The following is a 72,089-nucleotide window of genomic DNA, read 5'->3' on the forward strand; positions in this document are numbered from 1 at the left end:
CGAAATCTCTGTATTGCTTGAACAGCTGCGAGCGCTAGCTTTTCAACATAATAATATTTGCTTTCTGTATCATTTAAGTTCTTACTTAAATAATATATAGGATGTTCAATTCCGTTGTCTTCTTGAACTAAAACCATTGCGATGGTTGTATCCACTGCAGCCAGATACAGGTTAAAGTCTTTTTGATAATCAGGAGCGTACATTAATGATGCTTTCATCAGGGAGTCTTTCAAAGCATCAAAGGAATCTTGCGCGACCTGATCCCAAACGAAGGGCACTTCCTTTTTCAACAGACGAGTATAACCTTTAGCAAGTTCGGCGTAATTTGGAATGAACCTCCTCAGAAAGTTTGCTTTCCCTTGGAGTTTCTGAATCTGAAGCAAATTCGAAGGTGGAGGCAAATTTATGATTGCCTGAACCTTACATGGATTGAGACGAATCCCGTCTTTCGAGACTACAAAGCCAAGTAAACGACCAAAACTAACACAGAACACACATTTGTGTGGATTGAGTCGTATCTTGTAGTGTTGGCAACGTAGAAATATCGCTCTTAAATGCTGCGGATGATCAGTCCGCTTTCGCGAATGAACTGGAAGGTTGTCGAGATACGGTTGAACGATGTTTTTGATGTCATGGAAGGCATAATTCATTGCCCTCTGAAATGTTGCCCCTGCATTCTTTAAACTAAAGGGTAATTTTCGATATGCGAATGTGCCCCATGGACAAATAAATGCAGTCTTTGACTGGTCCTGTGGGCAGATATTTATTTGATTATACTCGGAGAATCCATCCATAAATGAAAAGATTTCACATCCGGCGCATTCATCAATTATCTGGTCAATGAAGGGTGTAGGGTAGTTGTCTTTTGGACAAGCTTGATTTACATCCCTATAATCGACGCACACTCTAATCGTTCCTTGTTTTTTCATAACAGGGACAATATTCGATACCTAATCGGTTAGAGGAACCGGGTAAATGAAACCAGCATGGAGAAGTTTTTCAACTTCTGCCTTGATGGCAGCGGCTTTCTTGGGGTGCACCTACCGTAGCCGTTGTCGTACTGGTTTGACATCTGGATACATATTGATTTCGTGTTCAACGATACTCGAGTCAATGCCTGGCATTTCATTATATGACCAAGCAAAGACATCTCTGAATTCACGAAAAAGAGCGTTATATATTTCCAGTTCTGAAGGAGAACAACATTTGCCAACATAAATATTCTCTACAACATCTGTTTTGGTCGAGATATTTATGGCGATAGTCTCTTCAATGTTGGACAAGTTTCGCTCGGAATTCACCGTGTTTACAGTATTTGATAGAAAATCAAAAACTGAAGGATGATAAAGGTCATCAGGAGTATCTTCTTCACAATCCGGAAGAAGGGAACGATGGTGGTAATCTTCCCATGGTGTCCCTTCGATTATCATTGATTAAACAAATCCTTCATCAGTGACATGCACTCGCGACCAAGGATCTGAAGGGGTGCCATATTCCTTAGACCTATCTATCCAAACGCTTGATGAGCATTGATTTGGGTGCCTCCCATGCTAGGAACATTGATTTCTACAATATTTCTGTTGGGCTTGGAGGCAATACCTGCGCATGATCCATGTTGATATCGTTTTCTGAGATCTTTTTAATCAAATATATCATATTGTAGGTTCCTACCAACGTTACTTCCGCCAAATTGATTGGAGGCGGAAGGGCAAAAGTTCCCATTAATATAGGGTCTTTTAGTAGGCCTACTCCGATATTTTGAAGCGAATGGGGGCTTCCATGGATCATTGGAATGCTTCCCGTAACTTGAGAACCATTGGGGAGGAAGGTTTGTTGATCGACGATTGTAATCCCTCCTTGAAAGGGAAATGCAATCTTCCTAAAATAGGTTGACACAACAGTAGCCATAGCATATATCCATGGTCTTCCCAATAGGATGTTATAATCGAGGTTTCCGTCGATTACTTCAACATCTATTTCTACTGTTTTCCCTCCTAGTTCAACCTTCAAGTTACTTAGAATACCATGGGTATATGTTCGTCCGTCAAATGCTTTTAATGTCATCGAAGATCGTGACAAGGTTGGAGATCCTAAAGTTTTCCAGCAACTCATCGACATAATACATGTAGATGCCCCTTCATCAATAATTGTTCGATGAACAGTTTTGTTGAGAGCTTTCACTCGAACGAGGAAAGCTAGTTGAGCTGGCAGCAGAGGATCGTATCCTTTATGATTAAAGGATACAATATTGGAATCCTTTGGGTCTATCCCACCGATGGTTGATAATAAAGCCTGCTTTTGGGATGGGAAATTTTGTAGTACCTCAAGTGTCGACATAGCGGATGGCGATTGGGCCAGATCTTCCACTATATTATAATGCTGTGCTGCTCTAGCACGAGGATTAAATGTCGACTTGTGTACTACTCCCTTTGGCGGTTTTATTGTCAACTTAGGAATGGTGGGCAGCGCAACTTCTGTCGAAGTTGTTGTCGAACTACTTGGTTGATCTTTATCCTTGTTGTTCGATAGCTGTGGATTCCCGTAATCTTTGTTTCTTGTCGATATCAAAGCATCATTTTGCTGTTTGGAAACTGACAACATCAGCACTTGAGACGGGGAAGCATTTCCACTGTCAGCCAGATTTGTTCCTGGATTTGGAAATGGATCAGTTAATACTGCCGAGGTTTTTGAATTCTTGATGAATTTTTTAAGCTCAGCTCTGTGTGGACAATCTGCTGTCCAGTGATCCTCATCGCATATAAAGCATGGATGATTTGGTTTCCTATTTCCAGAAGGGTTTGTAGAAGATTTTTCAGGTGATGATTCCTCTTGTTTCTTCTTCTTCCCTTTGCCTTTCTTCTTGCCCCCTGGTTGCTTGGTTTCTTTGCCTTTATCTGTCGAGACGGCATTTACTTCCGAGGCAAGAAGTTCCTCTTTTGCATTTTGACTGGAAATCTTATGGGCCTTTTTAGATGTAGCCTTTGTCGATTTCGTGTCTGTTGCACCTATCACGCCATCGCCAGCATGAGAGTCATTGTTTGATTTAGGAGGAGGGGGGACCGAAAATTCCGGTCTGGGAGCGTCAGGTATTTTATCGTAGAGCGTGCCAGACTGAGTATAAATCAAGTCTAAATATTGCGCACGAGCAATGACTTGCTCTTCGGTGATGACTCCCCCTTTTGCCACATCTTCCGTAATGGAAGGCAATAATGACTTAATAAACCATTCAGCTAAAAGCTGATCAGGAACATACGTTTTTACCATTCTACGATGACGTCGCCACTCATGTATATGATCAGATATGTGAGTGGCCGTTGTTTGTTTGAAATTGGTAAGAAGTTTTGTTCCCATTTCGTACCTTATCAGTAACTGAAAATGGGTTAAAAAGGTTGTGGCTAGGGTACTGAAGTTGTCAAATGAAGCTCTGGGCAATTCGATATACCATTTTGCTGCCGGACCAGTCAATGTCCTCTGAAAAAGGCGAAGCCTAATCGAATCATCGTTTAGGGTGTTTGATGAACACCACAGACGAAAGGTCATCACATGATTCGACGGATCTTCACCCGGATTTCCATTAAACTTAGGAATATCTGATGGAAGTTTATGCGGAATCACTGGCCACCAAGGGGCGTAAGCGATTGGGTTGTTTGTTAACCGATTTAAATCAAGTAACTCTAAAGTTGCCACGAAGGGTAAATGTTGATTCAGGTTAGGTGAAGCATACCCAGGATAAGATGGAATCGCCTGAGCAGTTGGTCTTTGCATACCAGCATAATGCATTTGATGCTAGTAACTTTGGTAAGGTTGGTGGGCATGACCATTGTAGAATGGTTGATTTTGACCGTTTTGGATATACGGCTGCCCACTATTTGCAAAGATTTGTTGCTCAGGTCCTTGGTATACTTGTTGGAATTGCGGTTGTTGGTATTGCACTAGCCATGGTTGTGAAACCATGTGCTGTTGCCCGATACCAGCTGTTTGACCAAGATAAGGGGTAATTGTACCCGTTTGAACCTGTGTCATTCCACCAGTCAGCGATTGTGGTTGAGTCGCAGGGTCAAGAGGCTGTTGCATTACAATCTGAGAAACTTGAGGTTGGCATACAACAGGCAGCGCTTGTACTTGCGACACCGTCACAATAGCTGGCGTAGTTGGTATATTTGACATAGGTAAACATTGTTGCATCGAATATATAACTCTTGGTTGTTGAGGTAGTATCAGTACCCAACAGCTAGACGTAATTCCAGCATAACCTGAATTTTGTTGTGAACTCCCGTATGGCTGTCCTCCTGGAGGGGACAACGAAAGGGTATACTGCCCCCCATATGGCGGTAATCCGGTACTTAAAGGAATGGTTTGCCCTTGAGGACTGGACTGCCCAAATTGACATCCCAATGGATCAATTTGTTGAGACTCAACATAAGAGTTTTCGGATACTATTCCGGATGAACAAACAGGAACGGACCATACTGTCGAAATAGCCCCTGAGTGGGCTCCTTCTAGCGATTGAGAGCTAGTTGGGACAGATGGTATACCGGCGAACATTGTTGGAGTGATAGTAGGAAGTTCTGCCGTCGCTGTGTCGGACGACACAGTCCTAGATGTTGATGGTTGTTCAGACATTTCTAGTCTATCCAAAAGATTACCTAGCGATTCTACAGGAGCTTCCGCTGGCGGTAGACTAATTTCTGATGAAGAAGGATACAGAGTGATCCCGACTCCAAATTGCGATGGAGTACTAGATGGAGGATCCTCCACAATCTCTTCTATAGCAATCAGACCAGGTGGAAGAGGTAGACCGTCAGGTCCATAGAATATTTCTGGTGCCGAAGAAGGTATGGAATCTGCAGCGACAGATGTTTGGGGAACAACACTCTCTGAACCGGTTGTAGATGGAACTGGTTCAGTGATACAAGTGTTTACCCTCAGACTAGGATCAATACTACTGTCCTTCGGTGGCTGCTGAACTTCTTCTGTAAAGGCAGGGATACCAGAAATGTTTGGAGTAACTGAAGTCTCTGATGTTGTTGGAACACTTGTTCTAACTTTACCATGAGATTTGGAACCGGTTAAAAGAGTTTTCTTTGTCCGTAATAGTTTTGATTCCGGAGACAAAGATGGTTGACTCGTAAGCCTCTGCGAACGACGGGTTTCAATTCACTTTCTTCCACGATTGCGGATTACGCGATCAACTAAAAATAAAGGGAAGTATGTTTCTGAATTAGATGAATTTTAGACGCTTTTGACACAACTTTCTTTTTCAATTTTAAAGAGTCGAGAAAAAACAAAAGATGACTCTAGTCGCCTTGGATTTTTAATGAGGCTGAAGTGACAAGTGCTCAGATGGACCTTTTCCGTTAAGGAGTCTGAAAAGGAACGAAAGGGACTGCTCTGGAAATCTAGGCAGAGGGATTACCAAACCAATCGCAAAACCGTAGAATACTTTTTACGGTACGGCAGTCAATCTTCCCGAATGCTGTGTTCAGTGCATTGTGATCGATAGGGCGGCAGACACGGCTTCGTATGGATAAAGGATTAAGCCTATTGTGGTCTCCCAAAATATACTCGACGGTACGTGGGAGCACAAGTCCGTACTGGCACTTATCGTCTCAAAGTGGAGGAATCACCCAACCAGCAGTAAGAACAACAGTTACCAGGCTTTACAACGCCAGAATACGTCTCTAGCCTAGACTTCTAGATGTTGTGTGTTAGGTTCCAAAGCGTTGTTAGATTCATTAAATTTATTTTATAGTTGATCATGCTTAAGAAATTTTCCTTTCAGGTTCACCGCGTGATGTAGATGTACAATTCCTAAAATGCAATCTAAGATGATAAATAGTCTTTTATCTTCTTTGTGCAATGAAAATCCTAGCTACTAAGGAAAGAAAGACAGAATTCTTTCAACAAAGAGAAAAGAGCACACACTATATGCACTGTCCTAAATCAAACCAATCAAAAAGTCTAAATGCAAATGCACATGCATGTATTTGTTTTCAGCCTTCTTAATATGTGAATGATAAAAAGAAAGCTAATGCGCAAATCTGAATTACTTTCAAGCGATAATTACTAACAAATTTCTTTTCAAATCCAAAATGAAGACTTGCTTTCGACACTAGAAAGACTACTAATTCAGATCAAATACAACAGTAACAGGGTAATCGACTATCAAGAGCAATCAGACTCTCTTCTATGACTGAAAACGACACTTGTGACACTTCCAAATCAAGAAACGACAGTACAATTACGTTACTTTTTTGCAAAGGAGAACTGAAATGACTCAACAAATACACAAAAACATTTACAGTTCTTTGCACAATGGAGGCGGAATATCAACAAGGAAAGGGGTTTCAAACAGAGGTGTACTGACTACAGGCAACAAAATTCATGAATAGAACTGAAAAGAATGAACACAGAAACCAACATTCAGGAACAATGCCTAGTCTTATCAGCGCACCTGTAACACAGTGAATTCGAAATGCAGCGCACCTACTACACTCGGGAAGTGCACTGAATTTCAGATTCACAGAACAGAGACTGCGCTGGGCCAGAGACGAGACTTTGCTTGGGTTCCGGGTCACAGTTTGCAGTTCAGTTCAGGAACTTTGGCTGAGCAAATGGTAATCAGTAAATCAACAACAGGGGCAGATCTAAGGAGGTTACTAGAGCCACACAAGGGCAATTAGAGAGTTTGTAAATCAGTTGTTTAATTCATAAACAAAACCCGGAGATTGACTGAAGCGGCATTTATCTACTTTGCATTTTCATAGCAAATGCAGTTCGAAAGCTACCTGGCTCAACTTTAGGCTCCGTCTGTAAGTTTATAAAATAAACAAAATGTAGATTAACAAACAACCTAGTCGCTCCCCAGTGGAGTCGCCATTTTGTTACAGGGAAAAGTGTCTATGCAGAAATGCTAATCCCACTAAAGTGTGGTAGCTACCTTAGAAACAAACAAAGTAAAGCTACTTTCATTTTTCCTTTATGAAATATAGAAGAGAGAAGAATAAAGGAGACCAACCTCTGTCTTGCGCTTGGTTCCTAGTTCAATTCCTCTCTCTCCTGATAGCCCTTTGCTACTTGCTTCCTTGTACACCTAGCTTCACAGAGTACCTGTAGAATCAAAGTAGCATAACACTATACAAGAACATAGATCTATTATCATAAACAATCTAGGATCAGATGTAAATTGACCATACAAATGCATGAAACATAAATGACACAAGAGTATGGAGGAAAACTTGAATAGCTTTATTGATAATCAAGAAAGATCCAAGAGAGTTACAACCAGTTGTTCTGACCCAGCATCATCCTCTCAGCAAGTAAGCCCTTCTTCACCTCATGCAAAGCTTAGATCACCCAACACTATGATGTTGCCTCAAGAAACCAACAACAATTCCTTACAAGATGCAAAATTCCAGCCTCCGGATCTCTGGGATGAGGGATCCATATATAGATATCTGTAAGGGAGATGAGTCAGCTTGTGATTTGATTAGTGTCTTCCCTCTGATAGTTCTTGCTTCCACTTGGATATTGATGGTCTCTTACTCATCCTTGGTCGAATTCAGAGAGGCAAGTGTCACAGGAGAAGTTTCTGGAAGATTCCAAGCCTTTCCACCTCACGGATTGACACTGCCATTTGTCACTTCTCGCCCATCGCATCCCATAGAAGGGCTTTTTGAAATGCAACGCACCCACAGAGTGTACTTAGGTGAGATGCAACACACTTTGTCTATGGAGCAGGTGAAATGATCTTGTTTTGACTAGTTCTGAGCAGTTTTTCATGGAGAACTTCTGGGAGAAGCTGTAATTAGTTGACCTTGTTCCCTTAGGGGTTAGAACAACACTTTTAGGGACTTAGGAGCCCTTGGTTTATGGACATTTTATGCTTGGGGTTGCAGTGCCCAAAAATGTCTATAACACCAAGGTGCCTTCTTCTTCCGATGTAGTTTAAGTGACAGTCCTATGGAGATTCGATACAACACTTCTTCCATGACGAGCTTGTCCATGGAAAACTTCGATAAACACATGCGGAGGCTTCTTCGTGTTGTACATCCATATGAAGGTGCCAAGAGGTTAGGCATACCAATCTGCTATGTCGATCAATGCCTCCATTTCTTCTTGTGACATGCAAGGTGGATCCTGCTCAAATATCATCTTGTACATCGAGGTGAAAAAATGGTTTGACAACTGTGTGATGACTCCGCAGAAGCTGCATTCGGAAAAGAATCTGCAGTAAGTGTGTACAGAGGTTTCCACTTATGTCCAGGCCCAACTCAAACTTTGGAACTATTGCCGGACACAGATTACATCCAGAATATATGCAGACATGTATATCTTTGATTGCTGACCTTTGGGTGGCTTCCAAGCTTCTACTACCTATTCCTTCAACCTGTGAGCCAATATGTCAGACCAGTTTCATGGTCTACCTTCACTGGCTAGTTGGTCCAACACGATCACCCAACTCTGCGGGAAGGTCTCCATGGTATCTTGGCCATATAAGCAACATGTGAAGATGACCAATTACTGATATGTCTTCCGTAGTATCTTCATCTTGTAAACATGGCTGGGTGTCATCCTGAACTTGATTGGCTCCTTTACCCACTTCTTCAAGATATCCATGGATTTTCCACTGCTACTAGGTCTGTTGAAGGGTGCCTCCATTATGATCATCGACTGCGGCAAGTGGTACATTTGCTGATAGTCCTATGCCGTGAATGTAGCAATATTTTTCCCATTGACACTTCTTAACACTATCGTCTCAAGATCAATGTGCAATACGATCCAATGCATCATGTCTGCGCATGGAAACACGAGATACCTGACTGAAATCTGGTACAAGCCATACTTGTGAATATTCAGATAAACCCTGCGGCCTTCCAGATCTTCCCCAAATTTGCCTGAGAATGTATCATTGATGTCCTACCATTTCAACTTGATGTCTTTGTCTATGAGCAACTTGGTGTCTTTGTAAATCGTCAAACTCATAGACTCTTGCTCAACTACATCTCCAGTTGCGCTTCTGATGGTGTCCTTTGACCCTCCTCTCTTGGAGGCCATCGAACCTAAACTTCTGAGAGATGGGAGAACACCTGCAATACCTAGAGACATGGTGACATTCATGGCAAGAAATCTATCATTTGAAAACTAAAGAAAACTTGAGGACTAACATTCAACATACCTGGGAGACTGATGGCAAGGATTGCGCAATTTTCACAGGGAGGCCAGGACATTGACTGTCGGACTTGTATAAAGCATATTACAGACTATGGGGAGGCTAATTGGCTTCTAGAATTGCGTAGTGCACAATCCAGGATGACCTACTGGGGCTGAGATTATGCAATGTGCACTTTCAGCTAACAAAGCCTGCAAGCCTAGGGACTGCATCACGCAATTTTCTAGGCCAGCAGAGCACTGCGTCTCAGAAATGCCTAGAGAAAGCCCGGAGGATAGTGCCTCGCCAAATTTTTTCATTTTCTGGGAGTAAGGAAGATCCTTCCCTCTCATAAATGCGTAATGTTGTCCGGGCAAGGCGAGGTTCGAGTCAAGGTTGCCCAAACCCACCAAAGGGCGACTGAAAACATCTATAGTTTTGAATGGATGGCGAAATTGCTTGTAAGTGAGAGTGAATGATCATGCACATAAAAAATGAATGCAAGATTTAGAAAGTAGGAAGACATGCATGTGTGTGAAGCGAGTCGCCGCAATGATGACCGTCGATGGAAAAATAATGTCATGCATGCAACAGCAGTGAGATTGAAATGAAAACTAAAATGGTGTTTGTACATGCTAACATGCATGCAAATGACATCAAGTGTTCAGAAATTAAATAGAGAGTACTCACACAAGCCAAAACATAAAAAGTGGCATAAAAGCTGCACAAGACTTGTAAAGTAGACTTACCCGGAAAAAGCTGAGTGGAACGTGCCGACAACTCCTAGATGTGATGTGGGATGTCAGAGCTCCAACATCAATGTGAGGAATGAGCTCTGCAACGTCGAATAAATAAATTCGAGGATGATGAAGCGCATGCCACAAATCTAGGAAAAAGCGACACTTGGAGGGCAGTTTCTAAAAATATCTTTGCATGTAACCTCCAGCTGCTAAAAATAGATCCATAAAATCTAGGGATTCCTTTTGCATTTTTCTTTTTGCTATTTCGGCAAAAACAACCCATGCATGAAAATCAAGTTTGTTGGGTCCTGAAGGGAACTGATCAACCTGAAGTCACATGCAATAGCGTGCAAGCCTGGGAGAGGGATTTGTGCAGTTTCTAGGCGGAGCTCGGTTGGCTCTCCCTGAGGGATTGTGCAATTTCTAGGGTCAGCAAGTGACTCTCTCCCAAAATTGCACAATTTCTTGCTTGAGGCCCAGTGTCGGGCTAGATTGCACAGTTTTCTGTGGGAGGCTTGTCTAACTGTTCTGCACAATATTGGAGGTCAGCAGGAAACCCAATAGATTTTCACAATTTCTGGAGGAAAGGTTGGTTCCCCTCCAAAATTGTGCAATTTTCTATGGGAGCTGCTCAGCCAGCAAATAACCTAAGTCCAAGATGACAACCTGTGAAGGGGAGTGAAGGACTGAAAATCAGCTAAACCCTATGTACTTGACAGTGCAAGACATTCTGCTAAGGATGGTTGGTAGGGAGGCTCCAAAACAAAGCTAAGGCAAAATTTTTGGAGGGTGGTTGTAGCTGCTACAACACTCTCATGAGATTATTGTTGGAGGGAAGTAGTGGTGATGTTAGAGCTATGACCCTACTGAGACAAGAAGAAATTGGGAGCCTGACCTCTTCACAAGGATGTTCCCAAAGTTTGGGTTGTATCAATGCAAGCATGGATGGCTTGAGAGCCCAACGGATTTTCTTCCTTTCTGGTTGCCCCACCTTTGACAAACATGTGTCTTATTCCTCCAAATTATGAAGATCTATGTCTAACTTTAGTTGTTGCGATTCGGATCCAAGTGTGAAGAGCTTAGCCCCTCTTCTCTTTCTTTCCTTCACTTCCCATGGGTGCTTTTGCTGAAAAATAATATGGACTATTTTCAAGAATTTTCTACTGCTTTGACCATTATTTTGGTCTAAGGAAGTTTTTGTGTGTGAGAGACCACATATTCTCACTAGCTCATCAAGAAATTTCTTTTTGTTATCTAGGATCTCTTCAAGACCCATCTTCTGACAAATCAATTATCTTTATCATCCAATCATCATAAATCCTAGAATTAAAGCCCCTTCTATAACCGATCGTTCCCTCTTTTCACTTTCTTGAATCTAAGCACTTGCCTCTTAACTTATTCATAACTTCCTTATAATAATATTCGAATATCGCAGTGTTCTTCTAATAAGCGAACTACATCCAGGACTGCATAGAAAGGAATTTAACAATGTTAGCAGAGTTTAGCAATCCTAATTCATTAAATTGCAGAACACAAATTTTGAGTGATATATCAAGACAATATTTGTGAAGGATGGCTCTTGATTCTCTAGGTAAGAGCCATAAATCTTGGGAGACTAGTAACTCGTCCAATGATATAGAAGATTGATGAGCTCGTGTTGTCACAACTACTTCATCCGCATACCTAGCAAAGCCATGACAGTTACCATCATGGTCAACCTCTGGTAGTGGAGAGAATCTATTGAACGGACAACACTCCTTCTTTCCTTTAATTTTCAAAACTCTTTTATCAGTTACTGATTCATCCTTTGCTTCCAAAAATACCTCTTCTATTTTTTCACCATTGATTCCATATTTACTGTAGAGGGATTCAATATGTAGAGAGATTTAATATGTTGTTCTAAGGTGATATCCCAAAGCATCCACCTGGAGATTAGCCTTGCTCCCAAACAAAATGTATGTAAGATCCTAGTCTGAAGATGAATACCATGAATACCCAAAGAGAGCTCAGTTTTCTCAGTAAATTACTACTGAAGAGACAATTAATGGTCCTTCTGATTTTGTTACTCAGGGATTTCACCACATAATTGTACACTTCTTTTTATTCTCTGAGAGACAAGGTACACTTTGAATGGTCATTTATGATATTTAAATAATGAGCTACAACCCAATATGACACTCGACCTCCCTAAGAAACAAATGCTGGAGATGTTTATTGGGGCAAAGACATTATAAATTCTTCCCCTTTCCGATAGACAGAGATGGAGATTGGAGTTTCGATCCCCTTAGAAATGGACAGTTTGCTCCAACCGATTATAGATCCCAGGATATTAAATCAAGGATCAATTTAAAATATTTGGTCCCTACAGATTTGCAATAATTTAGCTTCAAGAGTTACGGTTCGTGCATAAGGCTTTCGACCCCCTTCCTCGTGTAATGACACTCTGGCTAACATGGATTCGATGCACGTTGCAGCCTCATGAACTGTTGGATGGTGCATGGTTGATGACATGTTAATCTTCTTATTCCGGTGTTTGTAGCTAATTCCCAGCGTGATGCATCAATTGGTGTCCACTCGGATCTTCTCCCAAGACCTTAGGGCTACCATTCTCTTCCTTGTAATTTCCACCCCGAAACAATAGATCAACTCTCGTTCCTCTCTCCAAAGAGGTGGCTTCGTTGCTGTAATAGAGTATGGTCGGTATTCGAAATCTGGTGGTGGTTGGAATGTGGCATGTGCTCTGTATAAGTCGGTGGCCTGTTGGCCTAAGTGGCTTCGACCTTGAATCTTTGTTGTGGTGGGTTGTGGTCCCACTGATCTATAACGTGATGCTTACTTCCTTCAATCTCCTATGCTCCTACATGACCGACTGTTTGACTGGAAAATTGAATTTGAGGCTCAAGTTGTTGTGCACTTGGTCGTTTGGCCCTTCTACCCTCATGTGTTGTCTATATGACACCTTCACATTTGTAAGTTAGTGGATCGATCACCCAATACTACTAGAAGCCCAAATAAATTATGATCACCACCTAGTCTCTGGTTTCTTGCTGCGACCTGTCTTGACATAGAGATTTGTGGTATTATTGAAAGTCGTGGTCGACCTTTGGGTATAGGCCTGTAACTAATGCAACCATGCAGTTTTGTTTTGTTTTTTTTGTTTTTTGTTTTTTTTTTAAATTGCCTCACTGTATATCAAGATCCTATCCTTGAAATCGCAGTGGAAAACTTCCAAAATATACCAACTAGGGTGATATTAAATAACACCAAATATGGAAATGTCGGCTATGGTGAGAATAAATCCCACTAAAGTTCCCTTCATAAAAACCCTTAGGCTGGTAGGATACAAAACTATGATACCATTGTAATATCCTGAGCAACGAAATAATCAACCGATCTGGCACATCTAGATGTTTTATTTAAAAATAAATCAAATCAAAACACTGAACACAACGGGATCTGGAAATGCAACCTTTATTTATATTAATAAATGAAGAAATTAGTACATGCCCATACAATAAATTTCAAGTGCCTGTAATGGCATGCATGGCTTCTTGTCAAAAGAGAAGATAAATGCATTGAAGCACAATCGCGGAACCTGTATGGATCCACCAAACGAAATAATACCCACGGGCTTTTCATATCTAGGATCAAACTGGAACTGGCCATGCGAAGTTCTCAAGAAAAAACACAACAAGATAGATAAACCCGAATGATCTAAATGCTTAGCTTTTATCCCATTTTATAGGCCTAATGGACTCCCTAAAGACCTTATTTTATTATTTTCCCTCCAAAACAGAAGGCAAATGCCATGGGTTGATATAATGGGAAAATACTAGAGTAAATTCCATGGACAGATTCCGTCCATTTTGACTAGATCAAGAAAAGAAATATTACATGTATGGAATTATGTCACATTTATTGGGATTTTGTTACGCTTTGAGATGATCTGTGCTTCCCATCACAAAGTTAGTTGGAGGAGCATTCTAGTCCTAAGTCCTATTGTTGATCAAATCTTCACACATGTGATGGTTTTTGTTGAACATGGCACACTTGTCCAAAACTCTTGTGTTCTACCCTTCACCATATTTATATAAGGAGGTTCCTTTTATATATAGCAAGGGTACCTTGTTTATTTTCATTTATTGCAATATTGAAATTTGAGTATTGTTCTACCAATTTTATTGTGTCTTATTATTTTTTCTAAGTGTTGATTTAGGATATGGTAATGCTTCCTGGTATTTTGTTTAGGTGTGTTAGTGGAATGAGTTGCTATTTCGCCAATAATTTTAGATGGTTCATTACATTTTACTATTAGAATTTAACATTGTGATGTCAGAATGGTACACAAATCTATCCAACATTGCGTTATGACAAACATTCTCGCAATATTACAATGCATTGCAATTTTCCAATGTCGCATTGTGACATTACAAAATAAGGGTTTACTATTAGGGTTTATAATGTGAGATTTAATATTAGGGATTACAATATTGGTATAATATTAGGGTTTAATATTGTGAGTTGGAAAGATACAAAAAATTATCCAAGATTGCATTGTGACAAGCACTAATGCAATATAACAATTATTGTTGAAATGTTACATTAAATTGCAATTTATTCAACATCACATTGCGAAATTACAAAATGAGGGTTTCATATTAGTGTTTATAATATCAAGTTTAATATTAGAGTTTATTATTGGGTTTAATATAAGGGTTTATAATATTTGGGCTTAACATTAGGGTTTATAATATTGGTTCAATATTGGAGTTTAATAATGAGTTTATAATATAGGGTTTATGATGATGGGTTTTATAATATTAAGTTTAATGTTAGGGTCTATAATAATGGATTTAATATTAGGATTTAATGTAAAGTTTCAATGTTAATTAAAACTTACTCACTTTATAGAATAATTAATTTATACTTACTAAGATTAAAACCTTAATATTAATATTAATATTAATATTATTATTAAACATTTACCATACACTTAATAATTATTATTGTTGCTAATATATGTATAGGGGCGTCGTTTACCGAGGCCACAATTTCGTCTAGACTGTGAAATTCTCACCGGAATTTGATGAAAAAAATCAAGGAATCCAATATTGGGAGTGTTTGCATCGTCTTTTTATGGTATAAATGTATTCAACACCATCAAGAACTCTTAAAGCACCAAAAATATTGAAGATTGATAGTTGTAACCATAATTTCCAAAAAAAACTGCTAGATTTTTACAAAATTATGTCAAAATTCCATTATTTTCAAGGTGAAATTATGGCGTCAATAGACTAAATGTATATATACAAGCTTATATTAATCAAATTTATTAAGATGATTTTGCTAGTAATAAGTTAATGTTACAATTTCTTGGGTGACTCCCAAGTGGCTCAATATACATTGCTTATGTTATATGTTGATTTCCTGGGGAATATTTTGGCACATATACCAACTCGAAGGATTATTGGTTTTGTTAGTAGTTTCAATACGACAGAGAATAATTTATAAATGGTTATCAACTATGAAACCAGATTTGCTGAAAAGGGTCGATATATCGCAGATCCGTCGAATCCAACATGATTTGTGCCAAATCATGATACGTCGTGTCCGATTGGGACACAATCGAATCCAGATCGTGTCCCAATCAGACACGATGTGTCATGATTTCCAGACCCGAATCCAGAAAAAGTCACCCGCATGGCATAAAAAAAGTGAGTTATTGTTGTTTTAATTCACTTTCACTTCTCTTTTTTGTTATTGGTTTGTTGTGAGGGGTTTGAAGCAAGGAGAAAAGGGTGTGGGAGCGTTTTCAAGGAGATTCAACCAATAGGCAAGTGCATTTCCTCTCTATTTTTTTTTTCATTTTTATTACAACAGTTTGCATATGCATTTCTTTTACAAATTTGTGCATTTTTTGTTTATTTTTTTACAGTATTCATGGCACAATCAAGGGTAGTAGGGAAGAGGCAAAGGAATGGGAAAAATGTCCGGATTGGAGATGCCCCTCCTCCCTCAATTTCATCAGAGTCTGCTGCAAGTATTCCCTCTATTGCAAGTAATGTTGAGGAATACATCCTCCTCAATGTAACATTGAGAAATATCCTTTGTGAAAATATGTCACAAGAGAACAAGGGCCAAGCAGTAAGGTGAAGGGATGAGGCAATGTGAATTGGAGATGCAACTTTTGCCATAATACTTTCATGAGCACATATTTCTATGTGAAAGGCCATTTGTTGGCTTTACCAAGTTGTGGAGTTGGAGCTTGTACAAAAGTGACTTTACCAAAGAGGAAAGAAATAGAAAGAGAGTCCAATGTTGGTATGGCAAATGTGGCTGCAAAACAAAAAAAAACCAAGAATGATGACCCCTTTCCATTTTTGAGGAAAGACACAACAAATTCTCGTTTGAGAGTTCTAGTGGGGGACAAGTAGCAAAAGTTAAGGCAATTTCAATTGGTGCAATGGAAATGATTTTTCAAAAGGAGAAACAAGAAGAGATTGATCTCACCATTGCATTTTTTTTCTATCAAAACTTCATATCCTTTAATGTTGCATGCTCACCTCTATTTATTAAGATGTGCTGAGCTCTAATTCAAGGGGCTCCATTAGGGTATGTGCCTCCTGGTTTGGAGAAGCTTAGAACCACATTGTTGATGAAGGCAAAAAAGAGGTGCAAAAAATGCTTGAGCATATTAAAGCATCATGGCCAACATCTGGGGTTAGCATTATTTATGATGGATGGACAGATCCAGCATGACACCCACTCATTAACTTCATGGTGTCTTCCATGAATGGTCCAGTTTTGTTGAAAGCAGTGGATACACTTAGAGAATAAAGGATGCAAAATATATGGGTGAGTTTTTTATTAAAGTTATTGAAGATGTAGGTGTTGATTCTTGTGTGCAAATAATTACAGATAATGCATCTATTTGCAAGGCTGCTGGCATGATTGTGAAAGCTAAATATCCACAAGTTTTTTGGACACCTTGCATTGTCCATTCATTGAACTTAACAATGGAATCCATTGCTTCTGATGTGCTTTGTATTGGTAACATTATTGAGGATGCACGTCATATCCATAACTTTGTACAAAATCATACAAATGCCCTCCCTATCTACAAGGAGTACAACAATCTATCATTGTTGAAGATTGCGGATACACAATTTTCCTCTTCATTCATCATGTTGAAGAGGTTGAGGCAGGTCAACACTGCTCTTGGGGCCATGGCTATTTCAGAGTTTTGGTCTTTTTAGAGAATGATAGATCAAGTAGCCTCTAAAAGAGTGAAGGAAACAATGCTAGATGATGCTTGGTGGGAGAGGGTAGATCTACTTATTCAGATCATGGACCTTATCATTTCTTTGATTCGATTTGTAGATACAGACCAGCCCATCCTAGGAGAGGTTTATGAGGGATGGGATTCCATGATTGAGTCTTTGAGGAGCACTGTTTTACAGATTAAGTGCCCTGAGCATGAGACATCTCCAGAGACTTTCTTCACCACTATACAGGATATTCTTATCAGCATATGGGACGAGAATTGCACACCTTTACATTATTTCGCTGACTCATTGAACCCAAAATACTATAACCATGAGTGGCTAAATGGTGGACCTTCCCATAGATTCCCTCTTCACATGGATGGGGATATCTCAGAGGGGAGGAAAGATGCATTCAGTTAGGTTTCTTAGGGTAGAGCATTGTTTGATGAGGTGGAGGATTCCTTTGTAGAGTTTTCCACTAGCACTGGTCAATTTGCAGGATATGATTTGATTAGAGACAGGGTAGCTAAGAAGCCCTATTCTTGGTGGGAAAATCATAGAGAAACAAGCCCTCCTCTACAGCAGTTAGCCATGAGGCTCCTCTCTCATGTGACTTCATCCTCTTGTTGCGAGAGGAATTGGAGCACATATGGGAATTTGTATAGTGTTAAGAAGAGCAGGCTTGAGCAGTCTAGGGCGGAGACAATGGTGTATGTGCACACCAACTTTCATCTTATTTACAGGCAGAGGGAAAAGTGGTTGAAGGGAAAGACAAAGATGAGGGATGTCTTTCCTAATGATATGGGTCTGGACAAGAGTGTTGAGTTGGCATTGACCAACATGGATCTCAATGATCTAGTGCTAGAGCCTGTCATATTTGATGATGGTGATACTGTAGAGGGGTAATTCTCCACACCAACTGATGCAAAGATGACTTTGGATACAGGGGAGGAGGATGTAGCAGAGAAGAGTAGTGGTGACATGATGACGAGGAGAGTGACGCTGATTTTGATGATGACTATGGGGATTGATGACTCATGAGTCATGAGCTACCTACTGCCTTGAGGCTTGTATACTTGTAGTTGTTTTGTATTTTCTATTTCTATTTTCCATTCGCATTGCACTACCTATGTAACACATTTTGATTTTGATGACATAATGAGAAAACTACAACTGTCAGTATCTTTATCTCATTATCTTGTGTTTCTCCTATTGGATCATTGATAAATTGAATATGTATTATGAATCCAGAATTTATCATTTATCATTTATGTGACATGTCGCAAATTACAATTGTATTTGAATTTTGTATGCACTATCACTATATATAACATTACTAACTTACTTTGTAAATAGTAAAACGTACATCTAAACAAAAATCTATGTTTGAAATAAATGAATTTGTATCATGAATAAGAATTTATATAAAAAAATTTCTAATTATATATATGTAATATGTATCATGTTCTGTAGGTCAACATGTATCGTGTCCTGTTCGGGAGGTCAACATGTCAATATCCTACGCTCAAGCCTCTTATCCGTGAAATCCCGAGTCCACGTGTCACATGACTTAAAAGACCATTAATTTTTTTTGGTTTAATTATTATAATTTTTTTCAATCGTTTTTTAGACTTACACCTAACAAATGCTCAACGATAGAGTGCATGCAAGCCAAGTATGGTTGGTTTTGTTAGTAGTTTCAATACGGCAGAGAATAATTTATAAATGGTTCAATATCCTGGTTTGTCTAAACCATTATTTTTTTTGTTTTAATTATTATAATTATTTTCCATCCTTTTTTAGGCTTACACCTAACAAATGCTCAACGATAGAGTGCATGCAAGACTCGCCATTTGTACATACTATTACAGATTTATTGGTTTACAACTAACCAATGCTCAACGGTAGATTGCAACGACAGTAATGAAATGTCGTTACTTACAATAGGGCATCAATTATTGAAAGCGTATAATAATTTGTTATTTTTAATTTATTTTTGGAGTGAAAATTTTGTTATATATTTTCAATATTAATTTATTTAAAATTTTAATGTTATTTATTTGTCATTTTATTTTTTAAATTTATATAATATCATAATAAAATTACCATGTTTGTTTATTTAATAACAAATATTATGAATGGTGATTAGCCAAGGAGTTGAACTTAGTTTAGGTGAGAGTGAGTCCTCTAACTGTGGATACAGTTGAATAGAGTTATAAATTTGTGACATTTTCAACTACTTCGATTTGTGACTTTATAGTTTACATTATCTAGTACTGTACTTTAGTTAACACTTACGCCATGCTCCTACAGGGCGTGGGCGAATTCCATCATGTTTCAATTGCCGTCACGGATGCCGTGTCCACCACGGTATCTCGGGTATACGCCGGTCATGGTGATTTTACAGTTTGATGATGCCTCAACCTGGACCTTCATGTTTACATGTTTTCTGCTTGTGGAAGACGAAACATGTGCTATTAACGTTTCTCAAAATCATTCCGGGCGGATCAACTCTCAAGGCTGCGCGTCCGCTGTCCCATTGCTTACTCCAATGCCCGTGGATGCCCTAGAATATGCTCCGATCATCATACTGTTGCATGCACGGGAATATGCTTCGATTATCATATTAATATTAATAATGATGTTTTGTTTATGGCACTATGTTTCAAATTTTATTTAACATTTTTTTTGTAAGGTTTAAGATGAAGTTCTTCTATAGACTCTCATTGTTGCTGAATTTTAAATTTTTTATATCTAACTTACTCACTTTTAAATATACTTTACTCTTGGTGTTATATTTTTTATATCCAACTTATTCATTATTAAATATGTTTTTCTAAGCAGTAGTTTAAACAGATTGTTTTTTCCTCTGAAAATAACTATGTTGCACGAGTTTCTCGTACGTGGATACTTTGGAAACGTGGGGAACGTGGGGGACGGAGGGGTAACAATATTAAAATTTAAAATTTAATATGTATTATTTTTTTAAAGTGTAAAGATTAAATGTCCCTATCAAATTAAATTTTTAAATGATTCATCATTTAAGAGACAATTATAAAAAGTTAAAACTAAAATTAAAAGCCACTTAAAATCATATTGATGTTGATATTAGAAAAAAATTTAAAAATGCAAAAGCCTAAAGTAGTACATAATTCAAAATGCCCAATAACCAAAATATAGCAACAAAAATACAAAGCTTATGGTCATATAGTACAATCTTTAATATAAAGGAGATCCTTATAAGTTTCCTCACGAGGTAATGGATCAATGTCATCATCATCATCATCATCATCAGATGCAACAATGTCATCTAAAGGTATGCCAACTAATCCTGCATTTGGTAAAGGATTGTCATCATCATCATCAATTTGGGTAGCATCTTTAGCATTCACATCCCATCGTGCAGTAGGTCCTTCTAAATATTCAGGTAGCTTCCTTGAACAAAGTCGAAGACTACTATGCACATAAACAAGTTTCTCTGCTCTCTTAGAGGTAAGTCTATTCCTCTTAATAAAGTGTATGAAACTATAAGTGGACCAATTCCTTTCAGCAGTTGAGGAACTAGCAACCTGAGATATCAAGCGTGAAGCAAGATTTCGGAGCTTTGGGACCTGTCCCCCATACATTCTCCACCATCCAAGGGGTTTCTTCTGAGCATAATTCTTGATGTCCCTCTTTGCATCTTAGCTGAATAAAGGACGGCTTAATGTGCCAAAATCAATAAATTGCTCATCACACTTGCTTCATCAACAATATACATCTTAGTTATAGCATCAAGAAACCCTTGTTTTACCTCTTCATCGTCAATAGGAAGAATTATATTTGGTCTTTCCATATAGCACTTTGGATTAAGGGCATATGTAGCCATGTGAATGGAGGTATTGAGTTTAAGCCATCTTTTTGCTATCAACTTATGGATTTCATGGAAAAACTCCGAAGAAGGGTTTCTTTGGTGAATGATGTGTTTTACCTTGCCCACCATGGTATCAATACATTCATATATTTCTCCAAGAGAAGGAGAATCTGAATCAGCATACCTGATCAACTCCACAATTGGAGCTGTGAAAGAGACAACATATCTACAATCAGCCCACCAATCCTCATTAAGAAACATTTCTCTTATCTTCTTTGCTTGAGGTGACTTAGACTTAGTCCATGCATTCCACTCTGAAGAAACAACAGTGGCTTGTAAAGATACATAGACTTCAACCATGCGCTCAAGCAAAATAAAATATGTGGCATATCTTGTTTCTGCAGGTTTTAAAAAATTCTTCTTTGAATACATCCTGTAAATTTCCAAGGAAGCATGGTGGTTGCAGATGAACATTTGTGCCTCCCTCGCATCTGAAATGATTTTTGCAATCCACTGTATTTTACCAATGTCTTTTAAGAGATTGTTAAGGGCATGTACACAACAAGGAGTTCAAAAGATATGCATGTATCAACTTTGGATGATCAATCCTGCTACTTTACAAATAGGTGTTGCATCTGTGATGACATGTACCACATTTGAAGGACCAACCTCATCAATTGCATCCTTCCAACATTTCAAAAATGAAAGTAGCATCCTTAGTTTTACCACTACAATCAATTGCTTTTAAAAAATAAGGCCCTTCTGGTGATGTGACAATAATATTCAACAAAGGTCTTCGTTGAATATCTGTCCAACCATCCATGACAATTGAACAACCTGAATGAACCCAAGATTGTTTGAGGTCCTTCATAAGTTTATGCATTCTTGTCACCCCTCTATCTAATAATGAAGTCCTCATTTTTTTTGTACCCCGAGGGTGCATATCCTGTCCCTGCAGCAATGATTTTTCTCACCATTTCTTTATAGTATGGTGAACGAGTGGCATTAAATGACATTCCATTTTCCATAAAAAATCTATTGTGGCATCATCTGCTTCATCCCTATTCAAAAAATTGTACATCTTTTGAATGGAGTCACTTACAATAGTCCTCTTAGTACTAGAACTTCCTTGATTAGTCTCAATTTGGATGTGACTTTGTTCATTCATACATTGGGATGAATCTTCATGTCTACCTCTCTTATTATTAGGAGATACAATGCTACTATCACATTCATTGTTTCCATTTTCTTTCAGGTGAAGCTTACTCATCTCCATTCTTTGTTCAAGGTTACATGTGCAACTCTTCACTCCTAACCCAAGTATGCCCAAAAGATGATGCCATTCTCTTGTATAGCTATCCTTAAAAACATGGTCACACAAATTTCATTTCCATTCCTCACAACCCCTACTGTTTTTTGTCTTGTTTTGTGTTATTTTTTTCATGAACTTCATTAAGGGCTTCTTGGAAATGTTGCTTGACTGCTTGTGGGTATCTATTGTTGCCTCTACATTATGTTGTTGAAATTGTGGAGCTTGTGGAGGTAGTGGGGGTCTCATCCTATTGTTGTTGGTACCATATTCATTGCCCAAACCTCTATCCGTGGTATCAACACTGAAAATTTACATTAAAACACAAAAAAAGAATTAGAAGTAGAACAAATAAATATATTTTATAATGTACATAAATGACCAAAAAAAAATGACAATACTAGTATTTAATTCGCATATTGTGAGTTCTCATATTTAATGTTATTATATTAAGTATATTATTATATTAAGTATATTTAATTTGCATATTTGTATTTAATGTACATTAAAAATAAAGTTAATTGTTTATAAGTATTTATTTATATTCTATAATATAAATGTGTTATGAATTATTATTCATAAGGTGCTTTGAGTTAGTATATTAAATTTATTTTATTTCAAAAATTATTGTTTTATCAATGGAGGTTTTAATTTTGAAAATTTTAATCAATGGAAAACTGTAATTTTGGAAATGGTTATTTGACTGAATTATGGTGATGACATATATATAAATTTGTAACTCCTAGAGTAAACATGTTCTAATAGTGTGGTTCTTATTATTTTAGCTAATGTACAAAATTTTACATGGTAGTTTTCTTCTAAATCATCAATTTTCATTTACAAGGTTTAAATCTACATAGAAATGAAATTATATCACACAAAGGTGGTCTTTAATCCACATATATGTACATGGGTCATGACATTATTTTATATAACCCTTTTGATTGTAACCATATGTTCAACTAATTCATCTAAATAACTACATGACTATAGAAATGACGACATGCATATAATAATAACAGTGATGAGAATTGAAGGTTACCCAGAAGTGAAAATATCCTCACTCCCACTAATAAATAAAACCTCTTTGGGCTGCTTTTTCAATAAGGAATTAATAAGTTATTTAGATATGAGTGTTGAGAATTGAAGGTTACCCACAAGTGAAAATATCCTAACTCCCAGTAATAAATAAAACCTCTTTGGGCCACTTTTTCAATAAGGAATTAATAAGTTGTTTAGATATGAGTTTGGGTAGGAAGCTTGTTTGAATGGAAGGGAATATTATGTATATTTAAATAGCATATCATTACTGTTAGTCCATCACTAAACTACTAAATAAAATTATTTATAAATAATTACTAACTTTTATTTTTAAATCAATACAAAGTTAGTGATTAAGTTACTAACAATATAAATTATGAATAATATAAATTGCTTTCAATAACCATATTTATTTGAACATAAACTAGCAATTGCACCAACTGTTGCAATGAAAACGTCGTAAGGTAGTAGGTTAGGAAAGAGTAGCATTAACAGTGAAAGTGACAACTACAACATCTGGAGAAAAAATCATAGATGTGGTTAATGCTCAAAACCAATTCAACAGTTTGAAACATTTTTAAAACATACAAAAGAGTAGGAAATAGTAGCATTAACACTGAAAGTGGCAACTGCAACATCTGGAGAAAAAATCATAGATGTGGTTAATACTCAAAACAAGTTCAACAAATTGAAACATTGTGAAAGCATACAAACTATTAAGATCTTTGTTTCTCTGTTGTATAAGTCAAATAAAAAACAAAAGGGAAAAATAGAAAGAATCAGTAAATTGAAACCGTAGTGCATGTCATCCTACAGTTGGAATCCTACACCATGTCATCGTACAGTTGAAATCTCATTGTTTTGCAGGATTTTGTTTTCCATCCTCAATTGAGAGGAGAGGCAGCATTAGCAAATTCAATTCCTTCTAAGCCAACTTATTACATATGATAGATTTTGGCAATAAAAGCCAAAATCAATTGTACTAAATAAAGTTAGAAAATTTTTGAAATGACTTTCAATATCTCAAATTCCATTGACATGATGAGAGACCACTATTCCCAAAAGCAAAAACATAGATTTTTTTCTGATGTAACAATCTATTTTTGAAATGACATATGATAGATTTTGGCAATAAAATCCAAAATCAATTGTCCTAAATAAAGTTAGAAAATTTTTGAAATGACTTTCAATATCTCAAATTCCATTGTCATGATGAGAGACCACTATTCCGAAAAGCAAAAACATAGATTTTTTTTTCTGATGTAACAATCTGTTTTTGAAATGACTTTCAGTATCTCAAATTCCATTGACATGATGAGAGACCGCTATTCCCAAAAACAAAAACATAGATTTTTTCTAATGTAACAGTCTAGTTTGAGCATGTAGGATCAAATTTGATGAGATCTGGAATTTCATGGAATGCATTTTAAAACACCACACAAATGGAACTTCTATAGTTCTATAGTACATGAGCTTCTTAAGTTTTTATTTATTTATCTTCTTAAGTTTTTATTTATTTTATAAGTATCTATATAGTAAATTGAGAGTAAATGTAAAATGGAGTTGAAACTCCATAGTTAAGAGTATTGTTACATATATATATATATATATATATGTTTCACTTATATATTATTATTTTCTAATTAATAATAATAATGGGTTTTTATTTATTTTATAAGTATCTATATCGTAAATTGAGAGTAAATATAAAATGGAATTGAAACTCCATAGCTAGGAGTATTACTACATGTTATATATATATATATATATATATATATATATATATATATATATATATATATATATATATTATATTTATTTTATTTTTTTATTATTTATTTGAATTTTTATCTTGACTATTAATAAATGATTAGTTATTTTTTCTTCTATTATTATTAGTGTTTAATTTTGATCTAAATATTATTTTTATTTTAGTGTTATAATTATTTAGGTTTAAACTAAATAATTTTATTTAAGTTTTATCATTTATTATTTTTAATTTTTTGGAATTAATTGTTTTGATGATTTTATTAATTGTTTTGGTTATATTTATTCAAGTTTGACCATTTATTATTTTTATTTATTTTTAATTTTTTAGAATTAATTGTTTTGATTATTTTATTATATTGATTTTATTAATTGTTTTGATTATATAGGTTTGACATAAATATTATTTTTATTTTTAGATATTCATTTGTTTTCATATCACTACAATTCTAGGGATACTCAATTGTAGTTCAATTCTTCAATAACAACAATTATTATTACATACACTTTTTCCAATCTAAACATAATTACACAATTTAAATGGAACAATAACATTGGAAAAAGTTAAATGGATGGTGGAAAATTTATTTTGGATTTTTAGAAAACAATTATAAATAAAAATATTTTGTACATGGAATTAAAAAAACTTCCTTTTGACATTCTCATTGCTTTAGCTATTTTAAATGGATGAAAATTTAAAGATAACATTGTTTAAATGAAATTAACTTACATTACTCTCATTGAAATTAGATATTAGTTAATTCCAAAATACATTAAAATGAAAATATATCACGTTTTAAGAGATTTTTCATTGACTTAATTTACATTATTCATATATAGAATTAACTTACATCACTCTCATTGAAATTAGATATTTCTTAATTCCAAAATACATTGAAATGGAAATATGTCACCTTTCTAAGAGATTTTTAATTTACTTAATTTACATTATTCATATTGGAGCAAATTAGATGGAACGAGATTTCACTGGTCTTAACTCTAAATATCACTTTAATGGAAGAGAATGAGAATAAATATGAATATCACTTTAACTCTAAATATCACTTTACTAGTCTTAATTCTAAATATCACTTTAGTGGAAGATAATGAGAATAAATCTGGATATCACTTTAACTCTAAATAATATCACTTTAATGGAAGCGAATGAGAATAAATGTGAATATCACTTTAATAGAAGAGAACAAGAATAAATGTTTAAGCACAGGTAAAAATGAAATCTTAATGCAAAATAGAGAAACCATAACAACAAGAGAACATTTCGTTTCTGGTTCATTTTATTAAAGATTTAACACATTGTATGTTTCAAGAACAGATTGAATAACAAAAGTAAAGTAAGATTTGTATAAAACCCGGTTTGAAAAACAAAGTACATAAAAATATAAAAGTACATTTTTCATAGAAGATTGTTATGAAATCGAATGCACATAAAGTTATAAAAATAGAAGATTGTGTAACAATTTATGCTTTTCATTAAAGGCAACCATCATGACAGTTTTTTTATTATTATTATGATAAAGGTGCATAAAGTTATAAAGATAGAAGATTGTATAACAATCTGTGTTTTTCATTAATGGCAATCATCATGTCAGTTTTTTATTATTATTATTATTGTGATAGAGTTTTCTGTATTTTTGTGTGTTACAAATATAGTGATAGCCCAGATGTGCTTTTCATTGATGGCAACCATCATGACAGTTTTTGTTTGTTCGTTTTGTTTTTTATTATAGAGTTTTCTGTATTTTGGTGTGTTACAAATATAGTGATAGCCCGGACGCTTTATTCACTTTATTCAAGGGATTTTAGTAAGGAAACTTGTATTTAAGGATTTTAGTAATTTGTATTTCAGGATTTTTTTAAGGGAAATTTTAAACTAGCAAATAAAATTTTAAGTCAAACCCAATTAACTATCTTCTTACCATAGTTACCAAGTTTAAATTTGATTCAATACAAAAAAAATTCAAATACTTAAAATTCAATATTGTAAAACTTCAGAAGTAGTCATCTTACAGATACTTAAATAAATTGTTTTACCAAAATTTTAAAATTATTAAATCTACAATATAATATTGAACCAAATTTTCAATAATTTTTTTAATCACTTTTTTTTCTAATATATTTTTATTTAAATTTAATGAATATAAACACATAATCTATTTTAAACATTATAACATAATAATTTTTTAAATTATTAATAATTTTTTATTTTTATTTTTTTTGGTTTAATATATATATATATATATATATATATATAATCTCTTGTATTTTGCAACCTATCATCTATTTTATCACTTCTATTGACCATCCGATTTTATTAACAACTTTCTTGAGAAATTCACTTTGCAAATCCTAAACCATAAGTTTGCAAAAATCCATTTTATAAAAAGTCAATAGGGGTTACCCCAACCAACTTTACCATTCATTAAGAGGTAAGCTGCCATCTCATCGAAGAGCAGATGGTACCATAAATCTATAATTCTGATTGGAAATCGGCTCCACTGTGCCTCTAAAGAGAATATGCTAAATCTAATTCCTTTGATGGAAAGTTATAAGTAATTTCATGGATGCGAAAGGGTTTATGAAGAGCGGATGAGCACGTGGCACGCTGTTGAGCTCTCCTGTAAACTAAATATGCTGTACCAAACCTCGAATGGGCGATTTAATTCAGGAACCGAATCAAATCTCGGTATTTTCGAATTTTTTCTTCCAATTTCACCGAATTTAGTAACTGCGCTGCTTATTGGCTTAATTGTATTTTCTTTATGAAAACAATCAAAAGATGCTACCACCAAAACATGTTACATTAAAACTGCACCACCAAGAAAATGAAATTTAACAGAAAAAAAGAAATGCATTACATTCAATGACCTCCTGCAAGTAAATGAAGTTCAACAAAAAAGAAACACATCACATTCAGCAGCTGCAGCGGACCATAAAAAGATGCTAAATAATTTTTTAAGAAACACATTACATTGGAACTGCACTACCAAGAAAATAAAGTTCAACAGAATAATGAAAAGCATTGTTTAACATCCCTAAATATCTCTGTGTAAAACTATATAGTTGAGTAAATAATAATTCTTTTAAAAGATTACGAATTATTTATAGAACTAATTCTTGGTACTTCCTCTTTTTCTCCAATAATTTATGTTTCAAACGTGCCACTCTTCTCATAGATATATTTTTCCGCATATTATAACTATGGATCGGCCAGCACCCTAACAGAAATACGGGAGAGGAGGAGGAAATCAGTACAACTTCCGAAAACAAAGTTGGTTACCAATTATTTTGGGGATGAAGTGGCAGACAAATCATTAATTCTTTGCAGTGAAGAAATTTGAGGTTGTTTTTCAAGTAATAAATCTTCCATGTTGTACCCAAAAAACGGTTTCTGGATTCCGATTTCCTCTGTTTTACTTGATGGTAAATCATTGAATAAGGAGGGCGGTAGCATATTGGAGATCTGGGGGAAAGCACGTTTTCTTCATGGTGGTGACAGAAAACTGTACACATAATCACTCGAATTGGTGACAGAAGATTTAACAACGAGGAAGTCAGATAAGGATTGATGATTGTTCAGGATTCGTTGGCACAAGGAGCCGATATTTGATTCAGGCACAATGATTCCAAACACTATGAATCATGGTACATTGACACACATGATGCTGAAGGCGTTTTCATGGAGATTCTGCTATTAAACTAAAGAGATTAGCTATGCCACGCATGGTGATGGAGGCAAGGAGGCTGCAATGCATGCAGCGGAAGCGTGTGGGATCCTGACGTAAGAAGAGGAGAAAAGCACAGAAGTGTGAAAGAGACAATGTTATGAAAGACTCTAGAGGTCTTTGGTCAATGGAGTATATCTAAAACTTAATATTCAGAAAAGAGAATGACCTTGTGTTGTTACTGTCCTGAAAGCTATTCTGAGTGTGCAGCAAACTTGGAGGAGGTGCAGTGAACCACTGATCTCATTGGAAGTGGTTGGGTGGAGCTTTGCATTCATGATGGTTTGGCGGTCCAATGGAGTCTTGCAAAACAGATGAGTATTATTTTAGCAGGAATTAGTTGTTCAATTTATAATTGTCAAGTCTGTGGTTACTTATTAGTATTGCATTTTAAAAAGTGTTGGATATGATGGACATCCAGTTTGTGTGTTGTTAACAAAACAAAAGAAAAACCGAATGTGAATGTGAGATGATTGTTAAATTAATAAGTGAGTTTTTGAACCAGAAGAAATGGTAAACCACTCTACAAGGTACTGAGTTAGATTCTAGGCCAAGTTGACGGGGTCAACGACTATGAATCAATCCAAATCCCTTAACATTAGAGGGATTGTATCATTTATCCGTGATACATACGTTGTTATGAAAGTAACCAGGGATAAACTAATTAATAGTTTTATGCGCTAATTAATAGTTATCATGCAGAAAAGCATGGACCTCTCGAATAGCATTATTAGAATACTCGTATTAATCTAGGTTAACAGTTGGTGAAGGGAGAAACTGAGCGTTAGTCTCCCAAACCAAGTTGATACCAACAGTGAAGAGGAATCCCTCAGACCCTTTCGGAATTGTAACTACTACATCTAAACATAAATTACTTTCTTATCATCAATACGAAAGGAAGCTTCTTAAATATGTAACCAGCACATCGAATGCATATTCGAGAAATTACATCCGCTGAACGAAATAACAAGACCCATAAACGAGGTTGGTGTAAATGTAACCATACGATAACGAACAACAGAAACAAAGAAACAAATGAACAAACGATGCTCTCTGCATCCTGAAGACGTATGCAGATTTATATACACTTAAATTAATGGTTAGATCTCTTAAAGAGAAATATGCATTAGTGTGAACAAGCATTGTGAAAAGTAGAACAAGAATTTACTTGAATATATGTACTAGTTAATTAGTATGTTATGCTTGATCATGCAGATGAGTAGATGTTAAAATATCTCTTTAGAGGTTGCTTATTGATTGATTAATATGATATCTAATCTTGTTGCCAAGCTTGTTGACAACTACATTGTCAGGAAACGATGGCAGATGGTGCCAAAGGAAAGTGATGTTTGACCTTGTGGCAGGAAAAGGATTAATGGACCGTGCAAATGAGTTTGAGTAGTAGGATCATACTTTGCTAGAACAATCATGCCACAAGGAATGTTGTATGTGGCGGTATGTAAGTAAAAGATTACATGGAAAATGTATTAGCTTTTAGCTAGTTATATGACAACTTAATGATAATTCATTGTAATGATTTTATGACAATGGTTAAGGGATGGAATCCCTTATAAGCCATTGAGTGAGGGGTGAAAACCCTCACGAGCGTTTAATAATAAGATTAAACGTTTGGTGGTTTTCACCCTACGAGGTTTCCAGGGTATATCGGTGTTCAATGGTGTGATTTCCTTTCATGTCAGTTTGATGATGATGAATCCTTGATGTTGATGGTTCTTTATTTGATGGCATAATCATAATGTCCAAGTATGTGATTAACTAATATGGTTAAGGAAATCATGAATTGTATGCAAGGATTCATGAGACAGTTTATGTTATTACACTACCACAATGGTGGTTAATGGTTAAATGGTGTGATTTCCTTTTGTGTCAGTTTGATGATGATGAACACTTGATGTTGATGGTTCTTTATTTGATGGCATAATCATAATGTCCAAGTATGTGATTAACTAATATGGTTAAGGAAATCATGAATTGGATGCAAGGATTCATGAGACAGTTTATGTTATTACACTACCACAGTGGTGGTTAATGGTTAAACAACTTACTGTCTTCTATTGCAATTTACTTGATGTGCTAATGAACATTATATCTAATGGTTAAAGATGAATTGTGGAGTTGTGAATTGGATAATTACTTGTGGGTAATTTGTATAAAAATTTCTAACTCCCTACCTTTTACATGCCAGGTTACCGGGGTATGTTACGCATTGCATTCAAGGGGCTCCTGTAAGTAAATGAAGCTGAACACAAAAAGAAACACATAGAATTTAGCGGCTCCAACAGATATGTGGAGATCAACACAGAAATAAGCCTAGTTCACACAAATAGTTGCATGGAAAAATTTACAAAGACAATATACTAAATAAGAAAATAAATTAAAAAATATTCTCTCTTATGCAAGGAGAAAATCAAGTACATAATACCAATTCTACAAACTATAATATATAAAGTATAACCCACAAGAATCAAATAATAGCAGAGTGTAAATAGACTAAAATTACGCCAGTGTTAAAAAAAATACTCAGAAGCATACTCAGAAAATCGCCTTTCCCTCCTCCATTACACAAGCATTTTCAGGCTCAAGCTCATGCTCATGCTTTAAGGTTGCCGATGATAGACCATGTCCCGAGGGTAACTGTTTTATGGGAATCAAACTAATACCAAGGAGGATCACATTCAACGTTTGGCTCAGAGTCGCAACAGAGACCTGCAAATCGACCTTGTATATCAAGCATGCTCACGCTCACATTGTAAGGTTCCCGGTGACAGACCATGTCCCGAGGGTAACCGTTTTATTGGAATCAAACCGATACCAAGGAGGATCACATTCAATGTTTGCTCACGGTCGCAATAGAGACCTGCAAATCGACCTTGTATATCAAGCATTTGGCTCAGGGTCGCAACAAAGACCTGCAAATTGACCTTGTATATCATAGCTTGGTGCAAGAGAGATTAGTTTAGTAAGTTGGTTATTAGTTATTAGGTAGTTAGTTATCTAAATAAAAGAGATTGTGGATCTAATGGCTTAAAACATTTCAATCATCTAACATTTGATGAGATGGTGTAGAGAGTGACACAATGATAGAAGGGAAATGCCTTATTGCGTAATTATCTTAAATTGCTTTCACTCTCATAACATGAACAAAACTAAATAATGTTGTTTGGTCTGATAAATTTATAGCATCCATGTTTGCTAATATTTCAGTATGTTAAAAACCATTGTAGGCATAAATTATAAAAAATCAATTTTCCCCCTTAGTATAAAGACAAAAATTCCTTCCACTTTGAAGTCCAAGATGCATAGTAAATTGATTTTTAGGTACATGATTCGTACAGAATATTGCCCACTGAATATCTATGGCTTTGTAAAACAAATTGGTTTGTATATTGCTGTGTTTAGTTAGCTAGCTGAATGATCTCATGCCGCATTTACTGAAATTTGATATAATTATAATAGAATGCAGAAAATACAAATTGGTTTGTATATTGTTGTGTTTAGTTAGCTAGCTGAATGATCTCATGCCGCATTTACTGAAATTTGATATAATTATAATAGAATGCAGAAAATTTGTCTGTATTTTGCAACTTATAATCTATGAAAACGTTTATGTGATTACAAAAAAATTAATTAGTAATCCATAGGTGAAAATTTTAAATCCCTAGATTCTTAGAGATAATGGAAACTGTATAGTTTTACACAATGCAATTTAAATAGTATATATACCACCCTATTTGGAATCTTTCTTTAAAATAAGTGCTTCTAAATTGAACATTTTTCCAATAACCTTTTTTAGTTTGAAGTTTCAGGGATTATATGGGAGTAATTTTCTCCGTTATTTTTTATACTGGAATCCTTATCTTTTATAATGTGATCTAATATAACAAGGACGAAGCAACTCAATAAACTAAATTATTCACCAGAGCGTCTCAATAAACTACATAATATTCACTTGAAATGGTCTTCTCTTCAAATGCCACTATTGTTATTAGCAAGCAGGATGATTTACCACTTGATTATAAAATAAAAAAACTATTTGAGATATTTAGTAATTATCAATGTTTATAATGAAAACTGAAAATCTTTATAATGAAAATAGAAAATCACTTGGTTATAAAATGAAAAACTATTTGAGATATAAATTATAATAGAACATTAAATAAATTACTTTTCTGGTTTTATATTTATGAATATCTCTTCAACTTTCCTGAAGTAAAAAAAAACAACATGGACGTGCAGTGAAACTGATAGCTTTTTAACTAATAATTAACTCCAATAATTAACGTGTTAAAAATTACCAAAACCTCAGGGATATTATAGTTTCCTATAAGGTCAAAGGAATTGAAGAATTTAAGTCTCTTTCTCTAAGAAAGAATAATTTATAATGTCATGTGTTGGATGCCATGTCATTTATGATAATTTTAATTTATGACATTTACGATAATTTTAATATATGAATTTCAGGACACTTTTATTTTTTCTCATTTATTTGGAAAAGTTATTGAAATATAATAATTTATTTTTCTCTCATAAAGTTATTGCTATTCTTGTTCCCTCAGAAAATTTGCTAAAATATTTAGATTTAAATAAACACTGATTTAAATAGCTATATTTTATATAAATCTAAATAGCAATGAAGGGATATTATCATATTCCAAAATCTTAATATTGCTACAATGCAGAATTGGATTACAAATGGTGAAAAAAAAAATACAAAGTTAAGAAATATAAATGTTTTTTTGTTTTAAGATATATTTTTTAATTATTTTTTTAAAAATTGTCACGGATATTTTGGAATTTTTAAATCTAAATTATGTATTATTTAATTCTAAATCAAATTTCTAAAAAAGCCATTAAATATTAAGAAACATATTGAGTTGGAATTCTAAATCTAAATTATGTATTATATAATTCCAAATAAAAATGCTAAAAAAGCCATTAAATATAGGGAAACATATAGAGGGAACATGTATTCAAGTGTTAAGAATTTCTTCACCTGAACTTCATGGTGTTAGTATTAGCGGAATATTCATGAAATACAGAAATATATGGAAACATATCGGAACCTGTATTCAAGTGTTAAGAATTTCTTCACGTATCGGAACCTGTATTCAAGTGTTAAGAATTTCTTCACGTGAATTTCACGGTGTTAGTATTAGCAGAATATTCATGATCAAGTGTTTAGAATTTCTTCACTTGAACTTCACGGTGTTAGTATTAATATAATATTCATGAAATAAAGAAATATGTGGAAACATACCGGAGAACCTGTATTCAAGTGTTAAGAATATCTTCACATAAACTTCACGGTGTTAGTATTAGAAGAATATTCATGAAATATAGAAATATATATATTGGGTGTCCCTTTACTATTGAAAATGAATAATCAATTTTTAATTGAGAAACAATAATATAGTTTTAATCAGTTATGGAATATAATAATATGATATATGTCAGCGACTAATATAATAATATTCCATGCACATCAAAATGTAAAGACTCAAGAACACTTACATGCAGGTGGAAAGCAGTGAGCAAACAGGCAGGCCAACAAAGTTTTGAATGGCTTACTCAGAACTCCTAACCAGTGAATACAACAACCTGCAAACAAAGTTGAATAGACTAATAGGCCATCACTAATGAATTGAGAGATATTGATGGACAATTATATAGAAAAACCCGTCAGTTTTGCCGCCAATTCCATTTTTGCCACCAATTGGAAATACGTTTGCCCCTAAAAACTATGCCTATTTCTCTCGGGATTTTTCGGGTACGCATTGATCGGGAGCCTGTAGGAGCTTTGATCCATCGAGGAGCGTCTATTGACCTAAAACTCTCGATATAAGCTCCCACAGGCTCCCGATATAAGTTCCTACCTGAAACCAGCTCCAGAAACTGCTCAATTTACTAATAAAAGCTCCCATAAAGCTCCAAAGCTCCAACAGAAGTTTCTACTTTTTTTGAAACATTTCGTACCAGCTCCTAAGCTCCCAGGAGCTCCGAAGGTTGGGGTACTTGCTCTCCAACGACCGGGAGCAGTACCTGTGCAACATTCGAAAATAATTAGGCCGATAGGCCTTTCTTTGAATCAGTTCAATCATCTACACTTTTGTTTTCCTTTTAACACCTCGCACACACTTTGTAAAACACTTGTATGGTTAAACTTTAGACACGTCATTTTTTTTCTACACGTATCCACGCACTGACCGAGTTTTTCTAGTCACCAACTGTAATAACAAAATGAATTAGTTACAATAATAATGAAAGGAAGGAGCTGTAACTGATTTTTTCTCGTTGGTTTTAATGCGAAAAAATCTCTGTGTGCTGGCTTCTGGGTTCAGGGCCGTCTTTGCAAAACGAGATACCCAAAGGAAAGATTCTCTTGCAATTTCTATCGCCATGAATTGGCATTAGCAGGGACGCATCTGTTTGTAATTCTAGAGGTTTACACTGGCTTCTGGGTTCAGGGCTGTCTTTGCAAAACGAGATACCCAAAGGAAATATTCTCTTGCAACTTTTGTCGCCAGGGAGGATTATGAGTGAATTGGCATTGGTAGGGACATATTTGTTTGTAGTTCTAGAGGCCTACACAGTTTTCATTTTTCCCTTCTCATTGCTGTCCACAACGGCCATGGTGTATACTATGGATTCGATCTACACGGGAAAGGAAATTTCCTACGCACGAGTTATGAGAATCATTCTGAGGTCTGAGGCTTTGGAAGTGTCTCATGGTAACTTTCCTCTAGTTTTTCATAATGGACTTTTCCTATTACACAGCCTCTGTATTGGTCGTCCTCCTACTCCTATACACATTGATATTGACCAAATTGAATTGGGTTTTTTTGGAGATAACAGGGAAATTTGTGGCCAATTGAATTGGGTTTTTTTGGAGATAACAAGTAAATTTGTGGCCAGCGTTTGATGAGATTGGGGCTTGAAGTTTCTACATTTTGGATGTTAGTGACGAAGATCTTGAAGCAGCCCTCATGGAGGATTTTTACAGTCACCTGGGGAAGAAGATCTCGAGGGACTCGAATGTAAGAGCTAAGCAATGTGGCGAAATACCCATAGATTTCACTTCCTGTGGCATTGGTGGCCTCAAGTAGTGATGCCCGGATGGTGGAAGCAGTAGCAGCAGTGGAGACGACCATTGGCACTGCCCCATCCAGCTCGGCAGAACAAGAGGTGGAGAAACATAAACAGGACAAGGAGCAGCCGAGGAAGAGCAAGAAAAGGTGTTTTGAGTGCAAAAGGCAGGCACCGTCTGACAGGCTTTAAGTGTCGCTGTGGTGACCTTTTCTGCGCTCAGCGTAGGTATTTTGATATGCATGACTGCTCTTTTTACTACAAGACTGGTCAAGGATTTCTTTGATGGCAAAGAGCCAAACAAGGGTGTAAACCCTGATGAGGCCGTATCATTTGGTGCAGTAGTGCAAGGTAGCATTCTTAGTGGAGAAGGTGGAGAAGAAACTTAAGTTAAAGTAGGTCCACAGTTTCTTCATTTTATACTGTTCAGATCTGAACAAATTTTTAGTTTTTTATCCAGCAATTTGAAATCTTTTTTCCCTTATTTATGTGTAGAAATACTTTTACTGGATATGGCTCCTCTAACCTTGGGTATTGAGACTGTTGGTGGAGTGACAAAAAAGCTAATTCCAAGGAAAAATGTTATTCCTACAAAGAAGTCTCAGGTGTTTACAACCTATCAGGACCTACAGACAACCATGTCAATTCAGGTTGGTCTAAAATCTTTTCTATCGTTCTTCTAAAAACTACGTGATGGGTTATTTCAATTTTTACAATAGCACGAGCTTATGGAGGATGATTGACTCAGTCATTTTCCCTTGCAGGTCTTCGAAGGTGAACGAAGTTTAAGAAAATATTGTAGAGGACTTGGGAGATTTGAGCTCTCTGGAATTCCTCTGGCTCAAAGGTTTTTTTCTATTCCTTTGTTCATGTTTCTATTTTTGGTGAGTCGAGTCTGGTGGACCAGAGAATCAAACCTGTAATATGTTGGTAGGGGAGTTCCTCAAATTGAAGTTACATTTGAAGTGGATGCCAATGGTATCTTGAATGTTAAAGCAGAGGATAAGGGCACTGAAAAATATGAGAAAATCACCATCACAAATGACAAAGGAAGATTGCGCCAAGAGGAAATTGAAAGAATGGTGAGAGAGGCCGAAGAGTTCGCAGAGGAGGACAAAAATGTCGAGGAACGTATTGGTGCCCGTAACGGTTTGGAAACATATGTTTATAATATGAAAAACACAATTAATGACAAGGAAAAGCTTCCTGAAAAAATCGACTCCAATGATAAGGAGAAAATAGATGCAGCATTGAAGGAGGCTTTCGAATGGTTGGACAAGAACCAGTCAGCCAAGAAGGAAGATTACGAGGAGAAGCTCAAGGAAGTGGAGTATGTTTGCAACCCTCTTGTGACCAAAGTTTATCAGCAGTTTATCAACAATTAGGGGGATCCTCCTCTGAAGGAGACACTGATGATGATGATTCCAATGACGAACTTTAAATGGGTGTTTTTGTTGTTGGATTTTGGTTTTGAGCAATATAAAACACTGTAGCTTGTAGGATGAAATTTGTGGCTACAGAAAGCGCAAATAGTGTAGGATGAAATTGATTCTGCAGAAAACAAATATTATCGATTTATTTTATATGTTAAGACTAATGTAATAGTTGAACATTCAGACCAGTAAATCACCTATTAAAGGATGAGAAATTTGGCATCAAGATAATGCCAACAATTTCACACCTATTGGTGATGTGGTGTACTTGGTATTGTGGTGTACTTGGTGGAAAGGAATTCACTTGAGCTCTTTTTTGGAAAGGAACTATTTTGAGCTCTTCTTTATGTGAATACTCATTTTTGGTATAATGATATTTTGTTCAATTTGTTGTTGCAATTTTGGCCATTTGATTGTCTGATTTTATGTTTCTGAATTTCCATTCAAAAGAATGCAACAACCTGTGTTTTTAGTTTTTTGGAATCTATGGAAAGAATGTAGTGGGTTCAATGCAACAATCTGTGTTTTTGACTTTTTGGAATCTATGGAAAGAATGCAGGGGGTTCAGTGTGAGCTAATTTACATATTATATTTGCTTTCGTTATGGGCTAATTTACATATCATATTTTTATTCGGCCATCATAAGTACATTGTGAGAATTAACAAAGAACAAACCATAGTAGTGTAGTATGTCTCTAAAACCATTTGGCTTCTATAGGTCTCTAAGACCATTTAGCAAGAGTTGAAGACTAATTTTCCCCACAGAAATACTATTATGCTGGAAGTTATTATGTTGTTCAAGGTGATCAGTCAATAATGAAGGTATTATGTTGTTGTCTGCTGGAAGGTATTATCTTGTTCAAGGTGATCAGTCAACAACGATGAACGATATGATGAACGATGTGTGCTTCAAAATATCCATTAAGCTCTCAAATTTGGAAACCAATGTACAAATGCGTTCCTTGTCCAACTTAAAAAACCTTTACAATTTTTCTAGTTTAAAAAACATCCATAGCTCTCAGCTCTCACACTTGGAAACCAAAACCAGCTCACACTTGGAAACCAAAACCAATGTACAAATGTGTTCCTTGTCCAATTTAAAAAACCTGTACAATTTTTCCAATTTAAAAAACAAAACCAATGTACAAATGCGTTCCTTGTCCAATATAAAATACATGTCCAATTTAAAAAACTTCTACAATTTTTCCAATTTAAAAAACAAAACCAATGTACAAATGTGTTCCTTGTCCAATCTAAAAAACAACCTATCGGTATGTTTTGCACTTTTTGGGGCAAGGGCAATTGCAAGTAATAATTAGTTAGGCGAGTCTACCTTTTTTGTTGTGTTGGTTACATCTGTCATTGTTGTGTTGTGCTGGTTATATCTGTCATAGTTATGTTGTGCTGGTTACATCTGTTAGTTCATCGTGTACCTAAACAATTATTGTAATATAATGGATTAATTTCAATTAAAATTTACAATTTTATATTTATTATATTTGATGGAAAAAAACATTTTTATAACTTATAATTATAATGGATTAATTTCAATTAAAATTTACAATTTTATATTTATTATATTTAATGAAAAAACACATTTTTAAAATAATTATAAAAAATAAATATCATATAATTCAATATAAAAAATTAAATTTCTTAAAAAATATAATGTACTTAAATTAATTTTAAATACACACTATTATATATAATACTAACATAATAATAATATCTAAAAATATATTATAAAAATTTAATAGCATTTATTATATTCTCTTATATATATATATATATATATATATATATATATTAAATGGATAGTTCAACTTATGATTTTCAATTTAAAATTAAAGATTTTAATTTCATACAATCAATGCAAATGTTTGAGTTCATGTTTTATTGATGATGATGAGATGTTAGACTTTAAGCTTCTCTAATTAATTCTATGTTTTTCATTTGATTTGGTTGTGTTGCTGCTTTTTTTTAAAGTAAGATGTTTAGGAAAAGTAGAATTTCTTTTTAGCTTATTTTTTATTTTATTTTATTTAACATGTCTCTAAAATTAGATTCTTATTTTTATATAGTTTATTAAAAAAATTTATTTAAATTTAAAAGTATATAAATGATTAATATTAATATTTTCTTTTCTTTTATTTATAAATACTAATATGAAAAAATTAATTTGATATATCAATTTGAATAGTTAAATAGTATAAATTATAAATAAAATCTTCTATTGTTTAGCAAGTTTTTTTCCTTGTGCTAAATTCTGTCATGTTGATATTTCCAATGTTTGATTTATTATTAAAAAATAATTTTAATTTGGGTGAAAAAAATGTGTTCCTATTATGTTAAAATTTCCAACACTTAATCATAAATAGTAATTTTTAATTTTTATGGTTTCGGATTTATTTAATTCAATTAGAATTTTTTATTTTATTTTTTGTAACATATAAATATAATTTTTTTATTGGGTTATACATATATATTCCCACATAATTTTGATTAATTTGAATTTAATTTGGCAAATTTATTGACTTGACTTATTTTGAATGATTGATTGGATTTTATTATATAAATAATCGAGAGAAACAAAAAATGGTAATTTGTGTAATTTTGATTAAGGATTTATTTTATTTTAGGCAATTTATTAATTAGGTTTAGTTTGAATGATTGAATTATTATAACATTTATTATTTTAAACCAAAATACAATTATTTCAATCAACATATCTACCGGTCTCTCTTTGCACCTCTTGGGCAATTGCTAGTATAAATTTGGGCCAGAATTTGATAAAATTTGGTAGATTTTTTTGTAAATTCAAATTATAGCTGTAAAACTTCAGGATTTGAAGTGTTTGAAATTTTTGATGGTGCTGAATTTATTTTCTTTATCAAAAATATAATTAAATACTTAAGATTTTTAAAATTTTCTTATCCAAATTCAAGAATGGCTATAATAAATATAAATATAAATATAAATATATATAATTGTAATGATGCGACAGAAAGCGCAAGATACCGTTGGATTGACCAATCCAAACAATATGATCCGACAATGTACGCATGGATGGTTTGTCGCTTGTATATGCTATGTTACTTTACGAATTAGGGAAATTTATTTGAGTCGTGGAGGGAAGACGCAGCCAGTGATTTTACAGTTTGATGATGCCTCAACCTGGACCTTCATGTTTACATGTTTTCTGCTTGTGGAAGACGAAACATGTGCTATTAACGTTTCTCAAAATCATTCCGGGCGGATCAACTCTCAAGGCTGCGCGTCCGCTGTCCCATTGCTTACTCCAATGCCCGTGGATGCCCTAGAATATGCTCCGATCATCATACTGTTGCATGCACGGGAATATGCTTCGATTATCATATTAATATTAATAATGATGTTTTGTTTATGGCACTATGTTTCAAATTTTATTTAACATTTTTTTTTGTAAGGTTTAACAGGAAGTTCTTCTATAGAGTCTCATTCTTGCTGAATTTTAAAATTTTTATATCTAACTTACTCACTTTTAAATATACTTTACTCTTGGTGTTATATTTTTTATATCCAACTTATTCATTATTAAATATGTTTTTCTGAGCAGTAGTTTAAACAGATTGTTTTTTCCTCTGAAAATAACTATGTTGCAGGAGTTTCTCGTACGTGGATACTTTGGATACGTGGCGACGAAGGGGCAACAATATTAAAATTTAAAATTTAATATATATATTTTTTTAAAGTGTAAAGATTAAATGTACATATCACATTAAATTTTTAAATGATTCATCATTCAAGAGATAATCATAAAAAGTTAAAACTAAAATTAAAAGCCACTTAAAATCATATTGATGTTCATATTAGAAAAAAACTTAAAAATGCAAAAGCCTAAAGTAATACATAATTCAAAATGCCCAATAACCAAAATATAGTAACAAAAATACAAAGCTTATGGTCATATAGTAAAATCTTCAATATAAAGGAGATCCTTATAAGCTTCCTCACGAGGTAATGGATCAATGTCATCATCATCATCATCATCATTAGATGCAACAATGTCATCTAAAGGTATGCCAATTAATCCTGCATTTGGTAAAGGATTATCATCATCATCATCAATTTGGGTAGCATCTTTAGCATTCACATCCCATCTTGCAGTAGGTCCTTCTAAATATTCAGGTAGCTTCCTTGAACAAAGTCGAAGACTACTATGCACATAAACAAGTTTCTCTGCTCTCTTAGAGGTAAGTCTATTCCTCTTAATAGAGTGTATGAAACTATAAGTGGACCAATTCCTTTCAGCAGTTGAGGAACTAGCAACCTAAGATATCAAGCGTGAAGCAAGATTTCGGAGCTTTGGGACCTGCCCCCCATACATTCTCCACCATCCAAGGGGTTTCTTCTGAGCATAATTCTTGATGTCCCTCTTTGCATCTTGGCTGAATAAAGGATGGCTTAATGTATTAAAATCAATAAATTGCTCATCACACTTGCTTCATCAACAATATACATCTTAGTTATAGCATCAAGAAACCCTTGTTTTACCTCTTCATCGTCAATAGGAAGAATTATATTTGGTCTTTCCATATAGCACTCTGGATTAAGGGCATATGTAGCCATGTGAAGGGAGGTATTGAGTTTAAGCCATCTTTTCGCTATCAACTTAGGATTTCATGGAAAAACTCCGAAGAAGGGTTTCTTTGGCGAATGATGTGTTTTACCTTGCCCACCATGGTATCAATACATTCATATATTTCTCCAAGAGAAGGAGAATCTGAATTAGCATATCTGATCAACTCTACAATTGGAGCTGTGAAAGAGACAACATATCTACAATTAGCCCACCAATCCTCATTAAGGGACATTTCTCTTATCTTCTTCGCTTGAGGTGACTTAGACTTAGTCCATGCATTCCACTATGAAGAAACAACAGTGGCTTGTAAAGATACATAGACTTCAACCATGCGCTCAAGCAAAATAAAATATGTGGCATATCTTGTTTCTGCAGGTTTTAAAAAATTCTTATTTGAATACATCATGTAAATTTCCAAGGAAGCATGGTGGTTGCAGATGAACATTTGTGCCTCCCTCGCATCTGAAATGATTTTTGCAATCCACTGTATTTTACCAATGTCTTTTAAGAGATTGTTAAGGGCATGTACACAACAAGGAGTTCAAAAGATATGCACGTATCAACTTTGGATGATCAATCCTGCTACTTTACAAATAGGTGTTGCATCTGTGATGACATGTACCACATTTGAAGGACCAACCTCATCAATTGCATCCTTCCAACATTTCAAAAATGAAAGTAGCATCCTTAATTTTACCACTACAATCAATTGCTTTTAAAAAATAAGGCCCTTCTGGTGATGTGACAATAATATTCAACAAAGGTCTTCGTTGAATATCTGTCCAACCATCCATGACAATTGAACAACCTGAATGAACCCAAGATTGTTTGAGGTCCTACATAAGTTCATGCATTCTTGTCACCCCTCTATCTAATAATGAAGTCCTCATTTTGTTGTACCCCGAGGGTGCATATCCTATCCCTGCAGCAATGATTTTTCTCACCATTTCTTTATAGTATGGTGAACGAGTGGCATTAAATGGCATTCCATTTTCAATAAAAAAATCTATTGTGGCATCATCTGCTTCATCCCTATTCAAAACATTGTACATCTTTTGAATGGAGTCACTTACAATAGTCCTCTTAGTACTAGAACTTCCTTGATTAGTCTCAATTTGGATGTGACTTTGTTCATTCATACATTGGGATGAATCTTCATGTCTACCTCTCTTATTATTAGGAGATACAATGCTACTATCACATTCATTGTTTCCATTTGCTTTCAGGTGAAGCTTACTCATCTCCATTCTTTGTTCAAGGTTACATGTGCAACTCTTCACTCCTAATCCAAGTATGCCCAAAATATGATGCCATTCTCTTGTATAGCTATCCTTAAAAACATGGTCACACAAATTTAATTTCCATTCCTCACAACCCCTATTGTTTTTTGTCTTGTTTTGTGTTATTTTTTTCATGAACTTCATTAAGGGCTTCTTGGAAATGTTGCTTGACTTCTTGTGGGTATCTATTGTTGCCTCTACATTATGTTGTTGAAATTGTGGAGCTTGTGGAGGTAGTGGGGGTCTCATCCTACTGTTGTTGGTACCATATTCATTGCCCAACCCTCTATCCGTGGTATCAATACTAAAAATTTACATTAAAACACAAAAGAAAAAATAGAAATAGAACAAATAAATATATTTTACAATGTACATAAATGACAAAAAAAAAAAAAAATCACACTACTAGTATTTAATTCGCATATTGTGAGTTCTCATATTTAATGTTATTATATTAAGTATGTTATTATATTAAGTATATTTAATTTGCATATTTGTATTTAGTGTACATTAAAAATAAGGTTAATTGTTTATAAATATTTATTTATATTCTATAATCTAAATGTGTTATGAATTATTATTCATAAGGTGCTTTGAGTTAGTATATTAAATTTATTTTATTTCAAAAATTATTGTTTTATCAATGGAGGTTTTAATTTTTAAAATTTTAATCAATGGAAAACTGTAATTTTGGAAATGGTTATTTGACTGAATTATGGTGATGATATATATATATATTTGTAACTCCTAGAGCAAACATGTTATAATAGCGTGGTTCTTATTATTTTAGCTAATGTACAAAATTTTACATGGTAGTTTTATTCTAAATCATCAATTTTCATTTACAAGGTTTAAATCTACATAGAAATGAAATTATATCACACAGAGGTGGTCTTTAATCCAGATATACTGTACATGGGTCATGACATTATTTTATATAACCCTTTTGATTGTAACCATATGTTCAACTAATTCATCTAAATAAATACATGACTATAGAAATGACGACACACATATAATAATAACAGTGATGAGAATTGAAGGTTACCTAGAAGTGAAAATATCCTCACTCCCACTAATAAATAAAACCTCTTTGGGCCGCTTTTTCAATAAGGAATTAATAAGTTATTTAGATATGAGTGTTGAGAATTGAAGGTTACCCACAAGTGAAAATATCCTCACTCCCAGTAATAAATAAAACCTCTTTGGGCCACTTTTTCAATAAGGAATTAATAAGTTGTTTAGATATGAGTTTGGGTAGGAAGCTTGTTTGAATGGAAGGGAATATTATGTATATTTAAATAGCATATCATTACTGTTAGTCCATCACTAAACTACTAAATAAAATTATTTATAAATAATTACTAACTTTTATTTTTAAATCAATACAAAGTTAGTGATTAAGTTACTAACAATATAAATTATGAATAATATAAATTGCTTTCAATAACCATATTTATTTGAACATAAACTAGCAATTGCACCAACTGTTGCAATGGAAACGTCATAAGGCAGTAGGTTAGGAAAGAGTAGCATTAACGGTGAAAGGGACAACTACAACATCTGGAGAAAAAATCATAGATGTGGTTAATGCTCAAAACCAATTCAATAGTTTGAAACATTTTTAAAACATACAAAAGAGTAGGAAATAGTAGCATTAACACTGAAAGTGGCAACTGCAACATTTGTAGAAAAAATCATAGATGTGGTTAATACTCAAAACAAGTTCAACAAATTGAAACATTGTGAAAGCATACAAACTATTAAGAGCTTTGTTTCTCTGTTGTATAAGTCAAATAAAAAACAAAAGGGAAAAATAGAAAAAATCAGTAAATTGAAACCGTAATGCATGTCATCCTACAGTTGGAATCCTACACCATGTCATCGTACAGTTGGAATCTCATTGTTTTGCAGGATTTCATTTTCCATCCTCAATTGAGAGGAGAGGCAGCATTAGCAAATTCAATTCCTTCTAAGCCAACTTATTACATATGATAGATTTTGGCAATAAAATCCAAAATCAATTGTCCTAAATAAAGTTAGAAATTTTTTGAAATGACTTTCAATATCTCAAATTCCATTGACATAATGAGAGACCACTATTCCCAAAAGCAAAAACATAGATTTTTTTTCTGATGTAACAATATATTTTTGAAATAACATATGATAGATTTTGGCAATAAAAGCCAAAATAAATTGTCCTAAATAAAGTTAGAAAATTTTTGAAATGACTTTCAATATCTCAAATTCCATTGACATGATGAGAGACCACTATTCCCAAAAGCAAAAACATAGATTTTTTTCTGATGTAACAATCTATTTTTGAAATGACTTTCAGTATCTCAAATTCCATTGACATGATGAGAGACCGCTATTCCCAAGAACAAAAACATAGATTTTTTCTAATGTAACAATCTAGTTTGAGCATGTAGGATCAAATTTGATGAGATCTGGAATTTCATGGAATGCATTTTAAAACACCACACAAATGGAACTTCTATAGTTCTATAGTACATGAGCTTCTTAAGTTTTTATTTATTTATCTTCTTAAGTTTTTATTTATTTTATAAGTATCTATATAGTAAATTGAGAGTAAATGTAAAATGGAGTTGAAACTCCATAGTTAAGAGTATTGTTACATGTTTTAGCAGTTGTCTATAACGCGACTTTTTGAAAGCCTTTCCGGCGGGTTTTTCCGGTCAAAATCCGGCAGCAATTTATTGGAATCGCAAGTTTGATAGCTAGTTTCTGCACAATCAAAGCGTCCCAGGGGGTTTTCAGGGTGCTGAATCCAAATATGCAGTTAAAAAACCATTTTAACTGCAACAAATCATGATTTAATCTCAATTTCTTCCGCCAGATTCCGTCACCAGAATCTCCAAAAAGTCGCATTATAGACAACTCCCATGTTTTATATATATGTTTCACTTATATATTATTATTTTCTAATTAATAATAATAATGGGTTTTTATTTATTTTATAAGTATATATATAGTAAATTGAGAGTAAATATAAAATGGAATTGAAACTCCATAGCTAAGAGTATTTCTACATGTATATATATATATATATATAAACTCACGGATCCAATTATTATATATATATATATATATATATATATATATATATTATTTTTTTAATTTTTATTATTTATTTGAATTTTTATCTTGACTATTAATAAACGATTAGTTATTTTTTCATTATTATTATTAATATTTAATTTTGATCTAAACATTATTTTTATTTTAGTGTTATAATTATTTAGGTTTGAACTAAATAATTTTATTTAAGTTTTATCATTTATTATTTTTAATTTTTTGGAATTAATTGTTTTGATGATTTTACTATATTGATTTTATTAATTGTTTTGATTATATTTATTCAAGTTTGACCATTTATTATTTTTATTTTTTTAGAATTAATTGTTTTGATTATTTTATTATATTGATTTTATTAATTGTTTTGATTATATAGGTTTGACATAAATATTATTTTTATTTTTAGATATTCATTTGTTTTGATATCACTACAATTCTAGGGATACTCAATTATAGTTCAATTCTTCAATAACAACAATTGCTATTACATACACTTTTTCCAATCTAAACATAGTTACACAATTTAAATAGAACAATAACATTGGAAAAAGTTAAATGGATGGTGGAAAATTTATTTTGGATTTTTAGAAAACAATTATAAATAAAAATATTTTGTACATGGAATTAAAAAAACTTCCTTTTGACATTCTCATTGCTTTGGCTATTTTAAATGGATGAAAATTTAAAGATAACATTGTTTAAATGAAATTAACTTACATTACTCTCATTGAAATTAGATATTAGTTAATTCCATAATACATTAAAATGAAAATATATCACGTTTTAAGAGATTTTTAATTGACTTAATTTACATTATTCATATAGAGAATTAACTTACATCACTATCATTGAAATTAGATATTCCTTAATTCCAAAATACATTAAAATGGAAATATGTCACCTTTCTAAGAGATTTTTAATTTACTTAATTTACATTATTCATATTGGAGCAGATTAGATGGAACGGGATTTCACTGGTCTTAACTCTAAATATCACTTTAATGGAAGAGAATGAGAATAAATATGAATATCATTTTAACTCTAAATATCACTTTACTAGTCTTAATTCTAAATATCACTTTAGTGGAAGATAATGAGAATAAATGTGGATATCACTTTAACTCTAAATATCACTTTAATGGAAGCGAATAAGAATAAATGTGAATATCACTTTAATAGAAGAGAATAAGAATAAATGTTTAAGCATAGGTAGAAATGAAATCTTAATGCAAAATAGAGAAATCATAACAATAAGAGAACATTTCATTTCTGGTTCATTTTATTAAAGATTTAGCAGATTGTATGTTTCAAGAATAGATTGAATAACAAAAGTAAAGTAAGATTTGTACAAAACCCAGTTTGAAAAACAAAGTACATAAAAATATAAAAGTACATTTTTCATAGAAGATTGTTATGAAATCGAATGCACATAAAGTTATAAAAATAGAAGATTGTGTAACAATATATGCTTTTCATTAAAGGCAACCATCATGACAGTTTTTTTTTTATTATTATGATAAAGGTGCATAAAGTTATAAAGATAGCTGTGCTTTTCATTAATGGCAATCATCATGACAGTTTTTATTATTATTATTATTATGATAGAGTTTTCTGTATTTTGGTGTGTTACAAATATAGTGATAGCCCAGATGTGCTTTTCATTGATGGCAACCATCATGACAGTTTTTGTTTGTTTTTTATTTTATTTTTTATTATAGAGTTTTCTGTATTTTGGTGTGTTACAAACATAGTGATAGCCCCGACGCTTTATTCACTTTATTCAAGGGATTTTAGTAAGGAAACTTGTATTTAAGGATTTTAGTAATTTGTATTTCAGGATTTTTTTAAGGGAAATTTTAAACCAGCAAATAAAATTTTAAGTCAAACCCAATTAACTATCTCCTTACCATAGTTACCAAGTTTAAATTCGATTCAATACAAAAAAAAATTAAATACTTAAAATTCAATATTGTAAAACTTCAGAAGTAAACATCATACAGATACTTAAATAAATTGTTTTACCAAAATTTTAAAATTATTAAATCTACAATATAATATTGAACCAAATTTTCAATATTTTTTTTAATCACTTTTTTCTCTAATATATTTTTATTTAAATTTAGTGAATATAAACACATAATCTATTTTAAACATTATAATATAATAATTTTTTAAATTATTAATAATTGTTTTTATCACTTTTTTTGGTTTAATCTATATATATATATATATTGTTTTGCAACCTATCATCTATTTTATCACTTCGATTGACCATCCGATTTTATTAAAAACTTTCTTGAGAAATTCACTTTGCAAATCCTAAACCATAAGTCTTTACTGATTTTATTTTACCTTGCGAAAATCCATTTTATAAAAAGTCAAAGGGGGTTACCCCAACCAACTTTACCATTCATTAAGAGGTAAGCTGCCATCTCATCGAAGAGCAGATGGTACCATAAATCTGTAATTCTGATTGGAAATCGGCTCCACTGTGCCTCTAAGAGAATATGCTAAATCTAATTCCTTTGATGGAAAGTTATATGTAATTTCATGGATGGGAAAGGGTTTATGAAGAGCAGATGAGCACGTGGAAAACTGTTGAGCTCTCCTGTAAACTAAATATGTTGTACCAAACCTCGAATGGGCGATTTAATTCAGGAACCGAATCAAATCTCGGTATTTTCGAATTTTTTCTTCCAATTTCACCGAATTTAGTAACTATGCTACTTACTGGTTTAATTGTGTTTTCTTTATGAAAACAATCAAAAGATGCTACCACCAAAACACATTACATTAAAACTGCACCACCAAGAAAATGAAATTTAACGGAAAAAAAAGAAATGCATTACATTCAATGACCTCCTGCAAGTAAATGAAGTTCAACAAAAAAGAAACACATCACATTCAGCAGCTACAGTAGACCATCAAAAGATGCTAAATAATTTTTTAAGAAACACATTACATTGAAACTGCACTAACAAGAAAATAAAGTTCAACAGAAAAATGAAAAGCATTGTGTAACATCCCTAAATAACTCGGTGTATACACAATCCCTAATTAACTCGGTGTAAAACTACATAGTTGAGTAAATAGTAATTCTTTTAAAAGATTACGAATTAGTTATAAAACTAATTCTTGGTACTTCCTCTTTTTCTCCAATAATTTATGTTTCAAACGTGCCACTCTTCTCATAGATATACTTTTCCGCATCTTATAACTATGGATCGGCCAATGCCCTAATAGAAATACGGGAGAGGAGGAGGAAATCAGTACAGCTTCCGAAAACAAAGTTGGTTACCAGTTATTTTGGGGACGAAGTGGCAAACAAATCATTAATTCTTTGCAGTGAAGAAATTTGAGGTTGTTTTTCAAGTAATAAATCTTCCATGTTGTACCCAAAAAACGGTTTCTAGATTCCGATTTCCTCTGTTTTACTTGATGGTAAATCATTGAATAAGGAGGGTGGTAGCTTATTGGAGATCTGGGGGAAAGCATGTTTGCTTCATGGTGGTGACAGAAAACTGTACACATAATCACTCGAATGGGTGACAGAAGATTTAACAGCGAGGAAGTCAGATAAGGATTGATGATTGTTCAGGATTCACTGGCACAAGGAGCCAATATTTGATTCAGGCACAATGATTCCAAACACTATGAATCATGGTACATTGACACACATGATGCTGAAGGCGTTTTCATGGAGATTCTGCTATTAAACTAAAGAGATTAGCTATGCCACGCATGGTGATGGAGGCAAGGAGGCTGCCAGTGATAAGGATAATGCATGCAGCGGAAGCGTGTGGGATCCTGATGCAAGAAGAGGAGAAAAGCGCAGAAGTGTGAAAGAGACACTGTTATGAAAGACTCTAGAGCTCTTTGGTCAACGGAGTCTATCTAAAACTAAATATTCAGAAAAGAGAACGACCTTGTGTTGTTACTGTCCTGAAAACTATTCTGAGCGTGCAGCAAACTCGGAGGAGGTGCAGTGAACCACTGATCTCATTGGCAGTGGTTGGGTGGAGCTTTGCATTCATGATGGTTTGGCGGTCCAATGGAGTCTTGCAAAACAGATGAGTATTAGTTTAGCAGGAATTAGTTGTTCAATTTATAATTGTCAAGTCTGTGGTTACTTATTAGTATTGCATTTTAAAAAGTGTTGGATATGATGGACATTCAGTTTGTGTGTTGTTACCAAAACAAAAGAAAAACCGAATGTGAATGTGAGATGATTGTTAAATTAATAAGTGAGTTTTTGAAGCAGAAGAAATGGTAAACCACTCTACAGGGTACGGGGTTAGATTCTAGGCCAAGTTGACGGGGTCAACGACTATGAATCAATCCAAATCCCTTACCATCAGAGGGATTGTATCATTTATCCGTGATACATATGCTGTTATGAAAGTAACCAGGGATAAACTAATTAATAGTTATCATGCAGAAAAGCATGGACCTCTCGAGAATACTCGTATTAATCTAGGTTAACAGTTGGTGAAGGGAGAAACTAAGCGTTAGTCTCCCAAACCAAGTTGATACCAACAGTGAAGAGCAATCCCTCAGACCGTTTTGGAATTGTAACTACTACATCTAAACATAAATTACTTTCTTATCATCAATACGAAAGGAAGCTTCTTAAATATGTAACCAGCACATCGAATGCATATTCGAGAAATTACATCTGTTGAACGAAATAACAAGACCCATAAACGAGGTTGGTGTAAATGTAACCATACGATAACGAAAAACAGAAAGAAAGAAACAAATGAACAAACGATGCTCTCTGCATCCTGAAGACGTATGCCGATTTATATACACTTAAATTAATGGTTAGATCTCTTAAAGAGAAATATGCATTAGTGTGAACAAGCATTGTGAAAAGTAGAACAAGAATTTACTTGAATATATGTACCAGTTAATTAGTATGTTATGCTTGCTCATGCAGATGAGTAGATGTTAAAAGATCTCTTTAGAGGTTGCTTATTGATTATTAATATGATATCTAATCTTGTTGCCAAGCTTGTTGACAACTACATTGACAGGAAACGATGGCGGATGGTGCCAAAGGCAAGTGATGTTTGACCTTGTGGCAGGAAAAGGTTTAATGGACCATGCAGATGAGTTTGAGTAGCAGGATCGTACTTTGCTAGAACAATCATGCCACAAGGAATGTTGTATGTGGCGGTATGTAAGTAAAAGATTACATGGAAACTGTATTAGCTTTTAGCTAGTTATGTGACAACTTAATGATAATTCATTGTAATGATTTTATGACAATGGTTAAGGGATGGAATCCCTTATAAGCCATTGAGTGAGGGGTGAAAACCCTCACGAGCGTTTAATAATAAGATTAAACGTTTGCTGGTTTTCACCCTACGGGGTTTCCAGGGTATATCGGTGTTCAATGGTGTGATTGCCTTTTGTGTCAGTTTGATGATGATGAATCCTTGATGTTGATGGTTCTTTATTTGATGGCATAATCATAATGTCCAAGTATGTGATTAACTAATATGGTTAAGGAAATCATGAATTGGATGCAAGGATTCATGAGACGGTTTATGTTATTACACTACCACAGTGGTGGTTAATGGTTAAACAACTTACTGTCTTCTATTGCAATTTACTTGATGTGCTAATGAACATTATATCTAATGGTTAAAGATGAATTGTGGAGTTGTGAATTGGATAATTACTTGTGGGTAATTTGTATAAAAATTTCTAACTCCCTACCTTTTACATGCTAGGTTACCGGGGTATATTACACATTGCATTCAAGGGGCTCCTGCAAGTAAACGAAGTTGAACACAAAAAGAAACACATAGAATTTAGCGGCTCCAGCAGATATGTGGAGATCAACACAGAAATAAGCCTAGTTCACACAAATAGTTGCATGGAAAAATTTACAAAGACAGTATACTAAATAAGAAAATAAATGAAAAAATATTCTCTCTTATGCAAGGAGAAAATCAAGTACATAATACCAATTCTGCAAACTATAATATATAAAGTATAACCCACAAGAATCAAATAATAGCAGAGTGTAAATAGACTAAAATTACGCTAGTGTTAAAAAATACTCAGAAGCATACTCAGAAAATCGCCTTGCCCTCCTCCATTACACAGGCAGTTTCAGGCTCAAGCTCACGCTCACGCTGTAAGGTTGCCGATGATAGACCATGTCCCGAGGGTAACTGTTTTATCGGAATAAAACTAATACCAAGGAGGATCACATTCAACGTTTGGCTCAGAGTCGCAACAGAGACCTGCAAATTGACCTTGTATATCAAGCATGCTCACGCTCACATTGTAAGGTTCCCGGTGACAGACCATGTCCCGAGGGTAACCGTTTTATTGGAATCAAACCGATACCAAGGAGGATCACATTCAATGTTTGCTGAGGGTCGCAATAGAGACCTGCAAATCGACCTTGTATGTTAAGCATTTGGCTCAGGGTCGCAACAAAGACCTGCAAATCGACCTTGTATATCATAGCTTGGTGCAAGAGAGATTAGTTTAGTAAGTTAGTTATTAGTTATTAGGTAGTTAGTTATCTAAATAAAAGAGATTGTGGATCTAATGGCTTAAAACATTTCAATCATCTAACATTTGATGAGATGGTGTAGAGAGTGACACAGTGATAGTCAGGGAAGTTGTTTTCAAAGGTAAACCCCTTATTGCGTAATTATCTTAAATTGCTTTCACTCTCATAAGATGAACAAAACTAAATAATGTTGTTTGGTCTGATAAATTTATAGCATCCATGTTTGCTAATATTTTAGTATGTTAAAAACCATTGTATGCATAAATTATAAGAAATCAATTTTCCCCCTAATATAAAGACAAAAATTCCTTCCACTTTGACGTCCAAGATGCATAGTAAATTGATTTTTAGGTACATGATTCGTACATAATATTGCCCACTGAATATCTATGGCTTTACTAAAACAAATTGGTTTGTATATTGTTGTGTTTAGTTAGCTAGCTGAATGATCTCATGCCGCATTTACTGAAATTTGATATAATTATAATAGAATGCAGAAAATTTGTCTGTATTTTGCAACTTATAATCTATGAAAACGTTTATGTGATTACAAAAAAATTAATTAGTAATCCATAGGCGCAAATTTTAAATCCCTAGATTCTTAGAGATAATGGAAACTGTATAGTTTTACACAATGCAATTTAAATAGTATATATACCACCCTATTTGGAATCTTTTTTAGTTTGAAGTTTCAGGAATTATATGGGAGTAATTTTCTCCGTTATTTTTTATACTGGGATCGTTATCTTTTATAATGTGATCTAATATAACAAGGACGAAGCAACTCAATAAACTATATTATTCACCAGAGCGTCTCAATAAACTACATAATATTCACTTGAAATGGTCTTCTCTTCAAATGCCACTATTGTTATTAGCAAGCAGCATGATTTACCACTTGATTATAAAATTAAAAAACTATTTGAGATATTTAGTAATTATCAATGTTTATAATGAAAATAGAAAATCACTTGATTATAAAATGAAAAACTATTTGAGATATAAATTATAATAGAACATTAAATAAATTACTTTTCTGTTTTATATTTATGAATATCTCTTCAACTTTCTTGAAGTAAAAAAAAACAACATGGACGTGCAGTGAAACTGATAGCTTTTTAACTAATAATTAACTCCAATAATTAACGTGTTAAAAATTACCAAAAACTCAGGGATATTATAGTTTCCTACAAGGTCAAAGGAATTGAAGAATTTAAGTCTCTTTCTCTAAGAAAGAATAATTTATAATGTCATGTGTTGGATGCCAGGTCATTTATGATAATTTTAATTTATGACATTTACGATAATTTTAATTTATGAATTTCAGGACACTTTTATTTTTTTCTCGTTTATTTGGAAAAGTTATTGAAATATAATAATTTTTTTTTCTCTCAAAAAGTTATTGCTATTCTCGTTCCGTGAGAAAATTTGCTAAAATATTTAGATTTAAATAAACATTGATTTAAATAGCTATCTTTTATGTAAATCTAAATAGCAATGAAGGGATATTATCATATTCCAAAATCTTAATATTGCTACAATGCGGAATTGGATTACAAATGGTGAAAAAAAAAATACAAAGTTAAGAAATATAAATGTTTTTTTTGTTTTAAGATATATTTTTTAATTAATTTTTTTAAAATTGTCACGGATATTTTGAAATTTTTATATCTAAATTATGTATTATTTAATTCTAAATCAAATTTCTAAAAAATCCATTAAATATATATAAACATATCGTGGAACCTGTATTTAAGTGGATATTTTGGAATTCTAAATCTAAATTATGTATTATATAATTCCAAATAAAAATTTTAAAAAAGCCATTAAATATAGGGAAACATATAGAGGGAACATGTATTCAAGTGTTAAGAATTTCTTCACTTGAACTTCATGGTGTTAGTATTAGCAGAATATTCATGAAATACAGAAATATATGGAAACATATGGGGAACCTGTATTCAAGTGTTAAGAATTTCTTCACGTGAATTTCACAGTGTTAGTATCAACAGAATATTCATGATCAAGTGTTAATAATTTCTTCACTTGAACTTCACGGTGTTAGTATTAATATAATATTCATGAAATAAAGAAATATGTGGAAACATACCGGAGAACCTGTATTGAAGTGTTAAGAATATCTTCACGTAAACTTCACGGTGTTAGTATTAGCAGAATATTCATGAAATATAGAAATATATATATTGGGTGTCCCTCTACTATTGAAAATGAATAATCAATTTTTAATTGAGAAACAATAATATAGTTTTAATCAGTTATGGAATATAATAATATGATATATGTTAGCAACTAATATAATAATATTCCATGCACATCAAAATGTAAAGACTCAAGAACACTTACATGCAGGTGGAAAGCAGTGAGCGAACAGGCAGGCCAACAAATTTTTGAATGGCTTACTCAGAACTCCTAACCAGTGAATACAACAACCTGCAAACAAAGTTGAATAGACTAATAGGCCATCACTGATGAATTGAGAGATAGTGATGGAAAATTATATAGAAAAACCCGTTAGTTTTGCCGCCAATTCCATTTTTGCCACCAATCGGAAATACGTTTGCCCCTGAAAACTATGCCTATTTCTCCACGGTTTTTTCGGGTACGCATGGATCAGGAACCTGTAGGAGTTTTGATCCATCGAGGAGCGTCTATTGACCTAAAACTCCCGATATAAGCTCCCACAGGCTCCCGATATAAGCTCCTACCTGAAACCAGCTCCAGAAACTGCTCAATTTACTGATAAAATCTCCCATAAAGCTCCAAAGCTCCAACAGAAGTTTCTGCTTTTTTTGAAACATTTCGTACCAGCTCCTAAGCTCCCAGGAGCTCCGAAAGTTGGGGTACCTGCTCTCCGATGACCGGGAGCGGTACCTGTGCAACATTCAAAAATAATTAGGCCGATAGGCCTTTCTTTGAATTAGTTCAATCATCTACACTTTTGTTTTCCTTTTAACACCTGGCACACACTTTGTAAAACACTTCTATGGTTAAACTTTAGACATGTCATTTTTTTTGCTACATGTATCCACGCACTGCCCGAGTTTTTCTAGTCACCAACTGCAATAACAATGAATTAGTTACAATAATAATGAAAGTAAGGAGCTGTAACTGATTTTTTCTCGTTGGTTTTAATGGGAAAAATTCTCTATGTGTTGGCTTCTATGTTCAGGGCCGTCTTTGCAAAACGAGATACCCAAAGGAAAGATTCTCTTGGAATTTCTATCACCGTGAATTGGCATTGGCAGGGACGCATCTGTTTGTAATTCTAGAGGCTTACACTGGTTTCTGGGTTCAGGGCTGTCTTTTCAAAACGAGATACCCAAAGGAAAGATTCTCTTGCAACTTTTGTCGCTAGGGAGGATTATGAGTGAATTGGCATTGGTAGGGACATATTTGTTTGTAGTTCTAGAGTCCTACACAGTTTTCATTTTTCCCTTCTCATTGCTGTCCACGACGGCCATGGTGTATACTATGGATTCGATCTACACGGGAAAGGAAATTTCCTACGCGCGAGTTATGAGAATCATTCTGAGGTTTGAGGCTTTGGAAGTGCCTCATGGTAACTCTCATGGTAACTTTCCTCTAGTTTTTTATAATGGACTTTTCCTATTACACGGCCTCTGTATTGGTCGTCCTCCTACTCCTATACACATTGATAATGACCAAATTGAATTGGGTTTTTCTGGAGATAACAGGGAAATTTGTGTCGAATTGAATTGGGTTTTTCTAGAGATAACAAGTAAATTTGTGGCTAGCGTTTGATGAGATTGGGGCTTGAAGTTTCTACATTTTGGATGTGAGTGACGGAGATCTTGAAGCAGCCCTCATGGAGGAATTTTACAGTCACCCGGGGAAGAAGATCTCGAGGGACTCAAATGTAAGAGCTAAGCAATGTGGCGAAATACCCATAGATTCCGCTTCCTGCGGCGTTGGTGCCCTCAAGTAGTGATGCCCGGATGGTGGAAGCAATAGTAGCAGTGGAGACGACCATTGGCACCGCCCCATCCAGCTCGGCAGAACAAGAGGTGGAGAAACATAAACAGGACAAGGAGCAGCCGAGGAAGAGCAAGAAAAGGTGTTTTGAGTGCAAAAGGCAGGCACCGTCTGACGGGCTTTAAGTGTTGCTGTGGTGACCTTTTCTGCACTCAGCACAGGTACTTTGATATGCATGACTGCTCTTTTTACTACAAGACCACCATCCGCCTCGCCATTCTCAAGGCCAATCCTATCGTGAAAGCCCCTTAAATCGATAAGATTTGATACGTTATTAAATCCATTTCTTTCTTTCTTGTTTTACTATTATTGTAGGGAGAATCCTTGGTGGCCATATCAACTACAATGCGTATATATATAAATCTATATTCAAGGGTGCTTTGTTCTTGAGCATATTGTGTTGTCATCGATGATACATTGCAGGAATATGATATGAATAATTTGACTCGGGGCTTTTCAATGGATGCTTTGCTTCTCAACGAATATGGATGTATTCTCCCTGTATTGTTTCATAGTAGCGGCCTTAATACAAAACCCTTTTGGACTTTTAGTAGTCTATTGCCATAAAGGCTATGGTGTTCATGGACCTTACTTATGGTGATGAAATCCTCTGTTTTAAGTTTTATGGGTTTTCACTCACCCACATGGGATGATGTTTTATGCTGAAGGGTGTTATTGGGGTGATGAAATCCTCTGTTTTAAGTTTTATGGGTTTTTAATCACCCATTGAAATACAATTTGAAGGTAGCATTCTGACTATTGACAATGGAGTTTTTGAGGTTTTGACTACAAATGGTGATACCCATCTTGGAGGTAATCTATCTGACAGTTGTACATTACGACGGTGGTTATCATTGACTTTTTTGGTTGTCTTTTGAGCTTTGAACTTATTGGGATGTACACTAATATGCAAGGTGAGGACTTTGACCAAAGGATAATGGAATATTTCATCAAATTGATCAAGAAAAAGCACGGAAAGGATATTAGTAAGGATAACAGAGCGTTGGGAAAACTAAGAAGGGAAGCTGAGCATGCTAAAAGAGCCTTGAGTATCCAACACCAGGTCGAGTAGAGATCGAGTCTCTCTTCGACGACATAGACTTTTCTGAGCCTCTTACTAGGGCTCGTTTTGAGGAGATGAACAATGACCCTTTTAGAAAAACCATGGGTCATGTTCAAAAGGCCATGGATGATGCTAGTCTAGAGAAGCATCAGATTGATGAGATTGTTTTTGTTGGTGGAAGTACCTATATTCTTAAAGTTCAGCAACTGCTCAAGGATTTCTTTGATGGCAAAGAGCCAAACAAGGGTGTAAACCCTGATGAGGCTGTTGCATTTGGTGCAGTAGTGCAAGGTATCATTCTTAGTGGAGAAGGTGGAGAAGGAACTAAAGGTAAAGTAGGTCCACAGTTTCTGCATTTTATACTGTTCAGATATGAACGAATTTTTAGTTTTTTATCCAGCAATTTGAAATCTTTTTGCCCTTATTTATGTGCAGAAATACTTTTACTGGATATGGCTCCTCTAACCTTGGGTATTGAGACTGTTGGTGGAGTGACGACAAAGCTAATTCCAAGGAACAATGTTATTCCTACAAAGAAGTCTCAGGTGTTTACAACCTATCAGGACCAACAGACAACCATGTCGATTTAGGTTGGTCTAAAATCTTTTCTATCGTTCTTCTAAAAACTACCTGATGGGTTATTTCAATTTTTACAATAGCACGAGCTTATGGAGGATGATTGACTCAGTCATTTTCCTTTGCAGGTCTTCGAAGGTGAACGAAGTTTAAGAAAATATTGTAGAGAACTTGGGAGATTTGAGCTCTTTGGAATTCCTCTGGCTCAAAGGTTTTTTTCTATTCCTTTGTTCATGTTTCTATTTTTGGTGAGTCGAGTCTGGTGGACCAGAGAATCAAACCTGTAATATGTTCGTAGGGGAGTTCCTCAAATTGAAGTTACATTTGAAGTGGATGCCAATGGTATCTTGAATGTTAAAGCAGAGGACAAGGGCACTGAAAAATATGAGAAAATCACCATCACAAATGACAAAGGAAGACTGCGCCAAGAGGAAATTGAAAGAATGGTGAGAGAGGCCGAAGAGTTCGCAGAGGAGGACAAAAATGTCAAGGAACGTATTGGTGCCCGTAACGGTTTGGAAACATATGTTTATAATATGAAAAACACAATTAATGACAAGGAAAAGCTTCCTGAAAAAATCGACTCCAATGATAAGGATAAAATAGATGCAGCATTGAAGGAGGCTTTCGAATGGTTGGACAAGAACCAGTGAGCCAAGAAGGAAGATTACGAGGAGAAGCTCAAGGAAGTGGAGTATGTTTGCAACCCTCTTGTGACCAAAGTTTATCAACAATCAGGGGGATCCTCCTCTGAAGGAGACACTGATGATGATGATTCCAATGACGAACTTTAAATGGGTGTTTTTGTTGTTGGATTTTGGTTTTGAGCAATATAAAACACTGTAGCTTGTAGGATGAAATTTGTGGCTACGAAAAGCGCAAATAGTGTAGGATGAAATTTCTTCTGCAGAAAACAAATATTATCGATTTATTTTATATGTTAAGACTAATGTAATAGTTGAACATTCAGACCAGTAAATCACCTATTAAAGGATAAGAAATTTGGCATCAAGATAATGCCAACAATTTCACACCTATTGGTGATGTGGTGTACTTGGTATTGTGGTGTACTTGGTGGAAAGGAATTCACTTGAGCTCTTTTTTGGAAAGGAACTATTTTGAGCTCTTCTTTATGTGAATACTCATTTTTGGTATAATGATATTTTGTTCAATTTGTTGTTGCAATTTTGGCCATTTGATTGTCTAATTTTATGTTTCTGAATTTCCATTCAAAAGAATGCAACAACCTGTGTTTTTAGTTTTTTGGAATCTATGAAAAGAATGTAGTGGGTTCAATGCAACAATCTGTGTTTTTGACTTTTTGGAATCTATGGAAAGAATGCAGTGGGTTTAGTGTGAGCTAATTTACATATTATATTTGCTTTCGTTATGGGCTAATTTACATATCATATTTTTATTCGGCAATCATAAGTACATTGCGAGAATTAACAACGAACAAACCATAGTAGTGTAGTATGTCTCTAAAACCATTTGGCTTCTATAGGTCTCTAAGACCATTTAGCAAGAGTTGAAGACTAATTTTCCCCACAGAAATACTATTATGCTGGAAGTTATTATGTTGTTCAAGGTGATCAGTCAACAATGAAGGTATTATGTTGTTGTCTGCTGGAAGGTATTATGTTGTTCAAGGTGATCAGTCAACAACGATGAACGATATGATGAACGATGTGTGCTTCAAAATATCCATTAAGCTCTCACATTTGGAAACCAATGTACAAATGCGTTCCTTGTCCAACTTAAAAAACCTTTACAATTTTTCTAATTTAAAAAACATCCATAGCTCTCAGCTCTCACACTTGGAAACCAAAACCAGCTCACACTTGGAAACCAAAACCAATGTACAAATGTGTTCCTTGTCCAATTTAAAAACCTGTACATTTTTTCCAATTTAAAAAACAAAACCAATGTACAAATGTGTTCCTTGTCCAATATAAAATACATATCCAATTTAAAAAACTTCTACAATTTTTCCAATTTAAAAAACAAAACCAATGTACAAATGTGTTCCTTGTCCAATATAAAAAACAACCTATCCGTATGTTTTGCACTTTTTGGGGCAAGGGCAATTGCAAGTAATAATTAGTTAGGCAGGTTTACCTTTTTTGTTGTGTTGGTTACATCTGTCATTGTTGTGTTGTGTTGGTTATATTTGTCATAGTTGTGTAACTTGTTGTGTTGGTTACATGTGTCATTGTTGTGTTGTGTTGGTTATATTTGTCATAGTTGTGTAGTGTTACATCTGTTCATCATGTACCTCAACAATTATTATAATATAATGGATTAATTTCAATTAAAATTTACAATTTTATATTTATTATATTTGATGAAAAAACACATTTTTATAACTTATAATTATAATGGATTAATTTCAATTAAAATTTACAATTTTATATTTATTATATTTGATGAAAAAAAAATTATTTTATAACTTATAATTATAATGGATTAATTTCAATTAAAAATTACAATTTTATATTTATTATATTTAATAAAAACATATTTTTAAAATAAAATTATAGATTAATATATAATTATAAAAATAAATATCATATAATTCCATATAAAAAATTAAATTTCTTAAAAAATATAATGTATTTAAATTAATTTTAAATACACACTATTATATATAATACTAACATAATAATAATATCTAAAAATATATTATAAAAATTTAATAACATTTATTATATTCTAACATTTATTTATTTATTTCTTTTTTAATGGATACTTCAACTTATGATTTTCAATTTAAAATTAAAGATTTTAATTTCATACAATGAAATGCAAATGTTTGAGTTCATGTTTTATTGATGATGATGAGATGCTAGACTTTAAGCTTCTCAATATTGTCAACTAACATCTCCCACATTGCTTGCGTGTTAATTCTATGTTTTTCATTTGATTTGGTTGTGTTGCTGCGTTTTTTTTTTTAAGTAAGATGTTTAGGAAAAGCAGAGTTTCTTTATAGCTTATTTTTTATTTTATTTAACATGTCTCTAAAATTAGATTCTTATTTTTATATAGTTTATTAAAAAAAATTATTTAAATTTACAAATATATAAATGATTAATATTAATATTTTCTTTTCTTTTATTTATTTATAAATATTAATATAAAAAAATTAATTTGATATATTAATTTGAATAGTTAAATATTATAAATTATAAATAAAATCCTCTATTGTTTAGCAAGATTTTTTTCCCTGTGCTAAATTCTGTCATCTTGATATTTCCAACCTTTGATTTATTATTAAAAAATAATTTTAATTTGGGTGAAAAAAATGTGTTCCTATTATGTTAAAATTTCCAACGCCTAATCATAAATAGTGATTTTTAATTTCAATGGTTTCGGATTTATTTAAATCAATTAGAATTTTTTACTTATTTTTTTGTAACATATAAATATAATTTTTTTATTGGGTTATACATATATATTCCCAAATAATTTTGATTAGTTGGAATTTAATTTGGGAAATTTATTGACTTGACTTATTTTGAATGATTGATTGGATTTTATTATATAAATAATCCAGAGAAATGAAGAATAATAATTTGTATAATTTTGATTAAGGATTTATTTTATTTTGGGCAATTTATTGATTAGGTTTAGTTTGAATGATTGAATTATTATAACATTTATTATTTTAAACCAAAATACAATTATTTTAATCAACATATCTATTGGCCTCTCTTTGCACCTTTTGGGCAATTTCTAGCATAAATTTGGGCCATATTTTGATAAAATTTGGTAGATTTTTTTGTAAATTCAAGTTATAGCTGTCAAACTTCAAGATTTTGAGTGTTTGAAATTTTTAATGGTGCTGAATTCATTTTCTTTATCAAAAATATAATTAAATACTTAAGATTTTTAAAATTTCATGATCCAAATTCAAAAACTGCTCTAATAAATCTAAATCTAAATCTAAATCTAACCCTAACTATATATAATTGTAATGATGCGACGGAAGGCGCAAGATACCGTTAGATTGACAAATCCAAACAATATGATCCGACAATGCACGCATGGATGGTTTGTCGCTTGTATATGCTATGTTACTTTACGAATGAGGGAAATTTATTTGAGTCGTGGAGGCGCAGCCAGTGTCAATGTGCCAGCTAACGAAAATCAGAAAAGGATAAGATAGCTCAATGATCGAGAGCGTGTATGAAGATAAAACGCCATATAAACAATGCGACGCTTGTGAACATGTCAATTAGATTTATAAACAATTAATATGAAGTATGCCTTGCGAAATGGTTCACAAGAATACCAGCTACGATGGCTTTGGCATATCAACCAACTCCAATTGTAAGAGTTCCTTATCTCATCTTTTGTCTGCGTTGATTAGATCAACACGCGACTCCACGCAACTACTCAATGTATAAATAGCTTTGTTACCAAGCGTATGTCATAGGAATATAATAGAATTCCATTTTGCATAGAATTCTTCATTTGGGAATATCATGAAGACAACTACAGTTAGAAATCTGATTGCCGCACTTGCTAGTCTTCTTTTATTCTCCTGTGTATTTTCGGATGAAGGTGGAGGACTCGCGCTGAACTTCTATGACAAGACTTGCCCCACAGTTTATAACACAGTAGAGAGTGTAGTTGGACAGTACATTTCCAAAGCCCCGACTCTGGCGGCTCCTCTTCTCAGAATGCACTTTCATGACTGCTTCGTCAGAGTGAGTATCTTTAAGGTTTCATCTGCGATATATTTAAGTACCAATAATAGTGCATTGAACAAGAATAGTATTTATGGCCTTTTTTGGATTAGTAAATAGATATGTTTAACTGGATGAAGGGTTGCGATGGATCGGTGCTCTTGAATTCAACGAATTCATCGAAAGCGGAAAAGGATTCGATTCCGAATGTCACTCTCAGAGGATTTCAAGTCATCGACGCAGCCAAAGCTGCAGTGGAGAAGTTGTGCCCCGGAGTGGTGTCATGCGCTGATATTCTTGCACTCGTCGCATGGGATGCTGTCCATATGGTAACACTCTCTGTTTAATCATAATGCATCCCTTACATTTCCTTTCCTCTTCAATTATCATATTTCTTCGGCAGCCACTAATATGGTTTGTATTTGTAATTCAAAATATTAGTTGGGTGGACCATTCTGGAACGTTCCAACGGGACGCAGAGATGGAATGGTGTCTATCGCGAACGAAGCTCTCACTGAACTTCCTCCACCATTTGCGAATTTCTCGCAGCTCACATCTATGTTTGCTAGCAATGGTCTTGATGTTAAGGACCTTGTTGTGCTATCAGGTAATTAATCCAATACTTCGATCGATACTCACCTTTATTCCCTTCTCATTTGGTTGTTATTCGCATTGACTTATATATAACAATACGTCGCACAGGTGCCCACACTATCGGGACGTCCCACTGCAGCTCCTTTAGCAGCAGGCTTTACAATTTTACAGGAAAAGGAGATACGGATCCATCCCTAGACAAATATTATGCTGCTCAATTGAAGATAAAATGCAAGCCTGGGGACAGTAAGACGATAGTAGAGATGGATCCCGGTAGCTTTCGAACATTTGACATCAATTATTACATGAATGTAAAGAAGAATAGAGGCCTCTTTCATTCCGATGCTGCGCTGGTAACCAACAACGAGGCAAAAGCATATGTCAACACGGAATTACAGGGCCCGTCGTTCTTCTCAGATTTTGCAACGTCGATGGAAAAGATGGGCAAAATCGGTGTCCTAACAGGCACTGCAGGGCAAATTCGAGGACATTGTGCTTTTATAAATTAACTTGGCCTCGATATTCTTTGACTTGATTTTCTTTGAATTTATTGGCAATCCCCTTGCCCAACGCCTGCATTCGTTAATCTCTTTTTATATGTTTACGAACATTTCAGCATCAACTGTAAGGTGCAGCTCAAATTTAATCTCGGCTTTGTGGAAGCAATGAATGTGTATTGTCTATTTCCTCCTCGTGATATCGGAAAGGTGTATTGTCTATTTCATCACGACATCACAGACCATATAGATTTTTATAAAAAATCAATTGTTTAACGCACCTTAATATTGTCTGATCGATGTTCATATTTAAATCTTTTAACATTAATTATTTTGAAAAATAAATTATATATATAGATATATTAATTTTAATTTTTTTAATTTTACCAAATTAATTTTAGATTAAATTAAAATTATTTTAATAATGAATAATTTGACTTAAAGGATTGTGCAATTTTTTTCATATATGTAACATTAATTTTTATTTTTTTTACATTATTTATTTCTTTATAAGTTATATAATTTATAAATAAAATAATAATAATTTTTGGCCTTTGAAGACTGTTGTGGTCGCAAATTCTTACAATAATTATAGGTTGTTATGGCATTAAGCTTATTAAGTTGCAATTGCCTTGGAATCTCATCTTGGATGTCCCACATGTATGGCATTATGTCAAGTTTGTTGGGATTTTGTTACACTTTGAGATTATCTATTCTTCACATCACAAATTTAGTTGGATGACCATCATAGTCCTAAGTCCTATTGTTGATCAAATATTCACACATGTGAGGGCTGCTGTTGAACATGGCGCAGTTGTCCACGACTCTTATGTTCTACCCTTCACCATATTTATATGAGGGTACCTTGTCCATTTTCATTTGTTGCATAATATTGAAAGTCGCGTATTGTCCTACTAAGTTTATTGTGCCTCATTATTTTTTCTAAGTGTTGATGTAGGATATTGTAAGGCTTCTTGGTATTTTGTTTAGGTGTGCTAGTGGAATGAGTTGGTATAAGGGGAGTTAAGGTATATAATTTTTTTTTATTCTTTTTGATTATTTTTCATATGCCAAACTTCTATAGCAGATAGTTCCCTTATCCATGTTTGATAAGTCCACCTACCCTAATTAATGCTTGAGATGAAATTATTTTTGGTGTTCTCAACATTAACTCGGTTTGTTAAAGACTCAGCCTAAGATATATTTAGGGACCTCCCCTCATATCTCTTCTTAGGCAGTGGTTTTACTGATCTCTTCAAAAAAAACATTTATTTATTTATTTATTTTTTTTATCTATTTTTTTTTGCAACTTAGAGTGTTAAAATTTTGAGTTAGATGACTAGATCCAAGGTTCACTTCTAATATTTTTATTTTTCTTAGGTTAAATCTTGCTTATGTTAACTATCTGTTTCATGTTGCGCCAATTTGGAGTTTGCATAAGTAAACTAATTTACATAGCTCAAATTTTGGTTTTAGATATCGATTCTAACCTATTACAACTGTGGATGTAACCCATATTTTTGTAACAACTCTAAAATTCCAAATATCACATCTTTCTTTTGCGTTTATCTTATTAGTGTTAGAAAGTACATATTATAATTGTGTTTGAGCTTGTTAAACACTTCATCAACAAGAATTTCATGTTTTAATTCCAACATTGGATATCTTCATGGCCGCAACACTTAGAAATAAGTGGATTGGTGCCATATTATATGCAATGTTTTTATCACTAAGTGAGATACCTTCAAGCTTTACCAAACACGATCATGGTTTATTTCTATGTTTGATTTGACATACACATAAAAATTTGGTGATGTTATGGAATTATTAACTTCACAATGCTTTACATAAACATATCATTACACAATTAATGGAATTCTTAATTGTTTAAGTAAATAATTTTATACTTTTCACAAAATAGTCAACATCAATGTTTGTTGTAATGATTAGTTTTATTGTAACATTTTAGCATTGTATGGTCTTAAGGATAGTCTGTAACAATTTTAGCACATATATGGTCTTATTATCTCTTATAACAATTTAGTGGGAGATTTTATACAACAATTTGGTTTTTGGACAAATGTTTAGATGTTCAAGTTTATTATTCAAGGTTTCATTAGTAGTTATATCATCTTAATGCAGAGAATTTAATGATATGGTTTGGGTTTAAGACCTATGGTAACCATTTATGTATCTTAATTGCTTAATATATTTAATATTTCACAATTAGTGCAGCAATTAAGGGTTAGATCTCTTTACATAGTCCACCTAATGTGATAAATAGATCACTATTATTGTATGGGATTGTTTACATCTTTGGATAGATTAGTTTTCATGATTTAAATTTATTCCTAACATAGTGAAATGATAGTGAGTAACATTCATGAATTATCTTCATAACATGTCACTTGTAATCTCTAAAATGATGTTAGTTTGGAAATGGTTTACTTATTATTAATCTAATATGTATGTTAATCTAATATGTATGATGTCCATAAATAGTAATAAACTGAAGAAACTCGATACACATATGGGCATGATTTTGATTTCGTGTGATCATGCTTGACATATTACTTCCCAATTACATATTTTGAATTTGTATTTTGTTGCTCCCAAACCATAGATATCAATATTACATATGATTGGTGTGGATGTTGTCTCGAAAATAACAAAGACTCTTAATGCTTGATGATACTTTAATGGATATCATGAAGTGTGGCCAAATTATACAATTATTTACAAATTATACTTTTCAATCACTTTAGCAGTTATTCATGGATCAACAACACAACTCAATCATGCAAAAGATAACACAATCATCATAAAGAACATGAGAAGCATATACATAAGACACCAATCTTCCTTTTATTTCTACAAGCTTTAACTTGATTACAACATTGCCCCCCAATCTACTACTTATAAGATTATCAATTATTACTGAAAGGAACTTCTATCCTTGCTCATTTATCAATATTTCCTAAAAGGGATTGATGGCCATGCTCGTCCTTCATCCTATGCTGAAAGGGAATCTTGCCCTTGCTTGTTTATCTGCCTCTACTAGAACGGACTAATTCCCCTACTCATTTATCATCCTCTGTTAAAAGGGACTCTTTCCCCTGAAACAAAAGCTACCACTTGTTGGCCTTTTTTATTCATCTTTCATCTATTTTCAAACTAGAACCAATAGACCACTTTCCTTCATAAACAAATAATTTTCTCACTGCGTCTTCTCACCAAAACCACCATACAAAGAATTTCAAAAATCTCTTATTACTGAACAAATCACCAACTATACTAGAAACACCAATTAACATAAAATCACCTTTGTTGAACAAACCAAAATGCCATTAAACCAATATTACCAACGTCACCAATGCACATTTTTCATCCCTAAAATACCCTTTAGATATCATATATGATCACTAATTCACCCCTAATGCATCTTAACATTATGCATCTCGTTGCACCAATAACCTTCCACTTCTTCACCTTGGTTGATTGAATCTTACTTATAAAGAAATTTGGACTGATATTTTTGGAATTGAAGCTTAGTCACCTTGCACTTTGATATATGCATGGATTTAGTATTTTTTTTACTTTTTCATATTCGGCTAAGTCTTCATAATATTCTCTTCAATTTATCATTCACTACTCACCTATTTTTGCTTGAGAAATTAAGCTTTAACTGCTAAAATTTGCTATTATGGAATGTGAAACTTTAATTTGTTTTCTCTTGAATGCTTCCATGAATCCATTAATTTTTATGTTCTCCTCCTTCAAATGAGTCTTCTGAATGCGATTTTTAAGTATTCAATAAATGACCTATTGTTACGAACTCAATCTGTGAGTTAAACTACTAATTTTAGTCTTTCTGACACTTTTATAGGTCTTAGTTGAGCTTTTCTATTATTAGTGGGCTCTAAATTTCGCTTAGCTGCCAAAATTGCCTCTTAACTTATCCATGCCATCAAATTTGACCCTTTAAGCCCCTAGCGCTTTATATATTAGCCATTTTTCCCATAATTCCAAGGGTTATGACCTTCGATTTAGTCCTTGAGTGCTTAACAATGTGTCCTTTGCACCTTAAGCCGAGAGGGATTATCTTCCTTAGCATCTTTGGTCATTAGGTTGCACCAAAACCAAGTATTGATGCTTATTATTAGCGCCCCACTCCTTTACCTCGATGCTCTACTATTGCGCCTGCAAAACACCTCCATGGTCTTCATTGCAGAATGAGTTGTCAGGTGGGTCCACCTACTGCCTTCTCCCATTGCTCATCACTACCGCTTTGTATTCCCAACATGTCTCAGTGCTTGTCATCTAGTTGTTTCCTTTGATGCACCTTTATTTCCTTCATGGGTCATGTCGTAAGGTTGACATGTCTTGTGGGACCTCCTATGCGCTTCTCCCATTGGTCGCCATTGCCTAGCTAGATTATCGATGTGTGTCGCTGCTCGTCATCCCAATGATCCTTTCAGCACCTTTAATTTACCTTTGGTGTATGCCTTCACGAATGAGTGTTCATGATAGGTCCCTCGCTACACCTGCGAGCCAATCATTTGGATGACGGGTTGTTCTGTCTCTGGCACTTGCTATGTTAGCTCGACACCTAGTCATCCCATCGATTCTTCCTTTACTATCGCTTAAAACCTTATGGGGTCTAGCATATGAGATGACATCATGCTCATGTCATCAGTGCCAGATGACGCTCTATGAGTGTTCCACATCTCACCCAGAAATGGCCCATCCAGGTACACAAAAACACAAAATTTGCATGTCATGTGTCCACTGTACCTAATGTCATGTTGACATCATATCTAATCCAAGCAACTTCCTTTCTATCCTATGAATAAGATTAAGTTTAAAGGAGAGGAGTGATTACTCCCAATCTCTACCTCAAATAGACAAGACGAATCTCTTGCTAAAACAACAAATAATGCATGTTTGTCTAAGTCTCAGTTAGGCTTACATTCATAATAGTGTCTCTTCCTGGACACATACACTCGACCTCTAACAATAACAACAATATATCTCATGCATAGCTGATACTATCAACTTGTCAACTAATAATCAACAAAGTACAAAACTGAGAATGCTTATATGACAAACATAGAGTCACTCTCACGAATGCATGCTTAAACCATCAACTCATACTCTTCTTGACATACTTCTAATTACAACAGACTCCATATTTAAAATTTGACTCATCATGAACATTAGTAGCATTTAAATAAGGACTCTTTCACCAATACTTGGACTGACAATCTCCTTACTAGCAATATGAATGCCACACTCTTACAACAACTAATATTAGTTTATACCAATTGATAATACCTTTGAGATAAATGATACCACTTACCAAATTGATGCCATTGGGTGTTTTATGTATGATACCAATCAATCAAACCATTCATCATATTTGCAACACAAATCTCTTTTGATTCATGAAACATTAATATCAAACAAACACCAATTGCCTATGTCTTCCATGCTTATGATTAATCAACAAACAAGTGATACCAATTAATGATACCAATTGTTAATGGACAAATCTGAGGCTCAAATTTCAGCTTGAATATACTCCCCCTATTGTTATGCTTCCTATTTTCATTAGTAAACTCTAAAAATTATTTCATAGTAAAAAATTTATCACGATTGTTCTGTCATTCATCAAATCAACCACACTACTTAGCAATATCAGTCATCTTCACCAATTTCATAAACTCAAGAAAGAAAAAAATGGCATACTTCCCTTATCCTTCAGATGAAATATTAGACATGTTCCTTATTGCTCATTGCATCTGACCTTTTTCGCTTCTCTTAAAGCCAACCTCTTCTTGTAAATGAAAAGGAACAAGGGCTCTACTATCACCCTTTTTCTTCCACACCTGGGTATGCTAAGTTTTTACTTGGTCAATAGCATGAGATTATTGCTAGCGTTGGTCTTGTATTCTTCCATGACTGAGTCACTTCCTACCAAACCACTAATCATTCCTTTTTCTAGCACCAATTAAACCCAATCTATAATTTACCTCTTTCTCTTCTTTCTCACTGTATGTTCTTTCTCTCTGCAATGAAGAACTTACAAAGCTACTATTCCTTTTGTTTGATTGGAGTCTCTTCCTATTGCAAATATATAAGAGAGATTAGGCACAAGAATTTTAGACTTCGATATGCTAATCTTTTGCTAATAATATTCAAAGACAAACACTAGTCATTGTTGCCTCAATGCACCATATGCCTTTCTTCTATTTCGATTGTCAAAATAACTCCTATGTAGTTGTGCTTGCTATCTTTCAACATAATCCATGCATTTGTATACAATGTTTTGGAAATGAGGTGAATTATTTCCAAATTTTCATGCAGCTACTTTGCGCCCATAATTCTTACACCTGTGGCATTCAACTTTATTCAAGAAGAGGCAATGGAATTATTCTTCTTAACAAATGATTTGCTTGTCCAATTTCTTGGATTGATATTTTCTCCCTTGCTACTATTCGACCACTGGAAATATTTCCTTTGAGAGGCAAAGGCCCTTTGTGCTTGGTTGTTTGAATTGCTCTTAACCAACAAGCCAAAAATAAGCAAAAAATACAATTAAAAAAAGTAGTTTCTCTTCTTTTCCATCCAAAATATTTACATGTACCTCTTTTTAAATTTTAAGGATTTTTCTTCGTTTACATATTATAACATGGGAATTACATGATAATTTCATGGGCACTTCTAGGCTAAAATATCCTCTAATTCACTTTACACTTTTATCTATGCATGGATTTCTTATTTTTTGCCTTTGTATTATTCAACCGAGTCTTTTGAATATGCTCTTCAAGTTATCATTCACTACTCACATGTTTATGCTTGAAAAACATAGCTTTATTGCTCAAATCTATTATTATGGAATTTGAAGCTTAAATTTGCTTACTCTCGAATGCTTGAATGAAGCCATTAATTTTTCTTTTGTCCTCCTTCAAGTAATTCTTTTGAATGTTCTCTTTAAGTCTTCAATCATTGACTTATTGTTATGAACTCAATTTGTGAGTTAACCTGCTAAATTTAGCTATTCTAGCACTTTTACAGGTTTCAGTTGAGCTTTTCTACTTTTAGCGGGCTTAACTTTGGCTTAACTACCAGAACTACCTATTAACTTACCATGCCACTGAATTTGACCCTTTAAGCCCCTTGCTCTTTATATATTGGTCCTTTTTCCCATAAGACCAAGGGGTGTGACCTCGAATTTAGTCCCTAATTTCTTAACTACGAGTCCTTTGGACCTTAAGCCTCGAGGGCTTATCTTCCTCCACGCCTTTGGTCATCAAGCCACACCAAAACCAAGTACTGTATCTTATGCTTAGCTCTAACCTCCTTTACCCTGGCGCTCCATTATTGCACCTTCAAAACACCTCCAAGGTCTTCATTGTGGGATAAGCTATCAGGTGAGTCCACCTGCTACCTAAGTACTGTATCTTATGCTTAGCTCTAACCTCCTTTACCCTGGCGCTCCATTATTGCACCTTCAAAACACCTCCAAGGTCTTCATTGTGGGATAAGCTATCAGGTGAGTCCACCTGCTACCTTCTCCCATTGGTCGATGTTGTCTCTTTTTACTGCCAACATGTCCTAACGTTTGTCATCCTGATGTTTCCTCTGCTGCACCTTTATTTCCTTTCGGGGTCATGCCGCAGGGATGACATGTCTTGTGGGACCTCCTATGCGCTT

At 34.0% G+C, this 72,089-nt stretch overlaps 1 protein-coding gene and 2 pseudogenes across 1 annotated transcript; all 3 read left to right on the forward strand.

Moving 5' to 3' along the window:
• Nucleotides 1–36,215: 36,215 nt before the first annotated feature.
• Nucleotides 36,216–37,415, forward strand: LOC149252682 (luminal-binding protein 1-like; annotated as a pseudogene).
• Nucleotides 37,416–57,692: 20,277 nt separating this feature from the next.
• LOC149252683 (luminal-binding protein-like) lies at nt 57,693–59,418 on the forward strand (annotated as a pseudogene).
• Nucleotides 59,419–63,078: 3,660 nt separating this feature from the next.
• Nucleotides 63,079–64,385, forward strand: LOC149252684 (peroxidase 27-like). Its single transcript, XM_089456702.1, has 4 exons — nt 63,079–63,303; nt 63,423–63,611; nt 63,724–63,889; nt 63,985–64,385. The coding sequence occupies exons 1-4, from the start codon at nt 63,079–63,081 to the stop codon at nt 64,383–64,385; spliced, it is 981 nt and encodes a 326-aa protein (XP_089312828.1).
• Nucleotides 64,386–72,089: the final 7,704 nt, after the last annotated feature.

This window comes from Pinus tabuliformis, chromosome 7 (assembly GCF_031772625.1).
Source record: "Pinus tabuliformis cultivar Carrire ecotype Pingquan chromosome 7, CPIR1, whole genome shotgun sequence".
NCBI classification, from domain to species: Eukaryota; Viridiplantae; Streptophyta; class Pinopsida; order Pinales; family Pinaceae; genus Pinus; species Pinus tabuliformis.

Excerpts from the sequence above, each read along its gene's own strand:
- LOC149252684 (XM_089456702.1), top strand. The coding sequence starts at position 63,079 with ATGAAGACAACTACAGTTAGAAATCTGATTGCCGCACTTGCTAGTCTT. Across the intron at positions 63,304-63,422 it reads TTCATGACTGCTTCGTCAGA|GGTTGCGATGGATCGGTGCT; the intron begins GTGAGTATCTTT and ends AACTGGATGAAG. Across the intron at positions 63,890-63,984 it reads GGACCTTGTTGTGCTATCAG|GTGCCCACACTATCGGGACG; the intron begins GTAATTAATCCA and ends TACGTCGCACAG.